Source organism: Sinocyclocheilus rhinocerous, unplaced genomic scaffold (assembly GCF_001515625.1).
Source record: "Sinocyclocheilus rhinocerous isolate Xijiao unplaced genomic scaffold, SAMN03320098_v1.1 scaffold288, whole genome shotgun sequence".
NCBI lineage: Eukaryota > Metazoa > Chordata > Actinopteri > Cypriniformes > Cyprinidae > Sinocyclocheilus > Sinocyclocheilus rhinocerous.
In genome coordinates this window covers 870,398-941,108 of record NW_015635021.1, presented here as the reverse complement: position 1 = coordinate 941,108, position 70,711 = coordinate 870,398, and the positions used below count along the sequence as shown (strand labels likewise).

The 70,711-nt window shown below is 36.2% G+C and overlaps 6 protein-coding genes and 2 pseudogenes across 14 annotated transcripts in view; 2 read left to right on the top strand and 6 right to left on the bottom strand.

Moving 5' to 3' along the window:
- Window positions 1–4,538, bottom strand: part of LOC107746042 (EF-hand calcium-binding domain-containing protein 6-like) — a 31,278-nt gene extending 26,740 nt beyond the window's left edge. The window contains exons 1-5 of the mRNA XM_016560096.1: window positions 4,220–4,538; window positions 2,838–2,932; window positions 687–787; window positions 539–616; window positions 266–409 (exon numbers count right to left, since the gene is read on the bottom strand). Of these exons, the coding sequence (XP_016415582.1) occupies window positions 266–409; window positions 539–616; window positions 687–787; window positions 2,838–2,932; window positions 4,220–4,538 (737 nt within the window). The remainder of the gene's footprint in view (window positions 1–265; window positions 410–538; window positions 617–686; window positions 788–2,837; window positions 2,933–4,219) is intronic.
- A 2,333-nt stretch (window positions 4,539–6,871) lies between these two features.
- LOC107746051 (ADP/ATP translocase 2-like) lies at window positions 6,872–9,182 on the top strand (annotated as a pseudogene).
- Window positions 9,183–10,269: 1,087 nt separating this feature from the next.
- On the bottom strand, window positions 10,270–17,987 carry LOC107746027 (cilia- and flagella-associated protein 97-like). 5 transcript variants are annotated; one of them, XM_016560073.1, is made up of 5 exons: window positions 16,748–16,828; window positions 14,526–15,498; window positions 14,158–14,447; window positions 11,235–11,382; window positions 10,270–10,821 (listed from the first exon to the last, which is right to left on the bottom strand). In XM_016560073.1, the coding sequence occupies exons 1-5, from the start codon at window positions 16,811–16,813 to the stop codon at window positions 10,730–10,732; spliced, it is 1,569 nt and encodes a 522-aa protein (XP_016415559.1). In that variant the 5' UTR covers window positions 16,814–16,828; the 3' UTR covers window positions 10,270–10,729. The 5 variants fall into 5 exon arrangements, with proteins under 5 accessions (XP_016415559.1, XP_016415563.1, XP_016415560.1 ...); XM_016560077.1 differs by lacking the exon at window positions 16,748–16,828 and adding an exon at window positions 17,971–17,987 and having other exon boundaries at window positions 10,271–10,821; XM_016560074.1 differs by lacking the exon at window positions 16,748–16,828 and adding an exon at window positions 16,945–17,250 and having other exon boundaries at window positions 10,271–10,821.
- A 2,263-nt stretch (window positions 17,988–20,250) lies between these two features.
- Window positions 20,251–22,739, top strand: ankrd37 (ankyrin repeat domain 37). The gene is made up of 4 exons (XM_016560072.1): window positions 20,251–20,419; window positions 20,631–20,783; window positions 20,921–21,012; window positions 22,499–22,739. The coding sequence occupies exons 1-4, from the start codon at window positions 20,396–20,398 to the stop codon at window positions 22,716–22,718; spliced, it is 489 nt and encodes a 162-aa protein (XP_016415558.1). The 5' UTR covers window positions 20,251–20,395; the 3' UTR covers window positions 22,719–22,739.
- A 928-nt stretch (window positions 22,740–23,667) lies between these two features.
- On the bottom strand, window positions 23,668–28,691 carry LOC107746025 (ufm1-specific protease 2-like). The gene is made up of 12 exons (XM_016560071.1): window positions 28,586–28,691; window positions 28,321–28,399; window positions 28,027–28,210; window positions 27,854–27,914; window positions 27,612–27,766; window positions 27,209–27,401; window positions 26,373–26,519; window positions 25,726–25,890; window positions 25,493–25,617; window positions 24,812–24,888; window positions 24,182–24,306; window positions 23,668–23,777 (listed from the first exon to the last, which is right to left on the bottom strand). The coding sequence occupies exons 1-12, from the start codon at window positions 28,586–28,588 to the stop codon at window positions 23,691–23,693; spliced, it is 1,401 nt and encodes a 466-aa protein (XP_016415557.1). The 5' UTR covers window positions 28,589–28,691; the 3' UTR covers window positions 23,668–23,690.
- Window positions 28,692–29,330: 639 nt separating this feature from the next.
- Window positions 29,331–30,177, bottom strand: LOC107746041 (trichohyalin-like; annotated as a pseudogene).
- Window positions 30,178–31,533: 1,356 nt separating this feature from the next.
- On the bottom strand, window positions 31,534–38,313 carry LOC107746050 (PDZ and LIM domain protein 3-like). Of its 3 annotated transcripts, XM_016560103.1 has the most exons (7): window positions 38,120–38,313; window positions 34,678–34,829; window positions 34,387–34,471; window positions 34,118–34,305; window positions 33,782–33,915; window positions 32,530–32,641; window positions 31,534–31,942 (listed from the first exon to the last, which is right to left on the bottom strand). In XM_016560103.1, the coding sequence occupies exons 1-7, from the start codon at window positions 38,210–38,212 to the stop codon at window positions 31,774–31,776; spliced, it is 933 nt and encodes a 310-aa protein (XP_016415589.1). In that variant the 5' UTR covers window positions 38,213–38,313; the 3' UTR covers window positions 31,534–31,773. The 3 variants fall into 3 exon arrangements, with proteins under 3 accessions (XP_016415589.1, XP_016415590.1, XP_016415591.1); XM_016560104.1 differs by lacking the exon at window positions 34,678–34,829; XM_016560105.1 differs by lacking the exon at window positions 32,530–32,641 and having other exon boundaries at window positions 31,847–31,942.
- Window positions 38,314–42,062: 3,749 nt separating this feature from the next.
- Window positions 42,063–70,711, bottom strand: part of LOC107746024 (sorbin and SH3 domain-containing protein 2-like) — a 56,631-nt gene continuing 27,982 nt past the window's right edge. Inside the window, exons 7-25 of one of the 3 annotated variants that reach the window (XM_016560069.1) lie at window positions 68,994–69,380; window positions 66,298–66,418; window positions 64,158–64,333; window positions 62,068–62,134; window positions 61,895–61,945; window positions 60,493–60,697; window positions 60,116–60,230; window positions 56,728–56,811; window positions 54,882–54,938; window positions 53,679–53,725; window positions 52,802–52,977; window positions 50,896–50,957; window positions 50,543–50,640; window positions 49,320–49,434; window positions 49,094–49,222; window positions 48,807–48,977; window positions 44,450–44,487; window positions 44,244–44,350; window positions 42,063–43,142 (exon numbers count right to left, since the gene is read on the bottom strand). In XM_016560069.1, coding sequence (XP_016415555.1) covers window positions 43,081–43,142; window positions 44,244–44,350; window positions 44,450–44,487; window positions 48,807–48,977; window positions 49,094–49,222; window positions 49,320–49,434; window positions 50,543–50,640; window positions 50,896–50,957; window positions 52,802–52,977; window positions 53,679–53,725; window positions 54,882–54,938; window positions 56,728–56,811; window positions 60,116–60,230; window positions 60,493–60,697; window positions 61,895–61,945; window positions 62,068–62,134; window positions 64,158–64,333; window positions 66,298–66,418; window positions 68,994–69,380 — 2,268 coding nt within the window. In that variant the 3' untranslated portion in view covers window positions 42,063–43,080. Of the gene's footprint in view, window positions 43,143–44,243; window positions 44,351–44,449; window positions 44,488–44,701; window positions 44,852–45,786; window positions 46,597–47,827; window positions 48,695–48,806; window positions 48,978–49,093; window positions 49,223–49,319; window positions 49,435–50,542; window positions 50,641–50,895; window positions 50,958–52,801; window positions 52,978–53,678; window positions 53,726–54,881; window positions 54,939–56,727; window positions 56,812–60,115; window positions 60,231–60,492; window positions 60,698–61,894; window positions 61,946–62,067; window positions 62,135–64,157; window positions 64,334–66,297; window positions 66,419–68,993; window positions 69,381–70,711 lie in introns of those variants that run through there. The other 2 variants (XM_016560067.1, XM_016560070.1) reach the window with 2 other exon arrangements.

The window sequence follows — 70,711 nt, the reverse complement described above, 5'->3', positions numbered from 1 at the left end:
GTGGGGGTGGGGTGGGGGGGTCTTAAAGGGAATTCAGTTAGAGGGAATTCAAACATTGTCTTGGACAAAGTTCCGCTAATGAAAATAGTTCTTGAATGAATCCGTTTTTGAACAAATCGTTTGAGTCAATGATTCAAAGAGTCACTCACTTGATGCCACTTACGGTAAAATGATGTAATTTACAGAATGACAGCCTTGACAAGAGTGATACCAGCGATTAAATGAAATGGACTGTCAAATTTGAGGACGGGAACAAAGATCTCACCTGCTGCATGCAGGTCCTCTCAGCAGGGCCATTGTCTGAGGAATCGTAAGAAGACCCACGGGGTTACTTTTATTGGAGTCTGGGTCTTTCAGGGCACCATAAAACTCCTCAAAACTGATAAGCACTCGGTCAGAGAGGTGCAGACTGCACAGAAAGAGCAAGACAGGATATTTTTTATAAGGATCTTGAAACACTAATAATTAGACAGTTTTTTTAAATGACAACAACATAATTTTATGTTTTGAGAATTGTTAGAGCATTGTCATTATTTACCGAAATAGAAGTTTTTTCAGCTGTTTAGCTGTGACAGGCCTCCTCAGGAAATTTGTAAGGATCTCAAGTAGCGCAGATCTAGGAAAACAATAAACTTAAGAAAATGGAAGCATTTCCAATATTTACATCTGTGTGTGCCTGTTTTCACCTGTTGACTAGAGGTTTGCCATCAGGGTGGTTGTTCTTGAACAGGATTTTGAGTGCCAGAGCTCCTGTATTTTGAATGCGCTCTTTTAGCTCATCTTCCAGCTTTAAAAGAAAGAGTGAAATCTGTATATTGTTTTAGTGTGGATTCTGTATTTTTTTTAAATAATTAATTTACAAAAACACAAAATTATGAAGTCAAAACTCAATATTCTACATCATTGTTTTTTCCAGAAACACACATTTTCACTTGTAACTCTAACACACTGCTGCACAAACCAAAATAGGCATATTTTTTTGGCTGCAAGACATTATTTCATAAGTAATTGAGTTAAAGCAAAATGCACAAAAATGTGTTTTACTTACTCTGTTCTGATGTAGTTTGATATTTACTTTTCCTTTCTTGAAATTACACACATTACTGCAAATTTAATTATGTGAATGAATAAACTTATTTTAAACGAATGTTTCTTCTTCTTATTTTTTTAAATGGTGAATTTTATTTTATTTTTTTAAGAAATATAAATCATGCTTTAGTTACTTCTTGCTGCTATATGTTGTAGACCAAATTTTACTTTTCCTTTCTGGAGATCATTCACATTTCTGCAAATTTGACGTAAATAAATGAACTGAGCAATCATAAACTGATCACAGAAGATCTCTTCTCAGTGTAAAATCTGAGAGAACATGTCTTCATATAACATTAATGTGAACCTATGGGTAGCATGTAAATTCGTTTGCAGTAACTGAAAGATTTTAAAGTACTGAATGTATTAAATATTATGAGTGACAGCATTTCAAGCTTCTTTTGTGAGCGGGATGGGATGGAGGGGTTGTGTGTTTATCCATACACCCACTCTGACTCTTATGACGGGTGTGTGTGTGTGTGTGTGTGTGTGTGTGTACCCCCACTGTGTGACTAAGGCAGCTCTCGTGACCAGGCGGAGTCGAGGGGGCCTGTCTGCTGGGTTCAGTCGGTCAGACAGACAGGACCCCAGGGATAAGACTGGCAGGGTTAACCACACACAACACCCCCTCTACAAGACAGACACCTGCAGATTTGCAGCACTTTCTCTCTCACACACCCATTTGCACATATACTCCCTCCTTCTCCTTCTCTTTATCTCTCTTTGCTAATATCTCTCCTGGGTAAACTCTGTTACACATTGGTGTTAACCACTGAGCTGCAGCTGAGATTTTATCAGTTCTTGTGTTTTAGTCTTGAGCAGTCGCTCTCATTCTCAATGGGATAATGCCAGGCTTTGATGTCAAAAGGAGGAACACAGGCCAGCAACTCTGTCATTGAGAGGAGAGCACATGGGGATACTTGAAAACATGTCTGTATTAATGCACTGCACTCAGAATTATACTCTGTGGGAATCACATTGTGCACCTATGCAAACACAATGTGTGCACAATAATAAAAAAAGTATTATTTTTATTGCATTAAATAAAATATTAAACCAGGTGGCATCTGGAACAAATTATGCTGGACTTTTTCTCAGCACTAATATCACTTATTATTAATTATTAAGCTCAAATATGAATAATGGTCCTTATTATTATTATCAGTGTTGAAAACAGTTTTTGCTGCTTAATATTTTTGTGGAAACCATGATAAAGAAGAGCATTCAGTCAACCGAAATAACAGCATTTATTTGAAATTATTTTTATAGAATTATTATAGAATTATAATTATTATAAAATTATTTTCTAAAATAACGTTCATTGTTGACTGAAATGATTCTTGAACAGCAAACCAGAATTAGAATGATTTCTGAAGGATCATGTGACAGCATTAATGATGCTGAAAATTCAGCTTTGCATACATTACATTCTAAAATATATTAAAATAGAAAATGGTCATTTTAAATTAATAAACATTTCACAATGTTACTTGTTTTTACAGCATCTTTGATCAAATAAATGCAATCTTAATTATTGTTAATAAGCAGTACATCTATTTTCTATTTTATAACATAAAACCTAACAAATTTTTCTGATATTTTATTATCCAATTTAATGATATTCATCTACTAACTGTTCAAATATTGATTCAGAAATACAATTTTTTTGGGCTACTGTATGTAATAGTAAGCTGCAGTGTGTTTTTAGTGCAGTAATCATATCATTCGTGAGGTAATGTGTGTACTACCTGACCAGTTTGATCCGTCATCCATGGCCCAGTGCTGGAGTATGTTGTATGAGAGACTCTACTTATGGAGCGATTCTCTGATGCTGCCTTGTGACCTATATCAAACACACAACCAGAAAAATTACAGTATTTAATAGGCTACATCCATTAGGTTATTTACTTGAATGAGGGACCAAGGTAAACAGCAAAAAATCCAAACTTGGTGATTTTCATGAAAATATTACAATGCAAAAATTATGTAAATCATAAACCTATACATGTTCCTGCAGTATGCTGCTCCTTTAAATGCATTATAAGTATTTATACAATAAGTATATGAGACTGAGCAAGAAGACAAGCTCTGATCTTACTGACCACTAGACAATTCATTCCCTTGATGAGACAGCGCCCTCGTGTGGACTAACACGTGAAAGACTGAATAATCATAGAACTTACTAATAATGTTGGTTTAAAGGTCATGAAACCCTAAAACACATTTTTTGAGATGTTAACACTAACAGATATGTACAGGTTGCACATCAATGAAAACAACAAATCTAAAAAAAAATACCAAAATCGAATGAATTTCATTACTTTTCGCTCCGTTATAGGCTCATTTGTACCGAGAAAAATAGATGTAGAAGCAATTTTCATCCCAAAAAATGCTAGTAAATTTCACAAATAATGAATAATGACAAAAAACCGGCAAGTAACACATTGAAAAAACGTGAAATATTGAAGTAGAAAGACTGAAATAGTATTTTCTTGTAAAACAGCTAGGCTCCAATAATACTTTTATTTCCGTATACAGTTAACCAATTAACACATTTTTTACAGAAGGTTTTTTATAAATTATTTTTTTTTTTTTTTTTTTTTTTACAGTGAATGTATTTACAAAATGAAGCCTATTTTTTCGTCATGTCTGACTGGAAATAAATAAGGGGCTACTTTTTCCAGTATTTTATTTAATAAATGGGACGATCAAAGAACTGCATTAAAATAATATGGACTGAACGTATTTTTGTAACTGAAATGTTATATGTTATACAATGTTGTTTTGAAATCTGAAATTATCACATAATTTGGCAACAAACTAATGAGGGCTGCAAATGCTTTTACCATTCCATTTCTATATTTTATGATTTCCACATATTTTCCCCTCAAAATTAGTTAAAAGAATCGTTTACCCAACTCACTACTATAGGCTACGTAAAATGTGATCTGCATCAGACACTATAGACGTTTCACAGTCAGCTGTTTATCAGCAGTCCTCTGGCGCTGTTTTAAATGCTGAAATACTGATTTACAGCCAGACCTCCATACATTCACAATGCATTACCATTACACTATCACCAGCTTCATACTGATACGAGCTCCAGAAACGTCAGGCTATAGTGACTCACGGAAGGCAGGTAGTTTGGATTTATCCTGGTCGAGGATGACCTCGTCTCCCTCGGGGATATTCTCTGGAATATCGAATCCTCCTCTTTTTCCTTTCTCCAGCAGAGAACTGATATCACTTCTTCTGCTCTCACTGCGAAAAGCAGAGTCCAGGCTTTCCGTCCCTGGAGACCGAGGTCCGGTTCCTCTCTGAGGAATCCAGCATCTCTGATCTCTGCCGCCGTCTGTGGAATAACCCCGGAGAGAGATGAGCTCTGGATCTCCGAGTCTTGATGAAGGGTGTTGAATGGCCGGGAGCCGTACTGAAGCCACCGTGGACATTCTGACTGAAATGTTTTAAGATTTGAAACTCTCCTGCAAACCCTTTTCCAAAGTGCGTTATGCGCTACGAAGAAACTAATTGTTATAAATTAGCCTACGCATCGAGCTCAGTTGCTTTATAATGGCTCAAAAGTCAAAGTTCCGTATTGTACAACGTTGAAGAACTTTTATTAGAGGAGATACTGGCTGCTGTTTTACAGAAGAGCAGCCAAGTTGCTCTTAGCAACAGCAAGCGCTCGCGCCTAAAGTCGCAGATTGCATGAGCAGATCTTGCGCGTGATGTTAGTACACGAGACCAAGAGTACGCGTTCAAGTTTTTTTCTTTTATCTAAATAAAGACATGCTACGTTTTAATGTAAAGGCTCAGAATCCTAACTCAATCCGTAAAAGAAAACGTTTAGCATTTTTAATTCAAGAACAGGTTTCTTTTATTACATTAATAAAAAATTTTCCAAGTAAGACTCCAAAGTGAGATTTATCTGATTTGTCTCTGACCCACCCTCACACACTCAGTTGCGATTTAACCAAATAAAATGCAAACTTCAGTCCTCAGAATCACAAATAACAGCTCTTGGCTCTCTCTTTTTGACATTTCTCTGCATAATATTCCCGCTTCAAGAAAAAGAGGAAGAGAATTACATAGTTTTGTTCTTGTGATTGAGGAAATTTGAGCTGATGTGTTATTACAGCCTGGCACCCAATCAGACCTTCATTGTGTTTGTAGAACTGTCTCCTGCTTTGTTTTTAGTAACATTCAAAAGACCTCCAGGAGAATACGGCTGTACTGTAGCCAGGCAACGGACCTCTAACAGACTGAGGGGGAGAAAAGATGGGGTGATGGTTTCAAATATCTAAAACTGCAATCAGAATGCGCTGGGGTTTGTGTAGTGAACGCACATTTTAACACTCTACGTTACAATGTCCATGTTACACATAAATATAAGTAATTAAATAAATAGCAGTATTACTCACAAACTATAAAGTTTCCACAAAATCAATCCATATTACTCAGAACGACCGTGTAATTAAACTGTATGTGTGACCAGACATAGAATTTTCATGCAAACTTTGAGGTTATATATTTGTTGGGTACCAGGCAGTAATTTCAACCCGTTAATAAACAAGCATCTAAGCATTATGACTACGTAATAACAAAAAATAAACTAAGCTTCTTTGTCATATGTAATAAATCCATGTATATTTATAAATAGCTGCAAAAAAAAGGTCCTTAGGTCTTAAGGACAGTCTGTCACGTGACACAGGTGGGAGTGGGGCTCGCTTAACCTCAGTGTGAAACTTATGGTCTAATATAAGGTGAGTTCAGATCTTTGTCATATGTAATAAATCCATGTATATTTATAAATAGCTGCAAAAAAAGGTCCTTAGGTCTTAAGGACAGTCTGTCACGTGACACAGGTGGGAGTGGGGTTCGCTTAACCTCAGTGTGAAACTTATGGTCTAATATAAGGTGAGTTCAGAAAAAAAAAGTGGGATATAGTTCTTCAAGTAGTTGTTTTGATCCTGTAAACATCTGGAAGCAATCAAATGCAGCAGTCGCTAATAATTGCCAATAAGTTTGAATGACATATAATGTCTAACAACAGTGTTCAGAACTGTAGAATTATCACACTGAACTTATATTAAATGTTTATTTGATAAATTAGCATTTGGAGGGGTTGTGGCACAAAACAAAAATATTGAGAAGAGTTGGAATCTGACAAGAACTACGTTACTTTTGCACTGAAACATCAGAATGAAAATTAAAATGTAAAAATAGATTCATTTATCATCAAAATTAATCTAAACATTAGCAATTCAAGCCGAATTTAAAATAGACATAAAAAAGTATATATATATATATATAATTATATAATGCCTATAATTAGACATGAATGTTGGTCAGTTTTATCCAGTATGAATGAATTTATAACACATGATTTAGTGAGCAAAATAGTTGTTACTTATTTTTTCATATGCAGTAATATTCCTGTAAAACATTCAATACAATGTTGACATTACGGCTACTTACAACTGCATTATAATTTTTATTATATATAAAACCCTTTCCCAGCGGTTACGAATCGGATAGTTTTATGATAATACATGTGTGGGCTATGTGAGAAAGAAAAGTTGTCATTTAAACGTCCCCAAATCCATGACCCAGGACATTAATGAACTTTATGTAAGACTTATGGCCTATGACCCGGGATATTTTTTCAGCTTTGAGTTTCTGTTCGGTCTCTCGTGGATCCATCTGCTCCTCTCGCGATAATGAGTCCGGATATATTAGGAGCAAAACACGAGCACTCGCCCATTTGAAGGGGCGTCGCTTGGGTTCTTATAGGGTCCTTTGGTGGTGAGACTGTCATTCAGGAGATCGGACATCATGTCTGACGCGGTGATTAGCTTTTTGAAAGATTTCTTGGCCGGTGGTGTGGCCGCTGCCATCTCCAAGACAGCTGTGGCCCCCATTGAAAGAGTCAAACTTTTATTGCAGGTACGTTTAAAATCAGGGAAAAAAAATAATAAAAATAATAATTCACAATTATATCAAATAATCTCGTAAATAGCTCGAAAAAGTTGCATGTAAGTCACAGTTGCATAAATTAAAAAGAGGGTGCCATGATCTTGCATAAGTTAGTTAACATTTTTTAGTAAATTAATCAATTAATTAAACATAATAGAGTAAACAAGAAAAAAGGTTTTACTGATAATGCACAGAAAAATTATGGCGCTGTCCATGGTGCTACTTCATTAAGCGTTACTGAAAAAAAGTGCAATTTCAGCACAGAGTAAGTTTAAGTAATCTTTGATTAATGTTATTTGTCAATTAAGAAGTGCATTTCCTAAACCGTCACTCTTTCCATCAGTGCCAGAGTTCATAAAGGCCAATCATGTTTGTTAAGACCGTGACTGTGAAGAGCAGCGATATTTGGTGTAAGTTTAAAGTTAAAAATAGTCTGGAGGCTGCAACCCAATACTCAAACCCCGCGCGCAAGTGGGGAGTGACGCCAAGTGCAGCGCGCACGTGGTCAGGCTGATTCCTGAGTATAAAGAATTCAACTCTGAATTCTTCCATTTTTACTTAAAATCAAAGACAACTTTTGGGGTTTCCCATACAAGTTGATCATGCAACACTGGCAGTGAGCATGCATGATATTACATCTCGATAATCCATGACATATCCCAAAATTCACATCTGATGTGATCACAATGATATAAAGCATGCCATCTTCCACTTACCAATCCAAACTCTGCTGCCTCGCAGGTCCAGCATGCCAGCAGACAGATCACAGTTGAGACACAGTACAAAGGCATCATGGACTGTGTAGTGAGAATTCCCAAAGGGCAGGGATCCCTGTCTTTCTGGAGAGGCAACCTCGCTAACGTCATCAGATACTTCCCCACACAAGCCCTCAACTTTGCCTTCAAAGACAAGTACAAGAAGATCTTCCTTGGAGGAGTGGACAAGAATACCCAGTTCTGGCGTTACTTTGCCGGTAATCTGGCCTCTGGCGGTGCCGCCGGTGCCACCTCTTTGTGCTTCGTCTACCCTCTCGACTTCGCCAGAACAAGGCTTGCTGCTGATATCGGCAAAGGCGCAACGGAGAGTTCACTGGTCTTGGGAACTGCCTTGCCAAGATCTTCAAGTCTGATGGTATTAAGGGTCTCTACCTTGGCTTCAATGTGTCTGTCCAGGGCATTATTATCTACAGAGCCGCTTACTTTGGTGTCTACGATACAGCTAAAGGTAAGCAACTAATCGGAAACATCTGATGCGGATAAAATAAATAGTTTGTCAAAAACAACTCAATGACATTGCCCGACTCTTATCACTCAGGTATGCTCCCAGACCCCAAGAACACGCACATTGTCATCAGCTGGATGATCGCCCAGACTGTCACAGCTGTTGCCGGTATCACTTCATATCCCTTCGACACCGTCAGACATCGTATGATGATGCAGTCTGGACGCAAAGGAAGTAGGCCAAAGGATTGTGCAATTTTGGCACAAGCTTGTTTTATGGATGATAATAAAAGCTGTTTGATGATGTGTCAAACGCATATTTTTCTTTCCAAAAGCTGACATTATGTACAAGGGCACAGTTGACTGTTGGAGAAAGATCACCAAGGATGAAGGTCCCAAAGCTTTCTTCAAGGGTGCCTGGTCCAATGTGCTCAGAGGCATGGGCGGCGCTTTTGTGCTGGTCCTGTACGACGAGATCAAGAAGTACACATAAACATTCTCCATCCATCGTGTCCATCCCACCAAAGGGAACCCTGAGCGCTGTGTATGTCTTAATTGTGTAGAGTGTTAACAACCAGGGAGAGTAGGGGAAGTGTACTTAGCCAAGCTGACCCAGGGGTGGACTGAGATCATGTGATCATCGGTGGCCACTGCACCCTCCACCCCTACATGTGTAAATATATTTAGGTCTACCTACTGCCCCTCAGTTTTAGCTGACTTTCCGTCTGGTCTGGTTGATTTTTTTTCTAGACTACATGTTCTTCAGTGGCTCCTCTCTTCTGTAGCAAGCTGAACATTTATTTCCGGACTGTAGCAAGTGGCTGTACACTGGAAAGCTGACTGTTCTTGTGGTGTATTCCACCTTATGTGTTCTTTTAATAAGAATAAAGCTGAAAATACAACTTCTGCTTGGTGCTTTCCTGTGTTTCTTTCTGTGACATTATAATACTTCTCACTCCAGATTTGATAACTTTAATGATCAGAATAAAAAAAGTTTTGTGTCAGCTCAGTAATGGTAATGGACTCATATTGGCCTCATAGTTTAAATTAATTCACAAACATTTAAGCACATTTTAATGCATAGAATAAAGAATAATTGTGGGAACTGCATTATTCCTATATTACATAAAACATGCAGTACCATTTAAAATGGTTTCCACAAACATATTATGCAGCACAATAGTTTTCAACACTGATAAGAAGAAATGAGCATCAAATGAGCATATTAGAATGATTTCTGAAGGATCATGTGACACTGAAGACTGGAGTAATGAATGATGCTGAAAATTCAGCTTAGCCATCACAGGAATAAATTATAAATAAATATTAAAATAGAAAAGTTATTTTAAATTGTAATATTTCACAATATTACTGTTTTTACTGTATTTTCCATTCAAAAACATTATTAAATCTTACCAACCCCAAATGGTAGAGTATAAATATCACATTATAATATTATAATACAATAAATTATAAAATATAATTTATTATAGCATTAATATATCATAAATTATAATACCTTAAAAAATAACTAAAACCATTACTTGATGTTGCAAATTTAAAAAATGATCTGTAATTAAATATATAATTAACTGTTTGTTAACTGCCTCAATTAAAGTGTCACAAATCATGCTATTATAATAGTAATTGTCCAGTTAAAGCTAGTAACAGTAGTTACAGTAATGCGAGTCAAACAACATCTTCTGCAAAAATGACTACCGTGTCGGTCTCTGTGCTTGCATAATAACCTTGTTAGCCTTCCATGTGTCAGCAAGTGTCAGTCAGCCTTTTCAAAAGCAGTTCAGGAGTGACAGATGAATGACTAGCATTCATTGTAACAGACGGGACACTGTCTGAGCATGTGTGTCACTTCATACGAGCATGCCAGGTATTCAAGTGTCACAGCTGAGTCAATAAACAAATCACTTTTAATTTCCGAATAATGTAACAACACTGAATACCATAACTAATAATAAAGCATTTATTTCACATTAGATTTACAGACACGTCACGTAATTGATTATTCTGATAACAGCAACAGTGGCTTTAAAATTATACACAGCTTAAATATATATAAAGTATTTTTGTTGTCTGTCACATATAGGCACTAGTTTACATTTGAACGTCTCAGAAAATGGAATGTCACACTTTATGGTCCCCGAACAGTGTTGACTGAATTCATTTAGTCTCCTAGCACATCAAAAAATGTATATAAGCCACACACTGTCAGCAAACGTTTAGCTGTGTAGAATTTCTGACAAATATTTGAATTTATATCACTCCACATCTGGACAAATTACCATGAGCTCAAGCAGTTTGAACTTTTGCAACATTCACTCAGAATGTTTGGTGTTGTGACCTACAGTCAGATTTTCTACTTACAGTCAGAGCAGAACATGTACGTGAAAGTGTCGGGGGTAGAGAGAGAAGGAAATAATTTAGGATCAGGACCATGCAGGCCGTGGTATTGTTCTGCTGAGTTTAGCCGTTTCCGGTCTAGATTTGTGAGGACTACTGCCTGGTCTTGAAATCCTCCCTGTTTTCATGGAAAGACAAGAGTTGTGTTAATTGTACTGTTAATTTGAGATTTAACAATATTAAATATTTTAACAGAATTAAATGCATGTAATGCAGTTAAAGAAGTTATATTATTGAGATTACAAAAGTTGAGTTCAATATACAAAGTTCTTAGAGAAGGAGCTCAATATTTCTTCTCAGAGAAGAAAAATGAATGCAAACAGAATTCTATATTATATATTTTATGCACTACAGAATACACAATATTTATATAACGCATAAGATATATTTTAATCGTCAATAGCGCAAGCAATTAGTTGATTATTCCTGATCTCTGAAACATACAGCTGAATATGGAATAATGCAATAGGATGACATGCAGATAACTGAACATAAAGTGGTTAAATTTGTATGTTGTGTGTAAGCATGCACCAGATGTTTTGCTGGACTTGAGTTTGACTGGTGGAATAGCTGTAACGGGTGTTCCCAGGTATCGGCAATGCCGCTGGTAATCGGTTAGCTGTTCATCTCGGGTCATGCCAGGAGTGGGCTTCACAGATTCTAGACGCTTCAGGAATGCCTGCAAGCATACAACACATATTTACACATACAATGAATTCTCTGCAATGTCCAAAACAATGACCTCTCTGCCATAGTTAATATTTTACAGGCAACAAATCAAATTTGCTTAATTACAACAAGAATTATTAACATGCTTAGCATGCTGACATAGAATTCCTTTCATTATTTAGCTTGGCCAAAAAAAACTTAATATGGATCGAAATAATTGTTGAAAAAATAACTAAAGGCATCAAACAATGATTAACATCATGAATATGTTAATTAGACTGTGTATTATATAAATAATTAAAACTAATTCTGGGACAGAAAAAAAGAAGAAAAAAATAACAATAACAATCAGATAATTTTTACTTATTTGTATTAATTTAAATATTATAAGATTTTTATATCATCACAAATTTAACCGACCAAATCAAATTCATTATTAAGCATTATTAATGAATATTGCTATAATGAATAAAAGATTTAACATTTACTATAATAATATGTTTTTCCATTACAGAACTTGAAAATGTGTCTAATTGTCAAGAAAATGCCACATTGGTCTAAAAAAGACTTTAATGAAACATTTCTTCATCTCTCTTTTCTTTTTAATTAGGGGTGTAATATGACAAGTGAAATTTTCTTGACAGATTTTGTGTGATTCACCCTAGAGCTAAGGTAACATTTACTATAATAATATGTTTTTCCATTACAGAACTTGAAAATGTGTCTAATTGTCAAGAAAATGCCACATTGGTCTAAAAAATACTTTAATGAAACATTTCTTCATCTCTCTTTTCTTTTCTTTTTTTTTTAATTAGGGGTGTAATATGACAAGTGAAATTTTCTTGACAGATTTTGTGTGATTCACCCTAGAGCTAAGAGTGACATCTATAAACTCAAATTAACTTGCTTCAAAAAAGATAACCAAGAGAGTAGTGTGAATAGTACAACTACGTACTCTGAAAAGCCACAGTGAGCCATTGAGAATAAAAATAACCAGTGCATGAGGATCAGAATGTCACAAGGTGTCATGCCTCCGTATGTCGGTACAAACAGCCCTTTGGAAACCTCTCAGTAAGCAAAACCCATGAAAAGAGCTGGGACTGGAAATAGAGTAAAGGTGCTCTTAAAGAAAGACAGTGACTGTCTGGTACTCTTGTTCTTGTGTTACAGCATTAGTTGCTAGGGAGTGAAACGCTAACAAGACCTAGAGGAACATGCATTCTGAGTCACAGCTCACAGTCCTGCTTCTATTGATTAAGGAGTATTTGATTTTCCGTTTTCTTCAATTAAAACTGACAGAGAGGAAGGTCTGACTCGCTAAGGATCTGTAAGGTCTGTAAGGATGAACGAAAGAGAGAGAGCGAGAGAATTTACATGTGTAACAGTGAGCAAGTGAGAGTACAAAAGACAAACAACACACATTATGTTGCTTCCAATGGCCATGGGTTATTGAAAGGTTAGGAGAGATATCCTGACTATTTACTCACCCTGAAAAATATGGCCATATTCAAACTGAACAAATTAGATTTGTGAGCTATAGTGGGTGGCAAGATCAGTGAACAACACAGATACGATAAAACTTCAGAAGAAAATCATGCAGGTTTGGAAGAATGAGTAAATGATGGAAGAAATGTTATATACGTTCTCCGTCACTGAAGCTAGGGGGTGAATAGAGTATAATGTCAAGCCCAGCATGTGTCTCTTCTCGCCTCAGTCAGGTGGTAACTGTCTCTCTGCTTTCACTGGCTGTGGCTGACAGCCCGCCCCCTCCCCCCACCACACACACACACACACACACACACTTTTACAGAATACTAAAATAAACACTCACAGAACACCATTACATCACTGAATAATATCACAAAGAACAAGGGAACAAAAATGATAAATACTGGTGTGTCTGAGAGAACACTGTAAATAACAAAATCCAAACATACACTACCATTAAAAAGATTTTTCATGTTTTTGAAAGTCTCTCATGCTCACCAAGATTGCATTTATTCGATTAAAAAAAATGCAGCAAAATTTTGAAATATTATTACAATTTAAAATTACCTTTCTATTTGAATGTATTTTAAAATGTAATTTACATGTCACATGATCCTTCAGTCTAATTTGCTGATTTTGTGGTCAAGAAACCTTTCTTATTCGTGTCGAAAACAGTTGTCCTGCTTAACATTTTGGTGGAAACGTGATACATTTTTTCAGCATTCTATGATGACTAGAAAATTTAAAAGTAAAATGTTTTTGTAAATGTAAATGTCACTTTTGATCAATTGAGTGCATTCTTGCTGAGCAAAAGTATTAATTTCTTAAAATAAACTCTAAAAAAATCGTTTGAATGGTAGTGTACATGAATATGCTCAGCATGAGCACATTCAAACACACAATCTCTTGCTTGACTGAGGCTGACAAATAATTAAAGTTTCTCTCTTATAATAGGAGTTGCTCTCAGTGTGATTAAAATGAAAATCTAATTGAATGTTAGATAGGACTTCACTGCATAATTGAGGCAAGTTGGAGCTAAACTCTGCAGGACACCGGCCCTCCAGGACCGAGTTTGGGCAGCCCTGACTTAAAAGATAGGCAATAGCTCCCTCTAGTGGAGGGAGAGAGATGAAGGCAGGTGTGTTGAGGCAAGTTGGAGCTAAACTCTGCAGGACACCGGCCCTCCAGGACCGAGTTTGGGCAGTTCTGACTTAAAAGATAGGCAATAGCTCCCTCTAGTGGAGGGAGAGAGATGATTTTTTTTTTTTGTTATATTAAATAAAAGACTGACACTGACCAGGTTTTCCTTCTGAATTCGCTCTTGCTCTCGCTGTCTGTTGAGGGTGCTGTGGTAAAGCCGTACGGGTGGTGCAATACTCCTGCGACTGCTGGTTTTGGAGCGGGCGGAGCTGCCACTTCGCAAATGTGCCGATGAACGGGACAGTTCACATAATAGCCGCTGGTTCTCCCGGTCGATCTCCTGTACCTCTTCATTTGTGAAGGAATAGTTCTTACGTCTGCTGCCAACACTACAAGGGCTGGAGACCACGAGTACTCTGTCTAACTGTTTCTCTACTTTTAAGAACACTGCAAAGGGAGAGAAAGAGATTCAGCTACAAAAGAAACAGCTACAGAGCTATTTATATCTCAATTCATTGCACCAACCTGGTCCATCCTCTCCTTCAGAACTTATACTGCCCTGACCGTCCGAAACATCATTCGCAACCACCTTCTCAGTAACACTGGGCTGTTGTTGAACAGCTGCTGCAGGTTCAGAGGGCAAAACCACATCAAGGGACTGGAAAGGACTAATATTTGGTGTCGAGAGAGGGGTAACATCAGTGACCGTGTCTTCAGATTCTGCCGTTTCTTTTTGTCGCTCTTTCTGGTGAGCTGAACTGACCCGCTGATGTTTTACAGGTGATTTCTGAGATCGAAAAGAGCTTCTCTCTTCACTACTGTGGGAGGACACAGGATCAGATGATGATGAACGGCTACGACTCAGCTTGTGGAGTTTTCCAGCAGATTTTTTAGGTGTTCCATGGGACAATCCCTTATGTTTCGTTGATCGTGTCACTGGAGATCTCGCATCCTCCTCACTTTCATCGTCACTACGATGGTATCCATCATCATCATCATCACTGTTAACATTATCATTGGTTTTCCTGAGTTTAAAATCATCATCAGGCTCTCTTTCCTCATCAGATGAGTATGAATACACACTGGATCCTTCATCTGATTGACTGCTGTTCATAGTCTCTGAGGTTTTGGCACTTGGGAGTGATGAAGAGCCTTTGAAAAAGCCATCAACACTTTGCCGCTCTCTTTCATATTCTGTCTCTTCACTTTGCCTTCTCCTGCCCTGGTTTGAATCATCCTCCAATCTGGCTTTATCTTCACTGTTCCTTTTACTTTGAGCTTCATTTCCTAACTGATCAATTGAAACATGGGTGTCTTTTCCTGTTCTCTCATCTTGTCTTTCTGAGACTTTCTGTTTATTGAGCTGCCCATCTTCAGAACCAAGTCCATTAGCTTCACTGTCACTGTCAAAGAACGAGTGGTCAACTTCTCCCTCTAGCTCTTTGTGGCTGTACATGTCTGTAGTGTGTCTTTCAAATGTGTCCTCATTCAGTGGAATCTGAACGGAAAAAGAAAAAGAAGCTGAAATACAAATACTTTTTTGTAGTGGAAAAAAAAAACAACAACAACGAATTTTCTGAACAATTTCTGTTTTCTAAAGCAGTGGTTCTCAACCAGGGGGCTGAGGCCCACAACGGGCCATCAACAAACTAGCAAGGTAACTTAAGATACCTTAAAATTATTTTTAAAAAGACTATAAAATCACAATATCTCTTATTTTAACTCACCTCAGCAACAACCATTCCTAGTGCCCAGGGAAAAAAATATTTAATATAATTATTTTAGACATTTTTCTAGCTATGCCAAATTCTATTTATTGAAGTTGAGTAAAAGGTATTTAAAAAAAAATCTTATGCTTAATCATTGTCTAGTAAATCACAAACAACAGAAAAAAGTAATGGAGCTTTTGAATATTGCTGTCGACAGTTTGGAGTCAAAAAGGTTGAGAACCACTGTTCTAGAGATTAATAATTTTTTAATGATTGCTAAAATAATAATCAATGCAAAACCAACTGTTTTTACTTTTTTTTCCTGCTTATTGATTTAAGTAAACCATTACACAAGAATTAACACATAAGCGTTAAAATTGTTTATATAATAATTATTATTATTATTACTATTATTAGTGAAATGACTACAAAATGTAATAATTATGGAACAAGATTTTTAGTATTTACCCCAATGTTGTTGTTTTTTTTCTACTTATAAAATTATTGAATATAGAACATAGATTGCAGACCACAAAAATAAATAAATAATAAAAAACATATTTAAATAATTAATTAATTAATTAAATAAATAAAATAAAGGGGTAAAATCCACTATTATTAGTGAAATGACTACAAAATGTAATAATTATGGAACAAGATTTTTAGTATTTACCCCAATGTTGTTGTTTTTTTTCTACTTATAAAATTATTGAATATAGAACATAGATTGCAGACCACAAAAATAAATAAATAATAAAAAACATTTAAATAATTAATTAATTAATTAATTAAATAAATAAAATAAAGGGGTAAAATCCAAGGGTTCACAGTTTTACATATAGCCAAACATAACACAGTAAGTCAGTCTATAAATAAATAAATAAAGTACACCCAACATAACCGACTGAGTATACATAAAATAATAAAACCGATTATCAGTGCTTCTCTGTTGTTTCCTGGCATTAATAAAAACATCAATACAATGGAGATCCTTGCAAAGCTGTTCGGCTGTCAGGAAAACGTTAAATTAACACTTACAAAGCAAAGGTGAGAGCAGTGTAGCTGTACATGCTCATAATACACACAGAGGGGACATGTTTCCATGACAAAGGCTTTAACAAGCTGTTTAGCAAACCTTCTACAGAAATCCACCTTTAAAAGTCTAGCAAGCTCTGCTACATTTAATGTGCATATTTCATTGTATTAGAAATTAGACCATAAACTTGTGTACATACGCAAAAGCACGCCAACGCGAACTCATCCAGCTCATGAAGTTAGCACTAGCTGTGCCTACCTTTTGACATTCACACCGAAAACATGCGGGAGCTCGACACTGTCAGACAAAATCTCCAGCTGACGTACTTCATTTTATTTCGCCGTTTATCTCCAAACGCTGTTCAGAAAGATAAAAGTTAAAGATAAGAGCAAAAAACAGGCTTTTTCAGCTGTCCAGCTTGCTGCACAGAGAAGTGTGTGGGCTCGTTAGCTACTGTAACCAGGTGACGTCATTTCCTCAAATAGTTCGGCGCCGCAACAAAATGAGAAGAGAGCGAGGATAAGCAGTCTGCTGTATTTATTTCTCTTCCGGTCTTTGGGTCCTTCTCTGCCTAATACTGGCCAGATATATTGCAATGTTGCAATAAAGAGGATTTAAATGCTATTAAACGCAAGTCATGTAAATATGTGAGAAGCTTCCAAATTCTGCACTTTCATCAACTGATATTCACTGTCTTAAATATTGTTTTGAGCTAAATTTCATACGTATGCATTCGTTTATTTGTTAATGGCCAGTGTTGGGGGTAACGCATTACAAGTAACGTGAGTTACGTGATTAGATTACTTTTTTCAAGTAACTAGTAAAGTAACACATTACTTTTAAATGTATAAGAAAATATCCGAGTTACTTTTTCAAATAAGTAACGCAAATTCCCATTTATTGACTGGCAGCTCTTCAGTTCCCATGTTGAGAGAAATCAGGAGTAACTTAAGTTTCAGTGGCGTTCTGTGTGCTTTGTAAACAGGATGGTTACTGTACTAGAATAAATGTGAACATGCATTTACTCATCTCACTTGCACAAAAACAGAATCACTATTTCTCAAACTTAATTAAAATAGTGAAATGCTATATAGAATATTATGCAAACCTGCAATAATTAAATGTTAAATAAAGAAATCCACCTTTAAAAGTCTAGCAAGCTCTGCTACATTTAATGTGCATATTTCATTGTATTAGAAATTAGACCATAAACTTGTGTACATACGCAAAAGCACGCCAACGCGAACTCATCCAGCTCATGAAGTTAGCACTAGCTGTGCCTACCTTTTGACATTCACACCGAAAACATGCGGGAGCTCGACACTGTCAGACAAAATCTCCAGCTGACGTACTTCATTTTATTTCGCCGTTTATCTCCAAACGCTGTTCAGAAAGATAAAAGTTAAAGATAAGAGCAAAAAACAGGCTTTTTCAGCTGTCCAGCTTGCTGCACAGAGAAGTGTGTGGGCTCGTTAGCTACTGTAACCAGGTGACGTCATTTCCTCAAATAGTTCGGCGCCGCAACAAAATGAGAAGAGAGCGAGGATAAGCAGTCTGCTGTATTTATTTCTCTTCCGGTCTTTGGGTCCTTCTCTGCCTAATACTGGCCAGATATATTGCAATGTTGCAATAAAGAGGATTTAAATGCTATTAAACGCAAGTCATGTAAATATGTGAGAAGCTTCCAAATTCTGCACTTTCATCAACTGATATTCACTGTCTTAAATATTGTTTTGAGCTAAATTTCATACGTATGCATTCGTTTATTTGTTAATGGCCAGTGTTGGGGGTAACGCATTACAAGTAACGTGAGTTACGTGATTAGATTACTTTTTTCAAGTAACTAGTAAAGTAACACATTACTTTTAAATGTATAAGAAAATATCCGAGTTACTTTTTCAAATAAGTAACGCAAATTCCCATTTATTGACTGGCAGCTCTTCAGTTCCCATGTTGAGAGAAATCAGGAGTAACTTAAGTTTCAGTGGCGTTCTGTGTGCTTTGTAAACAGGATGGTTACTGTACTAGAATAAATGTGAACATGCATTTACTCATCTCACTTGCACAAAAACAGAATCACTATTTCTCAAAACTTAATTAAAATAGTGAAATGCTCAGAATATTATGCAAACCTGCAATAATTAAATGTTAAATAACTCAAGTATGCTAATCTTACTGTATTATCCAATGTCTTTGCTGCTGACCTGCTGCTGATGATCCAATTCAACCATATTAATGTGTACTAGAATAAATGTGAACATGCATTTACTCATCTCACTTGCACAAAAACAGAATCACTATTTCTCAAACTTAATTAAAATAGTGAAATGCTCAGAATATTATGCAAACCTGCAATAATTAAATGTTAAATAACTCAAGTATGCTAATCTTACTGTATTATCCAATGTCTTTGCTGCTGATGATCCAATTCAACCATATTAATAAGCAAAAACGAATTTAGTTAAACATCACATTTGTGTTTCATTGCTGAAGAGTGAACTTTTTTTCTGCATCCTATTCTTTACGCAATCCAGAATGGCAGCACAGCAGAAAGGTTTGTTTGAGCTGCGCCCTCTACTGTACAGACGTGAATTTACATTTCCTTCACTTTTGGTGTGAAAGGGTCTTTAAAAGATTTGGCAAAAATATAACATTTTTGTTATTAAACAAACAAACAAGCTCAACATAGATTCGAAAAAGTAACACAAAACTAATATAAAAAGTAACCGAGTAACGTAGTTACTTTTTTGGCAGAGTAATGCAGTATTGTAACGCATTACTTTTAAAAGTAACTTTCTCCAACACTGTATAATGTCAGTGACAAATCAACCATCTCTAACCATTTGAGCTGCATTGTTACAATCTGTTTCGAAATTATTTCTCAAGCTGATAAACAAGCATCGCTTTTGTCTGTTATATTATATCGCAGTACGTGACCACTGTACATGTTTACTGATGCTGCTGCCAACTCAGTCTTAAAGGCTGGCATTCTGCTGGATTGTGGGCGTGCAGCTCATAACATTCCCTCAAAGCCTCTTTCATGTTTGCTTGGCACATCTGGCATGACAGATCCATCATCCTTACACCCTGCAAGGACAGACTTGCAAGTTCAGCGTCCTCTGCTATTAAAATAAATGCTATTAAAAAAATCATTTCATGCACTCATAAGCATGAAGGAAAAAAAATAAAAATCTGCACAATCCAACAAAATGTTATTTATCTCTGACCAACCCATTTCAACTTCAAATTCGTTTTTTTTTCTCTCAAATATGACAAATACATTTTTCGGAAGACCGTAATGTAAACAATTTCTTTATTAAATGTACTTATTAAAGCAGAGTATCTCAGAGTGATTATGAATTGATGCAAAAGTGCGTACGTGTGGAACTGCACAGCTTGTTTCGCAAGCTGTAGGAGGATTGATGCAGAGTCACGTGACAATGACTGCCCATTCTTGATCCTGATTGGTCTGTATCATAGAACAACGTGGTCTAAATAGCTTTGTACTTCTGCTTTTTCGTTGTACATGGATCTGTGTGCTTGTTTGATTGCAGGACACTTCTGAGCAACAGCGGAGTGACTGTCAAACACGCCCAGTCAAACTTTTATACGGCATTATTCTCTGTGAAATTATCCAGACATCAGCTACTATGTTTTTGCTTGAGACAGAGTCGGTAAGTCAATTTAATTCATTTATACAATTATGGGTATGAAAAGTCAGAATCATGTTTAACCAAGTAACAACAACAACAACAAAAAAAGCGTTTCAAGCATTTAAAAACGAAAGCCATAGGCCTACTATTTGTCAAAACGCGCTTTAAAACTTTTAGAAAACAATGTCTTTAAATTGAAATGTTGTTTGTGTTTCATTGTGTATCCATTCAGCTGGACTGCATGAGTAATCTTTTTGAAAGCGGGTTTGCGGTGAATGGAGGTCTGAATGGTCGCGGACAGTCTCCAGCGCATCTCGCGGCGTGCGGAGGTCAGGCCTTCTGCTTGCTTTGGCTGCTGCAAACCGGTGCTGATGCAAACCAGCAGGTACAAAGTATCCTCCGTTAAGCAATATTACTTGGGTTTCTGTTGTTGATGACTACATTCCTGTCAGTTAATGTGTATTCCCAGCCCTTTTGCATTTTTTTTTTGTTTGTTTCAACCTTTTATGTGATTTTCTTAAGGACGCGAGCGGAGAGACACCCATGCATAAAGCAGCCAGAGCGGGCAGTTTGGAGTGCATCAGTGTGCTGATGGCAAGTGATGCACATTTCGAGTAAGTGGATGGTTTGATAGTTCCTGTTTCAAGCATTTGTTTGATAGAAACTGCCAAATATTTTCAATATGTATTTATTTTTTAGTTTTTTTATTATCTGTGTTTTTTGTTCTGTCACTGTCATTCTGTTGCACTGTGGAAGCTTCTGTCACGAAAACAAATTCCTCGTATGTGTAAACATACCTGGCAATAAAGCTCATTCTGATCCTGATTCTGATTATGCAGTACATTTAATGTCTCTATATCATGTTATAATCATATATTGGTTGGAAATCATATTTTTCATAACTTTTAATAATCATAACATTTTAACTTCACTTTTTCTTGAGAATATTGTTTTCATTGACTACAGTTGAATCGATTTTTCTCATATTCTCAATATTTTCTGGCATTCCAACATTTTTATTATTATTATTTTTGGCGTCACTTAAATAGTCCAAACTTGACCAAATATTAGCAATGGATCTTATGAATTCTGTGACGTTTTATGATGTAAGTTGGTTTGTCTCACTTTACAACATTTAATCTTATTAAATTAAAATAATAATATTAATACAATATAAATATTATGTAATATTTTATTAACATTTTAAAAGATATGAAAATTAGCTAAATCAAAAGACACTGAAATATGTTAATTTTTATATAAAATGTATTTCTATATAACATATTTATTTTATATACACTACCATTCAAGTTTGGGGTCTTTAAGATTTTTAATGCTCACCAAGGCTGCATTTATTTGATCAAAGACAGTAAGAACAGTAATATTGTGAAATATTCTTACAATTTAAATTAACTGCTTCTGTTAATACATTATAAAATGTAATTTATTCAGGTGATGGCAAAGCTGAATTACTCCAGCCTCCAGAAATTATCATCATTATTGTTATTATCATCAGTCTTGAAAACAGCTGTGCTGCTTAATATTTTTGTGGAAACCATGCTATTTTGTCAGATTCTTTGATGAATAGAAAGAACAATTCAAAAACATAATTTAATTGAAATAGTTTTTTTTTGTAATAGTGTAAAAGTCTTTACTGTCACTTTTGATCAATTTAATCTGTCTTTGCTGAATAAAAGCATTCATTTCTTTCCAAAAATTAAATGAAATAAAAATAAAAAATGACTGGCCACAAACTTTTAAATGGTGGTGCATAAAAAAAATAAAAAAAAACTAACTTCCTCACTGAAAATGTCTTAACTTTTGCTATATGTTAATTGTATTACTATTGTTGAAATAATTAAGCAACAAGCACATTTAAAACAGTGCTTGAGATGATCCCACAGAATATAAAAAAGTCCAGTACACTATATTATAGACATAAATGTGCAAATTAATTTTCAAAAGTTCAAAAGAGCTCAAACATAACAGGAATGTCCCATTGTTTACCTGTTAAAGCAAACGTCATCGATTATAGTCAACAACTATAAACATTTTTTGAATATGAACACTTCTCCAATTAACTATTCCTTTTCCATTCAGCATTTGCAACAACGCTGGACAGACTGCTGAAGATATTGCATGGTCTTGCGGGTTTGATGAGTGCGGGAGGTTTCTGAACATGCATCGCAGAACACAGGACTTGAAGAACGCTTCATTATCATCCCTCTCTGAACGGCACACGCTGAGCAGCACTCTCGCAGGACAGAAGAGAGGCGCGGACTCCAGTGCTCAAGATGGGAAGAAAGCACGGGACTGGTGATGAATGTTCTCATAAAGAGAGAGAATTGAAATTTAAAATAGGCTGTTTAACCATTACTGGAGTGAATGGTAAACAGATGTATCAGTATTCAAAGACTGAATTTCCGGTGGACATTTGGTATTGAGCCTATACTGTAGCCTCAACAGTCTAGATAAATTGACACTGTTCTGGGGTCAGTGATTTGGGGTCTTAAGTACGAGAGGAATGACTGACACTGGTACTGTAGAACTGCTCGGAGCTCAATGTGCTCAGCAAATGTTTTACCTGCCAACAAGAGCAGATGGGAATCAAGGAAAAAGCAGATCATTTTCTTAAAAGGGGGAGACTTCTGGGTTTGTCACTGGAAAAAGTGAGAAAAATTGAACTTGGATCACGTGCATTGTATAAAAACCTTGATGTCACTGAAATGCTTTATGACAATGTTTTATGACAGTGTGCAAATGAGCAGAACAGAAGACAGTTGACTTGCCGCCAAGCTTGGCTAATCAAGACATTCTTAATATGGCAAGATTAGCTAAGCCGAGGTTTAAGTCTCCCCATGTGGAAAAGTCAAGAGACTTTGCAATAATCAATGAATAAGGAAACATTTGCTGTTTGAGTTATAGCTGCTGCTTCTTTTTATTGAATTGCAGGAAGCCTTATCTTGCGCCGTAGATGTTCAAAGATATCTTGTGAATATGATGTATGATGACCTTGTAAACTTGGGCAGTCTTGAGGATATGATGTCATTAATATCATCCATTTGCAGCCGGACTGAAAATCATGTGAGATGTTGCTGAAATCAACGTAACTTTTAGCGTGACTCAAAGCGGATGTTAAAATAGGCATGGACGTTTAAAACATTGTAAGGACAATGAGTAATAAATCACTTTTCTGTGACATGTGGGTTTGCACTCATTGAAACAATGAGACTTCCAGTGAATCCATGAATTCAGACGACAAATAAAAGCGAATAAGTGTCATGCACATGACTCAAATGGTCTTGGGTCTCTGGGGAAGGCAGAGGTTGTAATAGGCATTTTGATCCCAGAACTCTGGCCCCTTCCATCCACACCAGCCCTGAAGAAAATACAAACACACACCATTAACAAATGACCGGCTTAAAACACTGAGCTATTGATTCACCAATGAGATACCTCATAATACAGTAATGTGGAGAGCAATATAAATAAGACATTAGAGAAACTTTAGGTGCAGCAAAATCTGTCATTTTATATTTGACCGACATTTTTTGTCGTTCTGACACAATTTAAACAGTTTCTAATGTCTGAACTATTAACTGATGTTTTAAATGATACACTTCAAATCCAATGTGTCTGGGTATAATGGAATAATATCATAAAAGATTATTATTATTGGTGTTATTAAAGTAGCTTGTTATCATTAAGGCAGAATAGAATTTTATATAATTTTTATATTAAAATGAAAAGGTCTGACTAGAGTAGTGACATTGTCAAATGTACCTTATCAGTGATGGTCTGCAGGTCTTCTCCACCAGTATAGTGAGGGTCCAAGATAAGAAAGCGTATTTGTCCAGTGTTCTCACTCCACACTACGCCTAGAATAGTGTGTGCAAGTATTCCCCCACCTGGTGAAAAAATATGGCTTTATTTTTCAATTACCGTTTACATATAAAAATAGCAAAACAAAAAATCTACATTAAAAAACAAGCAATATTATCTATACACTACAAAAGAATGAGGTTGGTAAGATTTTAAATAAAATATTTTTTACAATTAAAATAATTGTTTTCTATTTTAATACATTTTAAAATTGTATTTATTCCTGATGACAAATCAGAAATTTCAGCATCATTACTTCAGTCAAATCATTCTAATCTCCTGAATCTGGTTCTCAATAAACATTGCTTATTACCAATGTTAAAAAAAAAATTTCAGTACTCTTTGAGAAAAAATATAAAAGTTAGAAATCAGTAGAAAAGAACAGCAAAGCCCAAAGTTTTGAATGATAGTGTATACTACAAGTGTGCTGGATCAGATGTTCATTATAATAATATCAGTTTTTGAGGGGGGAAACCTTGCTCCTATCCAATTACAAGTTGAAGGAAGGCGCTGAAGATAATGTTAACGCACCGATCATGACAGGAGTTCCTTCAGTCTGAAAGTGGTTGGCCAGCTCTCTGCCCTTGGTGGCCAGCTCAGATCCCTGACTTTAACAGAAAGACAATCATTTTTAAAATTCAAACTATTCAGAAACTTGTAAACCTATTTCATCATAATCTTGCATCTGCTTTAGTTAAGCTTAAAGCTGGAATACACTACTGGACTTTTGCCCCGATTTTCAGTCTTGAGGAGTTGACACTAGTTGCCGAAAGTCAGAGCCAATGGAGCAGTCAGAGTTGACAGATTTCACAGAAAATTGCACAATATTTCAAACGTTTTAGCTTTTAGACTATGATTCCCATCCAGTCAAGGATATCAAACATGTCTGATATTTTATTTTGAGCTGACTTTATATATTTACATATTGTTGTGGTATTGTGTGATCCTTAGTTGTTTAGTTTATGATGCTCAGTTTTCTTCTGTAATCATTTACAAATTAGGCAAGTGCATGATGCCTAGTTTTTACAATTTGTTCAGATTTTAAAAGTTGTGTAGAGTATTCCAGGCTTTAACCAAAATGCATAGTCACTTGTGTGCGGTGGTATACAGAAGAAAAAACGTGTCCAGTTTTTCAGAACCTACTCCAATATGATCTGTTATGGCCATTACCACCCTAATCAATACACACACACACACACACACTTTGTCTACCTGACAAACATGATCTTTGAGGTGACCCCCAGCAGCTGGTTAAGGACAGCTTGAACTTCGATGGAGCCAATCCACTGACGTGAACTCACAAAACGTGGCTCTTTATCCCCAACATCCACAAGAGCCTGAAAAAGCACCAAATGTTTGGTTGTAACAAGGGTTGCTCCTCTTAAATACATAGAACAAGACAGCATAAATTGAACACCATCCCATAAAGTGACAATTTTGTTTACCTGCTGGATCTGTGTGTGTGTGGGCACAGCCGTCTCCACATATCCTTGCTGCTGAAACCAAGAGAAAATAGTCTGAAGGGAACGATATGCACATCCCCAGCCATTATCATCCACGTGATCCTGCATGTAGTGATGATAACTGTACACACCCTGCACCAGATACAGCTAGAGAGAAACACAAGACAAAGACAAGATTGTTAATGGTTAAAATTGAATTTCGCAATCAAGAGATTTTGCACTTTAAAAAGTGCTCATGACATATTCAGCCAGCTGTAAACGGGGTAGTTTACCGATAAATGAAAATGTTACCATCATTTTACTTACCACCCATGTCATTTTCTTTCATATTTGTCATCAATCATGTCAATCAGATGTGTCTAAAGTCTCCATTTTGAAATTAACAAGCCAAATTTTTAAACAAGTACAAGGGGAGATTTGATCTGCTTCTCACCCTGAATTATCATATGACTTCAGAAGACTTGGAATATAATATTAATAAGACGTATGGAACATTTATGATGCATACTACAAAATTCTCATTTTGTGTTCCACAGATAAAAAGGTAAATAAATAAGCTAACATGTTTAGAAACGACAAAATGAATTTCATTTGTGGGTGAATTATTACTTTATTACATACGGTCTCACCTTAGCATCCTCAATGTTGGGTGGGTTCAGGTGTATGTGGGGATTGCGGAGGTATCCGTCTTTATAAGCTGCATCAGGGAAATGAAAGGCATTGGCACGTCTCAGGTATGGCCTGTCACATGGTAATTTAAACTTCCTGTGCAGATCCTACACACATAGGAAGTTGACATGGTTTAGGGACCACACATGTGGATCAGTAATAATCAGTTCAATAATCATTGAGACATTGTGCTTCCTCTGATGAAAACGTTGTGTGTGTACTGTGTACACTACCGTTCAAAAGTCTGGGGTCGGTATGTTTAACTCATGTTTAATTGTTTGAAAGGACCAGTCCAGGTCTCTTATGCTCACTTAAGGCTGCATTTTTATAATCAAAAATACAGTAAAACAGTAATAATGTGAAATATTATTACAATTTAAAATAACTGTTTCCTATTTTAATATATTTTAAAATGCTATTTATTCCTGTGAGGACAAAGCTGAATCTTCAGCATCATTTCTCCAGTCTTCAGTATCACATGACCCTTCAGAAATCATTCTAATATGTTGCTTTGCTGCTCAAGAAACATTTCTGATTATTATGAATGTTAAAGACAGTTGTGCCGTTTAATATTTTTGTGAAAACTGTGATACATTTTTTTCAGGATTGAAAAAAATTTAACATTTATTTTAACATTTATTTGATTTTTTTTATTGAATTTATTTATTTATTTTAATGTCTCCTTGCTAAATAAAATAATTAATGATTATTAATAATTTATTAATACTTAAAAAAAAAAAAATTATTCTTACTGACCCTAAACCTTTGAACGGTAGTACATTTGTTCATGTCTTGCCTCTCTGACGGCCTGTAGCTGGCTATCTGGCACTCCTGCAGGGTAGATTACAGTAATGAGTCCAGCTGGTTTAGGCAGTTGAAAGTGAAATGGCTGTGGCACCAGGAAAGATGAGCCCTTCCTGTAACGTAGCACCACCTCTTCCATGTCTGCTAACTGCTTATTTAATGCCTCCACCAGCCCTGTACACACACTGAACAATCACACACACACACACACACACGTCTGGTTTGCTATCCTTGTGGGGAGAAAAACAGGTACACACACACACACACACACACAAGATTGTGCTGAACTTCACAACCCTGATCTTAGCATTCAATTCATAGCAATAAGAACACTTCCTTATAAACCTCAAAGATTTTGACAACCTGAGCCAAAAAAAAAAAAAAAAAGCACTCACGTTGCCAGGCTCTCATCAGTGGTCACAGACAGAGTACAGTCTAAAGGCAGTGGCATCTTCACACAATGCTGCTGTGTGCTCACTCGGATGAGACTAGGAGCTTCATCCCCAGCAGGTTCTGTGACCTCAAACAACAGCTTCATATTCACTACAGTCTACATAAAGATGGACAGCAGAGAGTTACTGTCAGAGTGACTGTTAACAGTTACCACCTTTCAAACAATCTAGTCAAAGACTCTCACAGGTCCAGATTTCTTCTTATCTTTCTTTTTTGATGACTTCTTTCTCCCACCATCATCTGACCTGTGGACAGCAACAAGAAAGTATCATACTTTGTTAACATTCTTACGATGCATACTACATAATACTCTACATACACAAACATTAAAGATATGAAAGACCTAACAGTACTTACTCTATACACTGCAAAATGTCTCCACATGCTGATGCTTCGGTCAAGCTTTCCACACTTGACTGGAAACCAGCGTTAGGCCATATTAATACTGGACTGTTACATACAGTGAAAACAATATTTTTTGATGATACTTTGGATCGGAGATCCTGGAAACTTTTTGATATGGTGCTTTGACTTTGTGCGCCTGCCAAAAGGAAAAATAACCAGCGTATATGTAAATGTTTTTTTCATAAAATAAAGTTAAAATTAAAAGTTTTACAAATCAAGCTCATCCTTTTATAATTTAAGCTTTACCATTTGAATTGTCAAGCTGGCAAGCAAACTCCAAGATTCCTTTCAATCGAAATATAAAGTCGCACTCTTCTGAATAAACCTGAGGAAATCGAAACACGCATCATTAACTGCTTAAGACAGAAATAATTGAGTATATGGATCGTGCTGTTCATTAATTCCCTCTGAAGCATATGTTGACAAAAGGCTAGCTCATAAACATGAACATGGTTTCACGAAAGAAAGCGGTTTGTTTTCAACAACAGTTTGTTTCAAAATAGCTTATTACCATTTTAATTCCCTCGACCAATGATCAAATTCAGCTGCGGTCACCAGAAGGCTGACATATTTGATGACGTATCATAACACGTCCGCATCTTCCTCGCGTAGTTGATTTCGTGTCACAGGGAAAATACAGTCTCTTACTGCCCCCTGCTGATCTGACTGTGACGGCGCAAAGTGTAAATGATCCAAATACAAGGCAATGACAAAAATATACTGTACGACTTTTCTGTTTAATAAATTAACTGTAAGTAAAGAATGAATGTTCTTTCAGAACAAGTAATATTGCTTGAGAATGTTTATTTAGTTTTTAGCCTTTAACAGTAAAAAGAAACAATAGTTGTGGGAGAGAGGATGAATGGCAAAAACAATTATGAAATCATGATCATTTAATATTTATTGAAAGAATATTATTAATTAATTTCTAACCAGTAGAGATTCATTTATAGAAGCTATAATAATGGCACAAATTTAAATAACATTTTACTACAATTTAAAATAACAAAAAACTATATATACTGTATATATGTATGTATGTATGTGTGTGTGTGTATATAATATCTGTCTCAGTAACATTCCCTGATATTTTTCCCAGGTCTTTGTATTTTCTCTTTCTCCTTGGTTGTATGTCTTCAAATTGAACCTTTATCTGCTATGTTGTGTCGCCTCCTATCAGTAAGAAAACATTTAAAAATAAAGCCAACTTGTAAATAGTGAACATCATCAACATTTACAGTTTGTTTCAACTAGTCTTACTTATAGGATGCTGAGCTGGTGGACTTTGCTGTGGTGGACTGTAAAGCAAGGCTCTCAGAGGGTTTCCCTGAAAGACCAGCAGCTTTGTTGTTTCCTTTCAGCTGCAGTGAGATGCTGTTAGTAAGGCTGATATATTCCTGATGGAGCCTCTTTACTTCCTGACGCAGTAGATTCCTCTCAGTCTCTACAGTGAGCAGGCAACATGCTAGTTCATCCAGCTGCTCCTGAACTCTCTCTGCTCTACGTTCAGCATCTTTTATGACCTGACTGCTGTGGTGCAGACTCTCTCTTAAGAGTCTGGTTTTCCTGTTGTAGCTGCGTTATCTTCCTCTCTTCGACTATTTCTGAATCCCGTTTCATTCTTTGAGATTTCCTGACTGGTTCCGTTAAGTTCTTTACCTTCTCTTGGAGAACAACGACTGTTTCTCTTAGTTGCTGCTTCTCCTGGTGTTTACAGCATGAGACTGTCTCCAGATCTTCAGTCTGAAGTCTGTTCTGCTTTAAGACCTCTGTAATTCTTTGCCTCATTTGCTGGTTTTTAATGAGAAGTTGTTTGTTCCTTGTGTCCAGGTCTTTGTTGATGTATTTAACCGCTTTAAACCTCTCCACAAATCTCTGCAGCTCTGTTTTGCATTCTCTGGAATATTTCTTTATCTTTTTAAGCTTCTTTTTAACCTCTAGGTTTTCCTTCTCTAATTGTGTGCACTTTACTAAATAGGCCTCAAATGGACACTTACGGGTTTGTTTAGCACAGCCTGCTTCATGTTTCATTGCTTTCTTATTATCCTCCTCAAGACGCACGGTGTCTTTAAGGTTTGTGGTTGCTTGGGACTTGCTGTCCATAACATGGTCTCCTCCTCTTCCTCTTGTTTGCATGGCAGGGGTAGAATTTAACCCACACGGGAAACTATTGTCTGAAAATCTAGACTTCTCCATGATGTCCGTGGCACTGACAGTTCTGCTGTGTGTCGTTTATCAGGTCTATGTAAAGCTATTCGACTTCTCCTTCACCCCGTTGACTGATGCCTGTTATACAACAGCAACTTCTTTCCTTTTGTGTGGGATTCCTGAAAAGGATAACCTTATTTATCTCAACTGTATTTAGAGTAGCAACCCAATGCAATTAATTGCATTTGAACTCATTTTATTTCTTGCGTTTAACCAAAAACAAGAAATACAACTTTATCATTAACTGTGTAACTAAACCAACCAACAAACAACGTGACTAAGTAACGTTAACGTTAAAACTAATTTAAGGTCCGTTCACACCAACAATACAAATAGCCTAAAGAGAACTGTAACCATATCATTATTATAACCAGGATTTAATTCAATATTTAGAATTAGAAAATGAATAGAATATTAACAAAGCATGAGTAAATAAACATTTATTTACAATACTCCCTTGAGGCCTACCGTAACAATGATTGCAAGATCACTTCATTAAGCACCTAATATTTTGTAATTTTCGTCTCATTAGGATATCCAGATATCTATTTTTGGGTGAGAAAGTACATTACCGCGAAGAGGGGGACACTTACTGATCATTTGTTTATGCTTCTTGCTTCGATTCATATTTACTTTAGTTTGATAGGTGTATCTATGGTAACCTCGTGCGGTTCGCGTCAATACTGTACGTCGCCGCGTGAGTAACTTAACGTTTTTTTTTCTTCATTCCCTTGTCTCTGTTCAATAACCGATCGCATGTCTAATTATGTTATCGTAAATAATAAATATAAACCGCGTGTTAGTCCGAATATTGTTTCTGAGGGTAATATTGACAATCGAATATGAAAATTGTAAGGTTAAATGTTTTTTTTTTTTTGTAATAACATTTTTTAAATGCGATCTGTGTATAAAACAGAATAAATAAAATTCATGTAAAAAATATATTATTTATTAGTATTTATGATACATAGCCTATATTTGGCTAGGCCATGGCAGGACACTGCATCACTCAAGGTGGCAGTAATACTCCAAAGCAGACTTTTCTTTACAAGTGATGACAGAAGAAGAACAAAAATGAATTTTGAATTGAAATGAATAAATGCTTGACATATTTTGAATTCATAAATTCTTCTTGTGACATGCATGCACATCAAAAATGATGGCAATGATGTAAGGACACATTATGTTGTCAGGAAAATGCTCCCCTGTCTTGCTCAAACACACCTGACAAGAGATATGATTCTCCAAAAAACAAAACCTTTATTCATACAAACTTATTTCAGTCAACACACCCTATTCCTACAAAGTGCAAAATAGCACACATGACATGACAATGCACTATCCATAAATGTGTCTCTCAGTATTTGGTTGACATGATTGTGCATGAATTGTGGTAAAACTTTTGTGTCTGTGGTTAAAACAAGATGTTCATGCACTGAGTAGTTGAGTTGCAGTTGGTGCCCTCATGCAATCAGAAGAACAACGAGAAGGTCAAAGGTCGGGACTCTCAGGAGGTTTGGCCCGGGCATGAGCGTGGGTTTCACAGTATAGCTCATCATCTATGAAGTAGTACCCTCTCTGCTTTAGATTTTCCTCACATTCGGTGCACACAAAACAGTCCGGATGACGAAACTTATCCTGAACCTTCACAACCGTCCCACTGAGAAAACAGAGACAGAGCCAATCAGAGACAGCCATCGAAAAAGAGACAGGGAGATAGAAATGGTAACCTGGATTCATGAGATCTTACTGATCCCAAACTTTTGAACAGTAATGCACTTTTATATGTTCATTCCTTTAGGTGTGAAAGTGGGAAAAAATATGAATACATAGGTATCATCACGGTTATCAGCCCATATTAGAGGAATGTTGTCCATTATTGGACAATACTAGTGTTTAGAAATGATTAAGCAAATCTCAAAATAAATATCCACTTTTCATTCTGTACATTGTTATGTTGTGATGCCTAAATTCACTTGTAGCCTAATAATACTGAAAATGATTGCTTTTATTTATTTATTTTTTTTAAGCCAAAGTTTGTAGAATTTAAAAAATGTATCACTTATTATCAGCCATAACATGATATATATATATATATATATATATATATATATATGGTTTATCATATTTGACAGAATTTTTCTTTCTTCTGTTGAAGAAATACTTGGTGGCTTCTATGTATAACCAAGAATAAAAATAAAAATAAATGTTTTGACAATGAGCAATGACTCAAGTGGCCTGACTCACACTATGCCGTTACCACACTTATCACACATCGGTAGCTTGTGCAAGTTCCCCGCCGGGGCAGATGGCTTGGTCGTGGGGGCACAGACTTTCCTTGTCACTAATGGACGTGTACCTGTCAATCAAAAAGATCGGAATCCCAGTACCCGTCATGTTTACATTACAGTAAATCCAAATGATTCCAATTCAATTGCAGATTTCAAAAGTACCGATTATTTGTACCCTAAACATTGTTATCTGATTCTAATATTCGGTAACGTGCATTACATCTATTCAGAAACTGTCACTAAACTTATGTGAGCATAATTGGCATTTTTCTCTTCATGACATATCTTAAGGAAATATTCTAAGGTTGGCATGGCTAATATTGTCATATGTAAAGGGGTCCTATTATGCTTTTTCACTTTTTCAACTTTAGTTAGTCTGTAATGTTGCTGTTTGAGCATAAAAAAGATCTGCAAAGTTACAAAGCTCAAAGTCCACTTCAAAAGGAGATATTTTATTTCACAGAAATCACTTTTCAAAACCTACAACGAACGACTCGTTTGGACTACAACGCATATTTTCCGGGATTTGTGATATCACAAATACAGACGAATGGGACGATTACACTGAAGCTCGCAGTGGTAAGGGGCATGTCATTTCCCGACCAGGCGCCGAGTGGTGCCAATCACAACACACACTGGCCTTGCTAACCAATCACAGCACATTTCGTATTTCAGAAGGCGGGCTTTCATTTGATACAGGAACTATTCGAGCCGTTCATGCCAGACTAAAGAGGTGTTGTAATAATATAAAATATGTGAAAAATAATGTGTTTTTCGAACAACCTAGTATGAGAGCCTGTTCTAGTACACCCCCAAAACAAAATCAAGACTTTGTAAAAGAGCATAATAGGACCCCTTTTAATGGATAATAATGGATAATAGTATTATCTTATGTAACTGTAGAACTGTGTACTGTATAATACAATATTGATGCTGTAGATCAGTGTTACATCTAATATTTAGTATAATATCTTGTGTACTGCATAAAAAAATAAATGTTCAAAGTTGTAAATAAAACACAAATTACTGGAGTATATTTTACAAGAAAATACTATTTCAGTTGTTCTACATCAAAATGCCACATTTAATTCAATGTGTTTAATTCAATGTGTTGAACTAGCAATTTCTTTGCAATTAATTAATTATTAAATATTGTGCATTCTCTTTTGTTTTTGTCTTTCTGTTATTGCAGTGTGTGCATGTCATACCCTCACTGTTGATAAAGCTCTGTAGGGCTTTAAAGGATCCCGACTGTCGTGGTTCATGGGGCTCATCTTCATCTTCATTTCTCTGCAGCAGCCGATATACATCTGACTCCTCTATATTGCTAAGCTTCATGGGACTACACACATGTAATTTCAAAGTAGTCTCCTCCATAGAATCAAACTAGATGTTATATTTCAATACATGATGATAACTGAGCAATGTTTCTTGATCAGCTCAGTGCTACTAACAATACAAAAATACCCATGTCCTGATCATTTCCTAGAAGGATTTACTAGACTGAATAGCTCAGGTTCGGGTATGAAGGTTTGAACATTCACCTTTCTGGTTTGTTATGGATGAGGCCCTTGAGCTGTCCTTGTAAGGCATCCTGGATATTGCCTGAAGAGTAAAGGCCAATAGGGGAGTTGTAGGTTGGGCTCACCACCTGACGCGTTTCATCGATGTTGGCTGCGGCCACAAAGGGCGAAGCCCTTCGATTATGGCCTGTTCCTATTGGTGTGTACTCCTGTCAGGCAAAAATATAAGCATTATAGATCAAACCACATGATACAGATAGACATCATACATAAAATATGAAGACACATACTTGTCTCTCTGCCTCTAGGTTCATTTTAAATGGATGGCTTTTGTTGTGTTCAGCGGCATTTGGTGACCACAACTTAGTCTCTGGTCTGCAAAACAATGATATGATCACATTTTCATTATTTATTGTTTTTCCTATTTGGTCTGAATATATTTATTTGAACACATTCAAAAACACAAAAACGCCAAATCTTAAAAAAGCTAATGCACATCAGCTTCCCCTTTATGTGGTGCAGAGTGCAAGCTCATGTGCTGCTGTCCAGCTACTTAGGTGGATCTAAAGGTGACCTCTGACCTCTCAACAGTAAGTGTGAGCTGATGGGTGGCATCCTTGATTAGAGTCTGAGCCTCCGAGTGCATCATGTTTTCTGCAGAAACTCCATCTATTGCCAAGATGATGTCTCCAGGAGAGAGGTTGACTCTGGCAGCTTTACTTCCTGGTGATATCTAAAAACGCAAAATTGTAGACAACATCAGCAGGAGCTAGCTGAAAGTGTTATCAAATGGCAACGCTCCAATCTCTGTTCTTACTGATGTTTAATAAACAAAAAGATGTCTAAAAAGTACATTCTTCCTCCTCTTCTTCTTCTTCTTCTTAATGACCTATTATTGATAGTTCTTACTTTCAATAAAGTTAAAAAGTGAATATCAAATATTCACAAGACTTTTGAGAAACGTTTATGCGTACATTGTTTATTTGTAGATCTTTTGCTCCCCACAATAAAAACTGCAGAGCTTTGATCATAATACTAAGCATTTAAATATCTTCTTACTAAGACATATTATTGTGATTTATTTATTTTATTTTATTTTTTTATTTTATTTTATTTTATTTTATTTTTTATATTATTTTATTTTATTTTAACTTATTTTATTTTATTTTTTTATTTTATTTTATTTTATTTTATTTTGCCATATAAATATCTGCAACTGTACCAAATTGCATTTTTTTTTATTTAGGCCTCTCATACATTTTTATTTAGTCCTCTGAATAAAACTGAGGTGTTTTTATTCTCCTTTAGTTTTTTTTTAAACCATGACTATATTTATAATATTTATAATTTATAGTTTCAAATGCTATAAAATGTTTTTTTGACAATGATATAAAACACATGAATACAAAGAGTTCATTTATAACAACTTGTTACATGTCTTGAATTACGTTCTTCCTTTTCTTTATTGTGGAAACTCTTTTTCATTGACCCACATACACGGCTGGAACAACATGAAGGTGAGTAAATGATGACAACATTTTTGGGTGAACTATCCCTTTAATGTGTGTGAGTGAGGACACAAATGTGTATAATGACATGGGTACTACAAGTAAACATGGTTTATGAGGACACTTAAACCCAATGGCTTAAAAACATACTAAATGGCATTTTTTAAAAGTCAAAAAAATGGCAGTAGTTTTGTGTGAGTGGTAGGTTTAGGGGTATGTTTAGGGTAAGGGGATAGAAAATACAGTTTATACAGCACAAAAACCACTACGTCTATGGAGAATCCCCGTAAACCACATTTACAAGTATATGTGTGTGTAAGTGTGTCTGAATGTCTATGTGTACGTGTAAGTCCTTGTCATCATTGGTATGTGCACCCATGTAAACTACTCTCCACAGTAAACATGCTGGGGAAATAACAGTCTCCAGAGAAGTTCTGCAGTCCTGCTGTTATCAGTTCTCAGAATGAAGCGCTACAGATGAATTATAGGAAACTGCACATGCACTGCATTATTTGACTTGCATTACATGAGCAGAATGGCATGTATAACCGCATAAGAACCAAATGTAAAGGTGCATCCATCATATTAGTCATATATCAAAAGGCATTCTGGGTGCAGTGGGGTTTGTCTGTGGAACTGCACTGGTTTGGCATTGAATCAGGCCCTGACTCCTAAATGAGCTCTTTATCAGCAAGCAGAAAGACGGATCAAGAACTCAATATGTTTCTTATAGTCTCTTATCCATTCATCCCAGATGTAGCAGCTTTATCTTTTTAATTTAAAATACAAATGCACCAGTACTTTTATACCTCATATGCTCAGAACCCAAATTTAGTCCACTAGAAGGCATTTGCTCTACTAACAGAGCAGAACAGACCAAATCAAGATGACTTTCACAATACAAAGGTCTGTTTTCTAGTTAAATATCTCAGCATCCTTAAAACAAGATCAGTTTACTTGAAAAGTGCAACTGCATAATATACCGAGCCTGCTTTCATAATAAATTAGCGAGTGGTTTCTAGAAACGACTCCCAGTTTCTAGAATCCAGCTTAACAGATACATAAAAAAAGTGACCTCAAGTTTTATCCCAACCAATTTTCTCTCTCCTGAGAGACAGCTCCACAGTCTATTGTCATTTGTGAGGCCAACAGATCCCACTCTTACATTTTGAGTACAGTTCAACAACCTGCTGTGGGTAAAACAGGCCTGGTTTCCAAACATACTTTGATTAATAAAGTCCAGGTTACAGTCCTAGCTGCAAGTAAAAACAACTCCCAAGGCCTAGAGACAGAGGACAGGAGGGTGTTTGACCAAAAATGGCTGCGCAATGTTGAGATTAAGTAACAGTGTCATGTTGAACCGCAGAGTGAGCAGAGAATGTTCCAAGTGTGAAATCTCATTAAAGCAAAGTAGAAATCCAAAACTAGAGCTGCACAGAGAACAAAAGCATAAAACCTCTGCGCAAACAGATCAGCACAATAACTTCATTGTGTATTTCAACACTGGAGTTTTGATCATGTAATAGGTTGTAACCTTGTGAAGTTATTTAAACAATCAATTTTTTTTAAACAGTATTATTGTCTGAAGATTCAGTTTCCATGTGAATTTAAAGAAGCTTTTTTGAAAGATATTATATGACTGTATGACTTTCTTCCACGGAACACAAAAGCCTCAGACTCAGTTTGGATAAGAGCAGCCAGGATGTTCCTCAAAAATTCACCTTTTGAGTTTCATGGAAGACAGAAATCATGGTTTGGGATGACATGATGACTGAATTTAAATTTTTGGGTGAACTATTTCTTTAAGGGTCAAAAAACAAACAAATCCAAAGCTGTTTGAATCAGTCAGTGCTTCTATCTATCTATCTATCTTTCTTTCTTTCTTTCTTTCTCTTTTGGACTCTCTGACATTTGTTTAGACGTAGAATACACAAATCCACTGCCGCAGCAGGTGTGAGGATCCACATGTTAGTTCCAGTGAATGATTCATCAACAATTTTAGCTACACACATAAATAGAGCACGAGGATAGCCATTGTTCTCCTCCATAAAACATTCTCTTTATAAGGGATGACATGCTGCAATCCTCAATTCATGCCAGATTTCGTTGTATACAATTTCATTATCAAACTGATTTATTCTCTTTTACTCACTATGTTTGTGTTTTATGTATTGTATGAATCCTTTATCAATATTGTCATGCACTATGAAGTGTCCTTTTCTAATTGAGCTTAAAAATATTTAGTTTTGATTTAATGTTTTTTTTCATTTTTATGTTAATGTAGATATGTCTCTCTCTCTCTCTCTCTCTCTCTATATGTATGTTTTATGTATGTACACACACACACACACATTATTATTATTATAGAAGAGATGAGCATTCTTAATCACTGAGAATTAGAATTCAAACAAGGCATATGAACAAACACTTCCTAAAACAGGTCAGTGAAACAAGTCATTGCACTTTTTGTTTTTCACTGAATTACAACTGAATTGTAAAATCTACACACACTCACTTTGGCGATGGTAAGGGGTTGGCTGAAGTCTTGTCCTCCAATAAGTCGAAAGCCCCACGGCGCAGGTCCATCCAGCACAACAGTGAACGGCATATCCACAGCAGGTGTGTGTGTGTGTGTGTTTCGAGTGTGATGGTGAATTCAACTCTAAATCCTTTAGAGGAGATTGAAGACCACTCCTCCAGAGTGCTGGCTTTATCTCTTGCTTTATACTGTAGCTTTCTCTCTCACTTTTTTTTCTATTTCATAATGCTCTTCCCTCTCTATCTGTCTGTTCATCATGGTTTCCATCTCAACTCCCTCTCCTCCGCTCCACTAAGATCTCATTTTACTTCATTTCTGTGCCAGTTTCTCTCCATTTACATCTTAATCTGTCTTATCACATAACTAATCTTATCCACCTCAATCAGATATCAGAACAATACATTATACTGTTACTATGCCCAACCTTGTTTACACATTCATTTTTAGAACCAAGAGACTTTTTTCCAGTTTAAAGGAAGAGCTTGCACAAACAATGAAAATGTCCAGAATGTTCAAGCTGCTCTTTTCCATCTCAAAAAAACTTAAAAATAAATATTAATAATAATAATAATTGTCATTCCACCTTTTAAAACCTAATAATCTTCTTTCAGTAATGTATTTTTTTTAAAAATTATTTTGTCTGTAATGTCTAAAAATAACAATTTATTTTCTTTTTTTCTTTTTTTGTAAAGAATATGGGTTACACTTTATTTCGATAGTCCACTTTAGACATTCTACTAACTATAAGTAACTTTGTAACTACATGTCAACTACATGTCAACTAATTCTCATTCATTTGCAACTACATGTCTACTAACTCTCAGAGTAGACTGTTAGGGTAGGTTTAGGGTTAGTAGAATAAGTTGACAAAGAAAGTGTTAGAAGATATTAAGCAGACAGTCTACTAATACTCTACTAACTGCTAGTTGACATGTAGTTGCAAAGTTACTTGCTGTTAATAGAATGTCTAAAGTGGACTATCGAAATAAAGTGTTACCAGAATATGCATATACACAAGTGCAAAAATTAAAGACTTAAAAGAGAAAATTATTTTTCTTTTTTTTTTTTTTTAGGAAATTGTTATCTTGATCATGTATACAAGGCTTGCATAGAAAAGCTTCCATATAGCTTGCATGCTTGCTATATAATTTGTTTAGAATGTGAAAAAGAAAATTTTACAGATTTTGAACAACAGAAGGCTGGTGCACTATTGGACCAGTCACATATTTCCTCAAACTAAGTGGTTCACTTGGTGACTTTTTAAGATATGCAATCTGAACAACAACAACACACACAAATGTGACTTTATCAAAAGAATCTAAGTGGTCATAAAAAAGCTGTTTTAGATGCAAAAATGATGAACAGCAAATGTGTGGCCATTTTTGTCCAGCCTCGGAAGGTTGAACATTACTTCAAGGTTCCCTGTATTGCTAATATAAGAATGACTGATCTTTGATCAGAACGACAAAGAAACATACAGCCACCAGAGATGGAGGCAGGACTCTGCCTGCTCTGGTCCTCGTGGCTGCTTGTATGGGCCTGGAGAGAGGATTCACTGCTTCTGCCCTTATTTGGTGAGTGAACGAAGTGGAGGCTTGTGAAGTCTCACAGGCACATTCTTCTATTACCAATCTGGATCTCGCTGTATTACACATTTAGTTAAGAAGAACCCTGTACAGTTCTTCTAATTTTTACATATTCTCCTCTTGTGTGGCCTATTTTTACTCTTCCATTCTGCTGATATAGTCATTATAAACTCACGGCAGCAGACATGGATCCAAATGCAAACTCTTCTCTGTTTTCTTCCATTGCTTTTTCTGACACAAACTGTTGGGCTTCCTTCCTTTCTCATCTTATGCGGTCCATTCCTACATCTTATGGTTCAGTCCACTTTGAATATATGAAAATAAATGACTGAACTCTAATATAATACATGTGTATTTTTCTTTAACAGCAATGTAACCCCAAAGTCATTGCCAGAAACAGATTTCAACAGGCCTGAATGATTTATTCCATAAAAGGTTTTGGGGGATATGGCCAAACACAATAAAAGTCACTGACAGATCTTTTTTTTTTTTGGCTACAGCTACTGAACTAAAAGCTTGACCAGTGTGTTCACAGTTTACACAAAATTAATACTCAGCATTAAATTGACCAAAAGTGACGGTAAAGACATTCTATTTCAAATAAACACTGTTCATTTGAACTTTCTATTCATCAAAGAATCCTGAAAAAAAAAACATATCACTGTTTCCACAAAAATATTAAGCAGCAAAAAAATATTAAGAAGAACATATTGATAATAATAAGAAATGTTTCATTATATTGTACCAGTGTAAGATTTCTGAAGGATCATGTGACACTGAAGACTGGAGTAATGTTGCTGAAAATTCAGCTTTGCCATCTTAAGAAGAAATTACATTTTAAAAAAAGTTGTGTAATAGTATTTCACAATAATACTGTATTTGCTGCATTTTTGACCAAATAAACACAGCCTTGATGAGCATAAGTAGCTTCAAAAACATTTTTAAATATTCATACCTACAGCAAACTACCAACAAAAACATTAACAACATTAATACTAATATTAATGCATATTGTTGTGGTTTTATCATTTAACTTCTATCAGTGAAATGCTTTTAAGTTTGCCTGTGTTGACTTTACACTAAACAACAACTGCTTTGACGTTTCTTTCTTTCTCTCTCTTCTTTAGGAGCAAAGAAAAAATAAAAGGGTAGCAAAATACTTGAAATGAATATAAAAATTACAACACCAGTATTCAAATATCAGAACCGGAGGCAACAGATAAACAGAGAGGCTCAAATAACTGAGCAGAAATTTATTGGGTATAACAAAACAAAAGAGCAGAGACAGAGGGAGAGAGAGAGAGAGACAGAAAAAGAGAGGGGGGAAGCTTTATTTGAAAATGAGCAGGTTAAACTAGATTCTCTCAAGCTCACCAGCTCATCAAGCACACACATCAAATAACACTTTATGTTAATCAGTCAAAAGGCTATAAGGAAAAAGGCAAAAATATCCTCCAATCCACTTTAGTAGAGCAGAGTAGTTTGCAAACAGTGACAACATATCTCCTGACTCCAGTGTGCATCAGTCTCCATTCTGTGCTGAAAGAAGTCCTTTATTAGTCCCCAAAATGTTTTTTTTTTTGCATACATTTTCTTTCTTTTTTGCACCAAAGTTGTTAAATAAATTTGGCACATGGGATGAAATACAAAGGACTAAAAAACAGATTATATGAAACCAAAAGTGAGAAAGGAAGGACTTTATAATATAAGTGAAACTCATGTACAGTACAATACAAAAGCACATATAAAGTATCAGCAAACACAGCCGTGAAGCTGGAAAATGCAAACAGTGTGATTAGAATATTTAAAGCTGAAGTGTGTCATTTCTGCATATTAAACATAATTGCAATTGTTTTCAAACAGGTTTCCTTCCCATCTGCCATTGGTCAGCCAAACAGAAAGCCCCGCCCACTGATTGTGCTCAAGTCAACAAAAAGGTTTCCTCATAGCTCTCTGCATATTAAGCAACGAAATGCAACAATATTTCATTACTGACATTCTTACACACTTCAACCTTAAAGAAAACAAAAAATAATAGAACTAATAAATGTTTAAGGTGCTTTAAGATTGCTCTGCTGTCTGTGAAATTCATAGACACCCTTTTCTATATACTGAATATACGTACTTGTAAAAGCTGATGCAACACAATCTATATGCTTTCAGATGAGAACACAACAAGTGATACAGAAAATACTGATATACAGATCCTTCAAAAACTAAAACAGTTTGAACGTCAGCCAAGCATACAAACATTCATCAAAGACCAACAGCTCTCTCTATTGCATTTTATGATGCAATTTTAAAAGAGTGAAACTCATGAGAAATGTGGCAGATAAATTTAAAAAAAAGGAGAAAATAATGCTTTAGATAAATTAATTTAGGTTAACAAATTAAACAATTAAACATCATAGCAGGCTCACCTTTTAACATTGTTGCCATTCATTACTAAAACAAGCAATGATTGAATATTAATTCACATGTTTTTATACTGTATTAAAGTCAGGTGATTCACTCACAATTCAAAACTCAGTCCGTTCATAAAATTCTCAAGTAAACATTAGAAAAAAGTTCCAAAGTACCAAATTCAATAAAAGCATCTTTCCTTTCCAGAATGTCAATGCACTTTCTTTTTAAAGACAACTTGTACAAACACCCACAATGCACTGATAATTATACTGATATAGTATCCTATACGAACGATTGCTACTTAGACAATAACAAAATTGCTCCATGACAGTTATTTTGTAATTCTGTATGGCAAAAGTATTGTTATCAATTAATGGTTAAAACACATCTGTTCCTATCACTTGTTCATTTTGGCCACACACAAGGGGAATGAGCAATTTCATAATTGTCCATGATATTGCCTTTAGCTCATTTTAATGAAACTATCAATCCTCATCTATAACCAATGGTCTCTATTGCTATTAACCTTGCACTGTTTATTAACACTGATGCCTGAGGTTTCTTCTCAGTATCATTCATACTGATCTACTGACCTCACTCAATACTGAGGCTGCCTGAATCCTCACCGTACTAACTCTGAACTACCGCATCCCGGAAATGAACAATATGTCAAAATAACAGGAAAAAAACATTGATGAATGTGCTGTTCTCAGAATAGCAGATGAAGGAACAGCAAGGAGACTGTGTGATGGCACAGAAACAAAGTGCTCAAAGTGAAATAAACTTCAGTGGTTTGTCTGTGCGGACATGGCAGAGATACAACTGTTGTGTTTGTGAACACACTCACATATATTGACACACACACGTTCTCAAAGGTGAGGTGCCTCATTGGCCCTACACAGTAGGCACTGGAGTGGCCGTATTTGTGCCATTGTTTCCTCTTTGTTAAAGTGGTTTAACATAGTTTCCTGGGAACGTTCCAAATAAGCTGGTTCTCCGAGAGGTACCTGAAAACAAAGACGTGGTATAATGCATAAAAGATGAAAACATAATGTGCAATGTACATTATTATAATTACATGACACTTTGGGATACTTGATTCTGATTGGTCAATTACATAAAGTGATCAAATATTTTTGTATCATGATGGCTGTATAATTGCCTACTGGTCTGATTTCCCACATTCCCCACATACCAAGCGGTGCAGTTAAAATAAAATAACTTCAACTCTAATCATGCATGCATTTGGAAATGGGAAAGAACAGTATTATTCACTATAATTCATTCTAAGTAATACATACACTAACATTCAAAAGTCTGGGTTCAGCAAGATTTTATTTTTTTTTTAAAATAAAAAATAACTCTTATATGCTCACTAAAGCTGCATTTATTTAATCAAAAATACAGTAAAATTTGTAATACTGTAATTATTACTAAATATAAATAAATATATTTTAAAATATAATTTATTCCTGTGATCATTCTAATATGCTGATTTGGTGCTCAAGTGATCCTTCTTTTTATTATCAATGTTAAAAACATTTGCTGCAGATCTTTTTTATGCTCAAACAGCAACATTACAGACTAACTAAAGTTGAAAAAGTGAAAAAGCATAATAGGACCCCTTTAATACTCTTGTGGAAAATTATACATTTTCTCAAGATTCTATAATGAACAGAAAGTTCAAAAGAACAGTATTTATTTGAAATAGACCTGCAATTTTTTTTTTAATACATCTTTGCTGAATAACAGCATTAATTTCAATAAATAAATAAATAAAAATAATAAAAAATAAATTATTCTTACTGACCCCAAACTTTTTAACAGTAATGTATATATATTTAATTTATTAAGTCATACTGAGTACTCTATAAGTAAATCTCGTAAAAGAAAAAAAAAAACATTTGCAGAGGTGCTGTAGTAGCTTCATAAAAGACTTATTATTCCCTATTTACTTGTTCTATTTTTTTATTTGTATTTTTATCTATGTTTTTGTCCTGTCTCTGTCATTCTGTTACACTGTGGAAGCTTCTGTCACAAAAACAAATTACTCGTATGTGTAAACATACCTGGCAATAAAGCTTATTCTGATTCTGATTCTGACTTACCCACAAACCAGCCATCATCACATTTCTCAATGACATCAATAACGTCCCCCTCCTTCAGCTCCAGCTCATCCTCATTACGAGGCACATAGTTATACACAGCTTGGAAGCTAACGTAAAATTAAAATAGTGTTTTTAAAATGTGCTCTTTGTGGTCGGACAGTGAAAAAACGAAATAACAGTGTCTAAAAATTGAAAAGTGTACTTACGGCTCACCACCTGAATGCTGACAATCCTGCATCATTTTCTGAAAGAAAGAGAGAGGAAAGTGTCAGTATAATGTACAGGTAACACTTTAAGGTGTCAGAATATCATGCCAAATCCAGACACAGGATGTCAATCTGTGAGTCTTCATCGTCATCGCAGAGCTTAGAGAAGATTTGTTGTGTTACAACACACACAGACAGGAAACCAGAAACGACCAGAGAATTAAAAAAGGGATTAGAAAGGACTTCATTTCCCAGTCTGCACTGCTGCTAGTGTCACAGCACACTCCATCCTACCCTTCTTGCTCTACTGGGTGATAAACAGGGAGATAAACAGCGCCTTCTGGTGGAAATGGGGCTACGTGGTGGCTTACCCTCAACCACCACTTCCTGCCTATAAACTGTCTGCAAGAATCAAATGCAATCAGAGATCAGCATTCTCTTACAAACTCCATCTTACAACCCCCATTATTGGTCTTAATCGCACAATTAATTGTTAATTATCATTTCAGTTTAGTCATTCCAGAGTCTTGAATTATTAGGGATATAAGTACAGTCCAACAAGAGATATAATTATACATAAAAAAACACCCTTCTCACTCACACTATTGATACATGCCATATTTAAAATGATGGAATGAGGAATCTAAAAACTCATATATCTTGCAATAATTTTTTTTTTTACAGTAACCACAAGCTGTTAAGATATAATAAGGACAGAAAAAGCAGGGATGAACAGATATTAAAATTCTGTCTGATACCAATAAATCAGTAATTATGTTTACTGTATGTTATGACTGATTACTGCCAAATTGCTAATCATTGCTCATTTTAAATGCCGCAAGTGAAATTAGCTATTAAAATTATTTGTTTAATTTGTAATCTAAATATAAAATTAGAGGAAATGAGCATGCACAATTAAATAACCAATTTCAGTCAATACAGATAAATGAGTACATTTATTTAAAAAAAAATCTAAAATCAATTGATAACTGATATTGTAGTGATATATTTTGCATGGCAACAGAAAACACCATAAAGGGACCATAAAAGTGGTGCATATGTTCAGGTCAGCATGAACTGTGTGGCAAGAACAGCTTGATATTTCTACTGTGGGTTTGGAACAATATGAGGGTGTATAAATAATAAAAAAATTCATTTTGGGGTGAACTAGCCCTTTGAGACATTACTTCTAACTCTTGTGATTTGTGTCAAATTTATTTCATCTCAAGCCTTTGTCCCCCCCCCCCATGTTTGTTTAATGTCGAAAACATTACGGATGCACATGTACATGCGCCACACAGCAACCCTTAAACCAATGTTTTGTTCATTCTTTTTACCTTGATCTTAGGAGATCGAGGCTGTGAACGTGGGGAGAGAGGAGAAACAGAGGGAGAGGATGGAGGGATGGATGGAGAGGGCTGAGTGGAGACTACGGTTACAGAGGAGGGAGGAGGAGGAGGAGGAGAGGTGAGGAGTGGAGGAGATCTGGGAGGAGATGGGATGTGCTCTGAGGAAGATGGAGGAGGAGAGGGAGAGGAGGACGGGGAGGCTGGAATAGTTGGTAAAAGAGGCTGAAAGGAGGAATAAAGAGGAGGATGCAAAGAAGGAATAGGAGATGAAGGAGGGATTGGTGAGATACGAGGAGAAGGAGACTGGGAGGAGGGATTTGAAAGAATAGGAGCGGAAGTAGGAGAGGAAAGCTGAGGAAGGACAGAAGAAAGAAGGGGTTGTGGAAATGAGGAGGGAGGAGAAGGAGATGATTGATAATTAGAAGGGAAAGAAGGCAAAGAAGTAAGAATATTGAGAGTCGATGAAGAAGGAGGAGGAGGAGGAAGAGGGATTGGGGAGTCTGGAGGAGACAAAGGAGGTGAAGGAGGAGGAGTGCGGAGAGGAGAGTCTGAAGGGGAAGAAACAACTGAGGTTTGGAGGACAGAAGAGGAATAGGATACCAAAGGAAGAGATGAAGCAAGAGGAATAGGAGGAGGACTTGGAGAAGGTCTGGAAGCAGACGCTGGAGAAGAGTGAACAGCAGAGGCAGATGATTCAACATGTGGAGGAGAGAAACTAGTGGAAGATAGAGTTAGGGAGGAATCAGTCATGGGGGAGGTGGAGAAAGGGAGAGATGGCGTGATGGAGGAGGAGTCAGCCTGGCAAAGAGAAAGACAGAGCTGAAACTTTCACAACTTTGAGCCTGATTGTCAAAATAACACACACAACTAGTGTGACAGATACTATTTAAAGGGGCCATATCATAGTAAATAGGATTTGTCTTGACCTTTTGAAATCGGATTGAGGTAGACTATATATATTTCTGCTCAGAAATCTTGCCACATAACTATCAATGTTTACATATCAACGCCCATTTAATATTCAGAAGCGTGCCACATCCTGTTACAGCAAAATAACAAGGATAATGCAGGAAGGATGACATTCCTTAAGAAATGTCCAGATCACATTCACCCCAAAACCATCAGAAACACAACAAGGGATCATATTTTGCATTAGTAAAATGGTATTGTCAACACACAGTCAATCTCATTATTTTTTAATCTGATGATTCTCATTATGACTTTAATACTTCTTATAATACGGTATTGTAATACAGCAAAAACTGTTTTTTACAGAAATTATTTAAACATTTTTTATTTGCACTGCAGCAAATAATGTCATGATTATTATAAAATGTATTTATTCACTTCTTTTTACAGTAATGAGAATGAGGCTCTATTAAACACAGTGGCAAAGAGAAATTGAGGGGTAAAATAAGCTTAATTGCCCTGAAAACAAATGTAAAAGATCTTGTGTTTCCTAATAGCAGACCTTTTCCCACTTTTCCTTTTTGAGGTATAATGTGATCTGGACACCTCTTCGTAAATCTTTCCAAGTTATACTTGATCCTGCAGAAAACCGGCAACCCACAAGTAACCACTGTTATTATTTCACATGCAAATGAGTTCGCTAATCATAACAGAGTACATTTACATGAGCAAGTCTTAAGGCCTGTTCACACCAAGGATGATAACTATAACAGTAATTATAAACTTTTAATTATTATTCTAATTCTATGAGGATAGGGAAGTCCAGGTATAACATTTTTTTTTGTCCAGCTGATAAACGATAAAAACATTGCATTTAAAGCAGCCAGGAAAACTGAATAACATTATACAGTACATATCTGGACTTCAAAGAAAAAAAAAATTACAAACATGTTTGATATGGCCCCTTTGATTTAGTCATTGAACATGCAAATAATGTTTTGTATATAAAAAATAAACCTTTTCAGAATAATAAAAAAAAGTGTTAAACTTAAAGTTCTACGAGTTTTTATTCACTGCACACAACCAGACTATCATGCTTCTTTCACATTGCATGTTCTACCTCTTTTTTTGAAACAGTCTCCAAGCCTGATCTGTTGTTTGTTTCATCATCCTCTTCCTTTATGTACAACTCAGGAAGTTCCTCCCACTTTATAGCAGCTACTGGACCGTCAAACTCTGTTTTCTTATTCAAAATGACTGACAGCAGCTCCTCAGCCTTTTTCTTATGGATATCATGATGTTTATCCAGTATATATTCTGATTTGTGGCTTGGACTGATGGACAGTGGCTTATCAGGTAATGCTTCTTGATTAGCCATGCTTTCTGATCGATTGCCCAATCTGAATTCAAGTTCATTATAGAGTTGATTTTTCAGAAACATCGACATAAGCTCGCCATATGGATCAGGTTTATTTATTAGCCTGGATGGGTCATACTTTTGTATCAAGCTTTGGTCCTTTAAATACATATCTTTTAAGAGCTTTATACCATCATGACTCTTTTTTTCCATTCTTAACAGCTCTTGAGTATGGTCTGTGATCTGTTTCACTGGAATTAATGTATCTGGTACATCTATTGCTGTCAGTTTATCTCTGTAGAGACGTTCATGGGAATAAAGGGAAATATTTGAGGACTCTGAAGTGATTGGTCCTTGGCTAGGAAAAGGGGAGCATTCTTTTGCATCCACAAAAGGGGAAAGGTTTTGTGGCGGGGTGAACCTTTGCACAAGTGAAGCAGGGGATTGGGGGCCTGTGTAGTGTAGATTGCTGGGTAATGGAGGAGGGGTGGGTGGGACTGGACTGCCATAGGAAGATGGGTAAGTGGTGGAAACTCCCAACATGAGGGACAGCCATTCACTAGTGACTGTTTGAAAGTGTGTCCCAGTGGCAGAATCAAGACATTGCAAATGGGAGGGCTCTGTATTGTACTTAAGCAAGGGAAAAAGAAAGCAGGAAGGTTTATAAACTTACTGGATTAAATAAGGTCTGTAGAACAGACTTTGTTGGTGTGATGGTCTAAAACTGGCGCTAAAGACTTACCTTATGTGCCTTATATGTGTGCGTGTCTCCTTGGTGACTGGGGCTCTTGGAAGGAGAGCCCTTGATCACATCGATATAGGACACAGGGAAAATGCCCTGCTTGTTTGAGCCAGGAACCTTTCCTTCATACCAATTCTGATCCACCTTCCTTAGAAGGATCACTCGCTCCCCCTACAGCAGCAAAAACATGCATGCTTTAAATACATGATTCAGGGTGGGGTGAGTTAACAAGTGTATATCATAGAGCTCGAGAGATGGCAGGGTGTGATATAGGGCTTTACACTTGCCTTTCTAAGAGAAAGCTCCACGTTAGTGTCAGCATTGAAATTGTATCGTGCTATGGCCTCTCCAATCTCTCGAACCTGAGCTGGAGGAGGAGGCCTGACAGGCTGAATCCGCTCTGGAGATGCGACCTTCTGAAGGAGAGAATGAGAGAGAAAGCCAGAGGGAATGTGATTAAGTGTGTGTCAGAGTTTGGTTTAACTACTGTAAATAGGTTATTTTAACACTGACCTCGACATAAGAGATGGGGAAAATCCCAATCCGTCCTCTGTGTTCCCCCTCATACCAGTTACTGTCAATTTGTCTGATGATGTTGACAGCATCACCTTTCTTAAAAGAGAGTTCCCTGCAATGTGCAGTAAACATGCATATGTGACCATAAACATGCATTACATACACAGTAAAAAGAACATTCAAACCAGTGACGCACCTGAATCTACCTTCTGTAGCGGTCACATTTCTACTTTTTCTACTGATGCAACCAGAGATGAAAATATTCACCAATAGTCCTGTACACTGTTGTAGCTTTTAAATCTTTATTAAATGTGACCCTGGACCATAAAACCAGTCATAAGGGTCAATTTTTTGAAATTGAGATTTATACACCATCTCAAAGCTGAATAAATAAGCTTTCCATTGATGTATGGTTCGTTATGATAGGATAATGTTTGGCCAAGATACAACTATTTGAAAATCTGGAATCGGAGGGTGCAAAAAAATCTAAATATTGAGAAAATCGCCTTTAAAGTTGTCCAAATAAAGTTCTTAGCAATGCATATTACTAATCAAAAATTAAGTTTTGATATATTTACAGTAGGGAATTTACTAAATATCTTTATGGAACATGATCTTTACTTAATATCCTAATGATTTTTGTCATAAAAGAAAAATTTATAATTTTGACACATTCAGTGTATTTTTGGCTATTGCTACAAATATACCCAAGCGACTTAAGACTGGTTTTGTGGTCCAGGGTCACAAATAAGAGCATTTTGGTCTAAGACCTTCTTCAGGCATTGCAAACACTTATTTATTAAATATTTGCTAATTACAACAATGCATTTTTCTAATGTATTACCCAATGAATTTGGTGATATGCAAATTTCAGGCTGAAATTCAAGGGCCTTGAAATTCTTTAATGGTTTTATTAGCATGGCTTTTCATGCAAGCTGACACTTTCATGCACCGACAGCTCACAGCTCAATTGCGATGCAGAGGCCAATTTGACTTAAAGCAAGTTCATACACAGATGCGCAAGAGCAAAAACTGCAACATAAGAAAATGCAAAACAATGAAAGAAAAAAAAAAGCTTTGAATGGCTAGACAAGAGTAAAATTAAACACTTTCACAAACAAAAAGCTGACACGGCACCTTGCAGATTCAAATTCAGTGAGATGCCGTGATGTTATTAGCATGCGCCAGACAGAGTCTCTCAGAGTTTTATATATACTCACTTGGCAGACTGAGCTTTAAAATCATAAATAGCCCTTGCAGACTGTTTCTGATGGAGGAGAGAAGACAATATAAGATAGGTCATCTGCTTAGAAGAGACCTACAAAGCAAGCAAAAACACCATCAGCTATCCAACATAAGCACAGCTGAGCCAAATATTCTGAGACCTTAACCAAAATGAAGGTTACAGGGTCATGGGTCATTTATGGCAGAGCGGAATAAGGATTCAGGATTTAAGATTGCTTTACACTTATTCACTACTCAATGATGTTTTCCCTGAGTGTTTCAAAACATTGTTCTAATTAAATCAAAACTAGTTCATGAAAAATAAATATGAGCAAAGCAGCATTTCTACCTCTCTCTCTGGCGTGGGTCTTCTGCTTTGTGGTGTGAGACGTCCTGTATCAGAGCCCTGATCTGTGGAAACAAATATGTCAAAGATGTCAACAGAAAGAAAACAATTGTGTTCATGGTGGCACCACATGCATTCCGCTGGTGTCAAAAGGAAAATGAGACAATTAAAAAATTTACAAATATTTATTTCAAATTTCAGGTCAAACACAAAATAAGGGATGATCCGGATATACACAGTATGACATAAAAATGGCATGCAATTGACATAAAAAGGACCCATATATATATCACAAAACACTGTATTTAATAAAAAATAACATCTAAAATACATAAAAAGAAAGCAAATGAGTGGCTTTATAACAGTATTTCATACATCAGCAAGTGAAAAAAAACAAAACAATGGCAAGGGCAAGGGCACAAAATCAAAAGGGAAAATTCAGCTCAGTAAAACACATCATGCATAAATACCAGACGGACACTAATTGCAACATGGACTGCTAATACTTCTTTTCCACACTTGTATCATTGCACATAAACAGCATGGAATGCAGTGATGAAACTGGCATAAAGAAAAACATCTCCCATGTACTCATAATTGGAGTTTTTGTGTTAGCATTAAAGTTAACTCTAAGCTCTATTAAATAAAAAAAAAACAAAAATCTGTTTTGAATATATATATATATATATATATATATTGAAAACAGATTTTTTTCCAATCAAATACTTTCCTGAATGAGAATATCCCAAACAAACTGTGTTGATTCCATCTTTATGTCTGGTTCAAACTTTCTGTTTCAATATATGAATATAGGACTCTAAATAGTAAGATCTCCCAAAGATCTAATACATTCAAGTAGGACACTAGGTGCCATGCTAATAAAGCATGCTGATTAGGTGGAAAAGAAGTGAAAGCGCTTGTATGTTTTCGCTAGGGAACGTTTGAGGTAATGACGTGAGGATTTTGCAATAACGATACAAAACAAAACAAAAACTCTAGAGAACTAATGTAGCTGCACCTGAATAGCAGTGCACATTAGCATTAGCATTATGCTGGTTGTTGTTGGAGGCGTCTGCATGGTGGTGTTGCTGCTGGTAGGAGGCACATTGGTGGGCTCCATGATAAGGCTGGTGGACGTGGGGCGAGGAGGGTGAGCCGGACCCTCTCTGAGCTCGCAAGGAGGAGCTACGCTTGGGCACGTCTGGTATCAACTCCTCCAATAACCGCTGCAATATGCTATCATCTGGCATCCTTGCTGGTCCCTGCCCCCTTTCTGCCCTTATGTGGTCATAAATGTCCTGCAAAGCGGCATCTAAAGCTTCATAAATTGCAGTTTTGGATTTCGGCCGACCGCTTCTGCAATGTCGTCGTTGGGTCTCCATACCTGGAGAGCTCATACAGGAGGAGAGTGACTCACTAGCGTCTCCAGCTGTGAATTAAAATAACATCCAACGCAGCATGGCAAAGAGGAGACAGGAAAGCTGGTTAGTGAGCTCAGCTGACAGAAAATGACAATGCGAGAGAAAACAGGTATCAGTAAAAGCGACAGAAAGTCAGAATGTGTCAGTAAATTTATAACAGAAAGGGGACAACATGCAGACTCACATAATTATGATCTTATATAAAAATGTTAACATTTTGCTAGGAGTAAGTCTAACCACAAATGTGACCATCTAATGAAGGAACAAGAGAAGTGAGTTGTTTCGGTTTCTGGCACAAATCAAACAATATATACAGATAGAATGGTGACAGAACAAATCCATCAAACAGTTCCTCTGCACAGAATAATGCAGCACTAATGTAATATGCCATTAGGCATTGATGCATAATCAAAACGTCTTCAGCAACATTTGACCAGTCTAACACCTTCTGTTAGCATTTGTAGTTGTGTGACTGTGTCTGAAATTACCTTTGGGTCTGGATGGTGAGGAGGGGGAGGAACGTATGGTGGGCTTCTTCAGTGTCTGTGCTTTATTGGAGTCCAGTGGGTGGGAAAATACTTGACTGGCATTCTGCTCACTTCCTGTTTTGGCTTGAGTGACAGATGGTTCCGACTTTCGCCTTTTCTTGTAGTCACTTGCAGTACTAAGAATCCCCAAAAAATAATAAAATAACCAAAGCAAAACATTATTGACTTTGAAGTTCTATAAAATTACTGAATAAATTGATAGAACATTAACTTTAACCTTAATTAATGATAGAACATTAATTAACTATTAACTTTATATTTGCAAACAAGATTACAACAAAATAATTTCTTTAACAACATTTTATGCCTAAAAATACACAATTAAGGGAATAGCTATGCAATTGTAATGCTTTTGTAAAAAACAGTGTACAATACAAATAACTAAGCCGTTTATGCCATTTTGGAAAATGGAAACAGCACCCAGGATGGCTTAGCTAGTGGACAATATACTCTGGTACATATACTGACCATGACACTCTGATTGCAGGGTCTTCTACACATTAAACAGTCCTAAATAAGGTTTGTCATATCCTTTACTCTATAGATTCCATATGAATAGCAAGTGGCATTAAGCTAAAGATGATCTGAGAGGAGTAGGAGGTACATACAACGCTTAATACTCAAGTATGGGATGTCAAATTCATATACACACAGTGACAAAAATAAACGCTGGCAGAGCTTTTAAAACATGAGTAAATTACAATTAGACTGAGGATGCTCAGGTTCTATCCTCCAATGGATATCCAATAGGCATCTCTCTGGGAAATTAAAGAGCCTGAGTGAGAAAAGCTGGTATAAGAATGAAAGGGAAGCTTACCTTGAAGGCCCGTCAGGTCGTTCCGAAGGCGAGAGATAGAGGGATGACTGAAAGAAAGCAGACAACAAAAGAGAAGAGTGAGAACCATGGGAACAAAGAAGTGTAACACTCCCGTGCTGCGCCACAATCAAAACCTTCCCCCCCCCTGCATGCACAGCCGTGTCCGACGAGGGTTCCACATCTCTCAATCCCACCTTGAAGGATTATGTAAATGAACTTTGACCTCCTGCGAGAATAAAAAAAGGGCCGGGGTCCCACATTAAGCAGACCCCAACAAAAGCCAGTGAACAAAACAGTACAGATCCAGAAAAGCTGCATGTGGCACCAGGTCACAAGAAGCCCCGTCTATTATGTTGTCCAAGATCTCCACGCCTCCTTTCCTTTCCTTTGACACAGCCTGGGGTGAATTACAACAAATCTGAGCACAATACAGCAGTCTCTGGTGTTCATTCTGGCTTATTCATGCGACTTGGATCAGGGACAAGAAAGAAAAACAATTACTGACAACACAGCATTTTTAACACACCAAAGCTGAACCTAGGTCAGATAGGAAGACAAATAAAAAGCCAATCCACAGACACAGGAAAAGTGCAGAAAACTCACAACACAAACATGCACATGAACACATTCATTCAAAAACATAAACAGCAGAGGAAGAAAACCTGACAGTAAAATGAAATATACAAAAGAACATTCAAAAAAGCAGTTACAAAAAGCCCAAAATGCATATGTGGGTGTTCAATATTTTGTTATATTTTTCAGTAATATATTCATCTGACACTCCAGGAAAGCCTCAAATAAAGTGACTTTTCTCATGTGAACTAATTGTTTCACATTTAGTTTTGTATTTGTTTTATTGAAAAGGCTGTTTGTATAGTTTACATAGCTCATAAATTACTAGTAAATCTGACAACTAATTACAAAGAAGGCAAGTAACACATTAAATTAAACATGACATTTTGAATTACAAACACCGAAGTAGTATTTACTTGTAAAACATTCTCAAATCATTTTTAACAGTGTGTGGGTCAAAATGTTTTCCATTCGCCATCTGGAAAATAAATGATGGGAGAGGAGAAAAAATGAAAGGAAAAGAGAAAGACGGAGATAGTAGATGATAAGTGAAAAGCAGAACAGCAAATTGCAGGATGAGCAAACACCAGCAAAGGAAGCATGGATTGATGGACAGGAAGGTAGATTTACCTGTGCCACAGCATGTGTGGAGTAGTCAGGATTATAATCCAACCTCTTTTTAGGAGGCTGGATGCCCCGCCACCCGAACAAACAAACGAACAGCATAGAGGTGAAGATGAGGTGGAGAAGCAGGTGCATCATGGGGAAAAAGACACATGTGGAGAAAGTGACAACGTTAGGGCATGGAGAAACAGAGATCACACAAAACACACACAGTGTACACACAAACAAAGGGTGAATACTAGTGAATCTTAGTGTGTTGAGAGTAATCGTCTACACAAGTGCCCACACATGCTTCACCTACCTTACACACACTGCCACTTGTGTGTACATACTGTACAATACACACAACGGTGAAATTACATAGGGTTTCACACATATTTTGCTTGTTTACACATGGTGGCAGCAAACTCAACCAGTAAACAAGCAAGGAAGAGTGTGTTCTATAGGAGCTGGAGGACTTGTGCATAAATATCTTATTTATGAACATACAGTGGCCTCCAGAACATATGGACATGTTTATGAATTTTAATGCATTAGATAAAATAAAATAATAAAAAATTCAAACTTTGGAACAAGTTACACTCCTATTTACGCAATCATTTTTGCAATTACATTTGCAACTGGTCCCAATGTCATTTTAGTTCATGTACAACATTGAGAAGTCTGGGGTTATTAAGATATTAACACAATGCTAAATGCTAAAGGAAGCAGGAACGGGATGAGAATCTGGTGGCAAGTTATCAGCATTGATCTTTCTTCTATATATATTAACAATTTTTGTACTTTTTCATTTTACTGCCTCCCTATGAATCACTTACACTACTATTCAAGTTTGGGGTCAGTAAGATTTTTTTTTTCTTCATAATGTTACAAAATAATATTGCTGCTTTTATTGTATTTTTGATCAAATAAATGCAGCCTTGGTGAGTTTAAGAGACTTTGAAAGGTAGTGTATGATGAGTATTCACAACATAAATCACCACAGATATTGACGATGATGCACCTCCATCAAAATTAAGATTAGTTCTCATAAATCTTTGTGAATTTTTCAATTAACTATTCTTTTACCTTTGGTCACACAATCATGAATATCTGGTTACATCCTAGTAGTAGAATACATGCTCAACTAAGTTTGACAACCAGAAAGTTCTACATGCTTTTTATAATTTTGTGCAGTTTATCTATTGTTTCAGCATTTAGAACTTCTTAAAGTGAAATTATTCAGCTTGAAAAGTGCAAAGTTTATATGTTGGTGTATAGATTAAATATCAAAACAGGACCACTGTATTATCCAACATCTGTTCATTTTTAATAAAAAGAGTTAAACTTGACTTAATAGTGTTTTCTGCACAGGTTCTGCAGCTATAAGAGCTGTAAGCTGTAAGAGCAGGTGTGTGATACTGCAAACAGAGCCAAAGCAAAAACACAGTGTTACACACTAAAAGTTAAAACTTATTAAAAACCACTGCTATTCTTCTAAAGACAACATTGTACCCCATAATACTTGCTCTTTCGGTGAGTATCTTGAAAACAGAGCATGATTGTTTACTTGAAATATTAGCCTTGGGATTTAACATCAGACATATCATATGTGTCTGATGTCTTACACACTGCCTCTAACATTATTATTGTGCAGACTGTTATTGTGGTGATGTTAAATGTCATATTTCTGTTTTCAGTGTGCAAATTACACCAAGTTCTGAACAAGTCAGAACTTGAATTCAAAAACCACACACACACACACACACACACACACGAACAGATGCTTGTCATTACACAACAGCATGTGTTTACCGGACAAGGAGATTACAGCCTACAGCATGCCAACCTGCCGCACTCTCACTCAACTTACCGGCCGTCCAAACTCCAACTCGGAAAAGAATTTAAACCAAGGCTCATTCTCTAAATCTATGTCATCTGGGTTTAAATCAAATGTCTGGGGCAAGAAGCAACATAGAAAAAGAGAGGTAAGAAGAAGAGGAAAAACAATGAGAGGAAAACAGAGATGAAAATCAGGGTTAGGAGGACCAAAATATGCTGTAAGGACTGGTGAGCAAAGAACAGAGGAGGATAAAATTTGGGTCATCAACACATTCTCACTCACACACATATTACACATATCACACACATACATATTTGACAATATGTAATGTCAAATTAATAAAACTAAAGACATAATCCACCCAAAAATTAAAATTCTGTCATAATTTGCTCAACCTCATATTATTCAAAGCCTGTATGACTTTCTGTCTTCTGCTGAACACAAAAGAAGATATTTTGAAAAACATATTTGTTCCCATTGACTTGCATTGTATGGGGAAAAAAAGAAAGAAGATATATTGAAGAATGTTGGAAACCAAACAGTTTCGGGTCCAATTTTGTTTTGCGTTCAGCAGAAGAAAGAAATTCATACAGGTTTGAAATGACATGAGGGTGATTCTCACCCTGCATCCCAATGTTCATACTATCCATCCTAAATAGCATGTGAGATTAAATTAGTGTGTCCCAAAGCATAGTATGTTGAAAAGAGTATGCCAAAAGTCCCCGGATAGTCTACTATTTCAGGTCGATTTTTGAAGTGTGGATCCGTGCACACTCTAATGGCTAATAATACCCACAATCCAATGCGCTTTGACGAATGATTCGGTTGAGAACTACAAAAACTACAAAAAGCGTTTAAAAAACTACAGACATGGCGGATGCGCCCGACCAACGGTTAAGTAGAGAGGTTGTTATAAAGGGGTTTGAGTTACTAATAATCAACATTTAACCTGGTAAAATAATGTTTATTTAATCTTATCTATATTATATTTCATCTGCAACAGCAGTGTAAACTTTTATAAACATCCGTTTGGTCGTTAACTTTTAAATACATCATTATGCAGAAAACATGAGCAGAGTTCTCTGCATAAAGACCCGCGGCTGGCAGATCAACGTGCTACTTCTTTTCTCTCCGATATGGTAGGAAGTTAAATGAAATGAAATGTGGATGTTAACTGTGACAAGATGATTGACAGGCCAGTTTACAGTGACAGGATGCGTGTAATTATGCGACAGAGCGGACAGTTAAAGATGCAATTGTATGACGTGATAGTATGTCGCAAAGCTTGCATACTCTTCTACTGCACACTCAAAAGTGTATACTTTTTCTTCACCAAAAAAGTACATACTTTAAGGGCGTAGTATAAGTAGGCACATTGGGACGCAGCATCAGTTTCATTTTTGGGTGGACTGTCCCTTTAATATGTGTTGTGCCTCTCAGTACTGTCCAAAAGGGGGAGACATCATGCTTCTTCCTCTCTGCTCTCTCTCTAAAATCTCTTTTTTTCTCTTCCTTAAGCTATGACTATACATGCTGAGAAAGCTGCCCACTCATTTTGCCACCTGGGACATCTCCCACTGCCACATCCACTGTGTTTGTGCTGAGGGCAGTGCTGTGATTCAGCCTCCTGACATTTCTATCTCATTGTTCTGTGAACCGAGCCGCTGGCTACGACTGCGCCGCTTTGTCTGACACCCTTCCAGCTTTCTACATCTACATTGCAAAACAAAAGTTCAATTGCTGTCAAAGGAGACATAAAACACTGAGGTAATTCCTCTCTTGAGCCATTTTATTTGTCTCGCCTTAGACAAATACAGTAGAATGTGACATTATTAAGGGGAGAATGGGACATACTGTATTGCAAAATTTAAATCTGCATTGTCCCCTTCATGAATAACACAGCTTAATGTTTCAGGCGAACCTAATAATTGATTGCTTTTAGTACAAAGATTTGACCTACTACATGAACAGATACACAAAGGAAAAGAAAGCTTGCTGAAGCACCACATTGCTTACAATAAGCAAACTCATGGCTGATGGTCCATTATTTGGTCAAACGATCCATGAAACAGAGGGAAAACACAGCCTTAACACATGTCCAATCAGCAGGCTGGAAAACTGCAGTTTGACACTGTAGTAAACAGTAAGTTGGGAATGCGACACCTTCATAAAGTAGAACTCAAATGGTTGTAGGCTACAATGAAATAGAGAGTTTTCATAAGACAGGATTGCCGTTCAAAAAGATTTTTTTAAAGACAGTTAAAACAATAATATTGTAAAATAGTATTAAAATATAAAGTAACTGTTTTCTATTGTAAAATATTTGAAAATGTAATTTATTCCTTTGATGGCAAAGCTGAATTCTCAGTCTTTAGTGTCACATGATCTTCAGAAATTATTCTAATATGCTGATTTGGTGCTCAAGAAACATTTATTCGTATTATTAATGTTTAACAGTTGCTGCTTCATATTTTTGGGAAAACCATGATTCATTTTTTTCAGGATTTTTTGATGAATAGAAAGTTCAAAAGAACAGCATGTATTTGAACAGAAACCTTTGTAACATTTTAAATTGCTTTACTGTCATTTTTTATCAATTTAATGCATCCTTGCTGAATAAAAGTACTACTTTGTTTTTAAAAAATCTGACAGACACAGACTTTTGAATGGACATACATATGAGAGAAACCTTTTTTTTCATGGATGAAACATAAAACATGTTTAGAAGAACATTTAGGTTGTTCTTTTCAATACAATGAAATAAATGGATTCTGTATAGCTTCAAAAAACGAAATTGTCACCATAAAAGTATTATAAAAGTGGTGCATATGATGTGTGCACTATTCCATTCAATTGTTTTGAGGCCAAATGATAGCTTTGTCGGAGGAATAAACCCAACTTTGTCATTATTTGCTGAAAATATGGTCAGAAATGAATGACATCAGTGACTAACATATGTGAACCAGAAACATCGTCATAAAAACCTGGTGTGACACGTGATAGTTGAAGGTACATGTTTGTGTTCCACAGAAAAAAAAAGAAAATCATACAGGCTTGGTAGGTGAGTAAGTAGTGACAGAATGTTTGGGGACTTCTTTAAAACTTTTTACGTTTTCTGGGACACAAATGTGGATTTACATAGAGCTAAAAAAGATTTTCAAAAATCAAGTCTCTGCTAACAGAGCCATTTAATGGGTCTAATCTGCGTGGGGGACGTACCATGTACTGTATGTTTGATTTTGTGATTAAAGAGACTGTAACAGCACTGAATTACTTGTGGAGAACACAAGAACAGGATTGCCTTCAGACCTTAGCAACCTTGAGTCCATGTTATGTGAGGATTTTTACAACAGTTTAAATGAAACTGATGAAAAACAATCACTTATGTATAATGATTTAACTAAATAAGATCACTCACCGGCCTTTCTTGCTCAAGGATGGAGGATTTGCCAGGCTCATACTCAAAGATGCTCCGTGGTTCTGCCCGGTATTTACGCGTATCCACTTTTCGATCTGGAGGACCCCACTCATTTCTGCAGATGAGAATAAGAACCAATCAGAGCGGTCGACACCTTTGGAGACTGTACACTGACAAAAATCTGGTGTAGGATTTACTTTGAAACAATTTTCACTCAGAAATTGCTAGTCAATTTCTAGCAATTGATTACAAAGAAACGGCAAGTGACACATTGAATTAAACTAAGAGTATTTTCTTGTAATTGCACTCCAATAATCTTTGTTTTATTCACAATTTTGTTTTATTTACAGTGTAGCACATGAGGTCAGGTGTCTTACGGGTTGTGTGAGAACTCTTTCTCTCTGTCCATGTCTCTTGAGCGGAGCTGGAGGAGAGAGGGCATGGGAGGGGGCGGAGGGGGCACGGGGGATGGTGAGAGCTCCCGGTGGGCGGCACTGTCTGGCGTGTCTGAGGTATTTCTAGAGAGAGGCCGGTAGGTGTGCGTTCGAGGGGGCGGGTGGGCATGGACAGGAGGGTGATTATCTAAGAAAGAAGCACACATATCATAGTAATAAATTACTTAAAAAAAATAATAACTGTCTTTCTCTTTATTTATTTCTTCCCTTTCTAGCTTGTACTTATTTGAACAATGCCTAAAACTTGGTATTACAAGCACTTCCTGTGTCTGTTTGCCTCTTTAAGAAGAATCACTTTATGTATTCCCCAATTGTAAGTCGCTTTGGATAAAAGCGTCTGCAAAATGACTAAATGTAAATGTAATATAACAGATAAATTAAACAAATGTACGGTGGCTATACATATTTGGACATTACAGCAAAACATAAAACATTTGAATGTACACTACCTTTTATAAGATTTTTTAAACTGTCTTTTTACAAAGTTTTTGAATCGTCTTTTATGCTCACCAAGGCTGCATTTATTTAATCAAAAGTACAGTAAAAACAGTAATATTGTGAAATAGTATTATCATTTTAAAGAACTGGTTAGTATTTGAATATATTTTGAAATGTAGTTTATTCCTGTGATGGTAAAGCTGAATTTTCAGCATGATAACTCCAGTCTTCAGTGTCACATGATCCTTCAGGAATAATTCTAATATGCTGAATTGTGCTCAAGCAACATTTCTTCTTATTATCAATGTTGTGCTATAACAGTTCAGGATTCTTTGATGAATAGAAAGTTCAATAGAAGAGCAATTATTTGAAATAACACTAAAAGCAATCTTTTGTAACATTATAAATGTCTTTACTGACTATTTATGCTATATAAATGAATTCAATTATATCAAAAGAAAAATCTTATTGACCTCACAATTTTAAATGGTAGTTTATATGACAAATTCTTAAAATTTTTTTTAAAATTATTTTAAAGAAACATCACTTCTCCCTTAAAGTAAATATCATAGTCAAATATCATAATAAAACCATTGTTTAAAATCAAGACAAACAATATTTGGACATTTTCAAGATGTCAGCTCTTTAGTTTATTTTTTTAAAACATGATTTTTAACTCAAATCAATGTTTCATGCATATTATTTGTTTATTTGCTATAGAATATAACCATTTTTATTGTACATTTTATTACAGTTACTATATGCTAAAAACACTTCTTACAACGCAAAAACACAGAATTCAGACTTTCACTACACACATAGTGTTAGATTTTAAGTAAGCAGAAATGTAAGTTAATATCAGATCTTTAGATTTCACAGAACTTACCGTTGTTTATGACAGCGTATGTTGCATTATATGTGTCTGCATAGTCATCATCTGGTGAAAACAGCATTTAAAAAAAATAAAAATGGAAAACTCTGTGTGAGATTAAAACACACACGAAATGAACACTACAGGATATGTTCTGTGTATCCTCCTACTCACTCCATAATACACACCTGCTTTATGAACCATGTGGATCTGTTTGAACATGGTCTTGTACCAGTCCTTGGGTCTGTCCACGGTCTAAATAGAAGCACAAACACACACACAGAAGTGGTTGCCTTGTCAGTTTGCTGGTTAAGCGCACAAACAGCTAACAGCATATGTCATTTCTGACAACCAACACAATCACTACAGAGCACAGAGAGAAAAACAGACAGGGAGTACCATAGTAACCTGCCAGGTATGTTCTCTTCTGCTCACAAACACACACATTCACAGATCGTCTGAAGCGCTGAGAGCTCAAAAGCATTCCTCTAACCACAATAAGAGGATCAAATGTCAGAACAACTCAAACACAGACCAAGAAAAAAATGCCCTCAAAAGAGATTAACAGCTGATCTGCTGTTTTAAAACTGACCAGTGACAGTCAGACAGCTAGATGTCATACTGTTTAAAAAGAATGAGTGATGGGTTTTGTTCTGTTACGCTGATGCACCGTGATAGGTAATACAATATCACGTAAATCTCAGGTTTTGTACTAACCATTCGCAACCACAAAAAGTGGCAGAACATTCTGTCAGTCCTTTTTGGTTTCTATTTCTGTGCCATTGTGGTGTATCGCGTCATCAACTCAAAATCTCATTGGATTAAAACACTGCTTCATAAAAGTAACTTTATATAAACAGTAAGTTACAATAAACAGGAGTTAATACTAAGTAACTTTTAGACACAATAATGGCAATTACTTTGTGTATTTTGCCAACAAAAATAGCTCCAAATGAAATCAAAACCACTCGCGTTGCTTTCATGATTCAATAATGAGTACGTTTACATGGACAACAATAATCCGATAATAACATGATTAAGACAATACTCTGATTAAGAATCTACCATGTAAACAGAGATTTTTGATTAACGTTACCTTAATCCGGCTAAAGTCATACTCGAAGTGAACACAAATCGAATTAAGACATGTGGAGTATTCCTATTTTAGCTGCATTATTGAAGTGCAGTCTAGACATGTACACACCTTAATCACACTATTACCGTCCTGTAGGACTTTTTGCCGCATTTTGCGACAGGATACACACACGACAGTGGTCAACCGTTTGACGGCAAACAAAAGAGCATGGCTTCAAGCAAGGCGGCACTTTTTATCCGTCGTCGTCTGTTTGCATGTATAGCATGACATATAATTAACTGCACTTGAAGCTATCGTAAAATTAAAAATGAAACACCCAAAACTGTTTAGTAATGAAGACGAACTATGTGTTGACACGTGAAATTCTGGAGGGAACGTCGGATGGCGTCACGTGGAAACGTAATGACGTGTACCATAAATCGATCTATGTACTATAACATGTAAAACGGGAACTTGAAAGGAATATTCTAAAAGGAACTCATGTAAACACCTTAATCCTAATATTGTTTTATTCCGAATAAGGTAAATAATCAGATTACTGATGTCCATGTAAACGTACTCACTGACTCACTCCTAAAGACAACATACTGGCTTAAGGATGTAACTCGCAGACTGTCAGTTTGTCTGAACATGAAACAAGTGCTGTTGGACTAAAATAATACAATTCGAAATCCAGATCAAACAGTAAACTTAGCTGATTATTAGTTATGATTAATTATTCATATTTCCCCATGAATGAGCTGATTCGCTACAAATATAACAGTCATAACCTAAGACAAAAAAAAATCACTATATGCTTTGTAAAGTCATAGAGACACCAGTAATGACAACTGTGTCTAAATTGTGGTATATATAATCAACTCTCAAGTTTGCTACAATGAAACATAGCTAGCATATAACAAATCAGAAGCAAAATACACAGAAAAAAGGCACATGATTTTCTTTTAAACAATTTTCACTCTGAAATTGCTAGTAAATGTCACATATAATTACAAAAAACAGCAAGTAACATTGAATCAAGCATGCAATTTGTAAATAGAAAGACTAAAAATAGCATTTTCTTGTAAAACATACTTAAGTCATTTTTTATTTTATTTAAAACTAAGAAAAATCATTTTTATAGTTGTTTTTAATTTCTGTCATTTTTGTCAGTTCCCTTAAAAATGCCTGGATATCACTCACCGTTCGGATGGCGATGGGAATGCCTGACTCATCCACTGGTCCAATGCCTTCGTAATGGGGCGCTTTTATGACGGACACCTTCTTCTCTTCCTCTGAGAAACGAGCGATGGGCACAGAGCTACTGACCACTGTCTCACCAGAGACAACAGTCTCTTTCTTCACCGTCTCTGAACCCTCTAAGTGAGAGAGTGAGAGAAAGGTTGGCGACGATTAAAAAAAAAGACTAAAACAATGGCTGTGTAATTTTTTCTGTCCTTTACAATTGATTCTTGTCAAATTGTGACCCCAGTAACAGTCTCTCTCTCTGTCACTCTCCCTCACACACGTCATTGATTACTGTGCCGCCCTTGGCTCTTCATTAGACTGCTGCCATAGATATGGTCACACTGCAGGACTTAAATGTTGTTACTGTTAGGACTTCATCGGACGCTAAGATTCATCATAAAGGCAATTAATTGGCCGTCCATGAGCACTGACATGGCACAAGCTCTCACCCTGACTAAGCATCCTGAATATGAAATTTGTGTGACACAGCATAAATGAGACAGCTACATTTATTCCTTCACATCTATGCAGGTTTGCAGTAGCAAAAAGGCAATGACATGAGGAAACACTACAGCAAATTATTTGTCAGCAACTTTCTTTAAACTACTACAAAAATGAAATGAATTTGCCTTCCTAAGCAAATCCCTACCAAAGGGTCAGATCTTTGCCTCTCCTCAGTTTCCCTCTGTTCAGGTATTGATTGCTCTGGTCTGGCCTAATGGATGCAAATGCATCATATCCTGAGGACCGGACTGCACCGTTAACTGCCAATACAGGCATCCACTAACAAGAATTGTGCATTACAAATCCATTATTTCAGAGCACCAAAACTAGGACTCAATCAATAGAAGGACAAAAAAAAAACATTATTATAACAAAAATGAAGGAAAGTCTACATTTGCTGCATCTCAATATGCCTACTTCCATACTACGTAGTATGTGAAAAACAGTATGCTAAGAGAGTAGAATGTCAGAATTCACAGCATTCTAAAAATAGCAGACAAAAACTACCCAGATGACCGACTGCTTCCGGTGAGACTTTGGAGTGCACATTTGATGGACACTTTACTATCTCATAAAGCTACACGAGAGGAGTTGTGAATGGAAGTTAAGCATCATAAATGACACTCGAAGGTCATGTGACAATGACAACATGGCAGACGTAGTACATCCGAATTTCATTTATACTACCCATTTTCATTCTATATAGAACATGCTTTTTTAACTGCCGTGAAGTAAGTTTCAAACAAAAGGTAGTACAGTACTTGTCAAAAAATTGGAAACATTATGATTTTCAATTGTTTTAATGAGTTCAAATTATGCAGAAACCACAATATACTGACATTCAAATGTTTGGGATGTGTGTGTGTGTGTTTTGTAATAGAAATTAATGCTTTTATTCAGCAAATATGCATTAAATTGATCAAAAGTGACAGTAAAAACATTTATAATGTTACAAAAGATTATATTTCAAATAAATACTGTTCTTTTTCGATTCCTCAAAAAAAAAAAAAAAAAAACTAGAATATTTTTTTTCCCACAAAACATTAAGCAATCGAGCAGTTAATCAGCAAATTTAATGGATTTCTGAAGACTGGAGTAATGATGTTGAAAATTCAGCTTTGCATCACAGGAATAAATTATATTTTAAAAAACATTCAACTACAAAATAGTTATTTCAAATTGTAATATTTCACAATATTACAGTTTTTACTGCATTTTTGATTAAATAAATGCAGCCTTGATGAGCATAAGAGAGTTCATTAAAACATTTTAAAATCATAATATTTCCATTCCAAACTTTTGACAAGTACTGTATCTACTAGACTATGTGTAATATGTACTGCTATTTAAAGTGCACGACGAAGGAGTATAATCCAAAAAAAGAATCTTTTAATTATAAATCTACAAGGAATACACACAGGAGAATCGCAGGAGCAAACGTAGCACACACAATGGAAAAGAAAAAATAACCCGCAACAACTGAATAGAACAGGGAGTATAAATAAGGAGACTGAATAAGCAACATTTTGCCGATAGTAAAAACTCTGCTTTGTAATACTAGCCATGGGTGTGTGTGGGACTCTCCACTCACCCGAACTACGATCCTGCAGGATCTTTACCAGTCCTGGGCTGAGGGTTGGGGGTGGAGGTGGGTAAACAGGTGGAGAAAAGGGCCTCTGAGATTGAGAGCTTCCATTCATTGCCATCTGACCCTGGGCAACAAACAAAACAGTTTATAAGTGATGGAAATATGGGCAATGTAATTTGTAGAGTCACTTTAGGTCAAACAAGTATCAGTGGGTGACAGCTATGGGACAATAAGAAGTTAGAAGAATGAGAAATGTAAGACATGAGAGTACACATCAAAAGACAAATTTGAAAATATCACAGATACTGTACAACAAATGCATCTGAGTAATGTCATTACTGAGGAAAATGCTGTTACAAAAAAAGACAAAGGTTGTGATCAGACGTTGGTGCTTCTGTAGTAAAATGAGAGGAATGATGGACGACAAATGGAAAACTGAAAAACTGTTAGACCACATGACAACAAACACTTTAAAAGAACCTTTAGTAGATAATGAGTGCAGGACAATCTATGTAAGAAAGAGTGTTAACACTGGAATATGGTTCCATTATACATTCATATTCCAAAGAAGTTCAAGTCTTCAGTCCCCAGAGGCAATATAAAGATGCACATGTTAATCTCAAACACACAACATAATAGGTCACAAGGAAAATCCTAGATCATCATAGAAACCTTAAAGCCCACATGAAATTAAAATGAACCCTATTTCGATTCCAAGTGAACATGAAATTAAAATGGCCTTTTTTCAAACACATTCCTGGACATTACTCCAAAGAAATGTGTATAATCTTATATATATATATACAGGGACGGATTAACGCACGGGCCTACCGGGCACATGCCCAGGGCACTAGACCAGAGGGGGGCCCAGTCGAAATACTGCTCCTTCAGGAATGCGATTTCAACCGTGCCCCCTCAGGATTTTAAGCAAAGTGGATTTTGAATGCAGCTTCCAAAAGACCAAAAATGGCTGAATAATATATATTTTTATATTTGATACGATTAGAACGTTCAGTGCGGCAAAGCATCAGCTGCCAAATTCAAATCTGCGTTCGTGCTTTGGCTGGCGCTGAGCCAGACGCGTTTTTACAGTGCTGCGCATTATAACCAATCACACAGGATTCTGTTGAGCTTATGAATGCAATGGCCAATCAGAGGCATTCAGATGAGTCATCGCTGAAAAGCCCGTGTTTTGTTCAGTGCACGCACTCGCTGACTGAATGCAGCTCTCTGGCGAATTCGCTCATCATAAACAAAGCGCAGATGTGTGTACGATGTCAGATATTCATTTCACAGTATAAACAGCTTCAGTGATTATATTAAATACAAAGTCAGTCGTATTAAAAATATTCTATGACATGACACCCATATCTAGTACAAGTTAAAAGACGGGTTTTATGCATAGGCTAGTTAATAGATTACACTAATATTAGGCTACTTTTCCCATAGCCCATTATAAATGTATTTACTTATATTTGAGAATCGTGATATTTTATGATATAGTTAACAAGTTTGGGAAAGTTTCGAATAAAAAAGGAACGAAATTTCAACCGAGGGGGGTCTTTAATCGGTCCATGCCCAGGGCACCGTTGAGTCATAATCCGTCCCTATATATATATTTAGAGTTCATTTGTGAACTAGCACAAAAATACACATATATACAGTACATATTTATACACACATATATATATATATATATACACATATATACACATACACAAATGTGTTTTTAGAAAAAAATAAATTAATACTTTTATTTAGCAAGGATGCATAATTTGATCAAAAAGTTACAGTAGAGATATTTATATTGCTAAAAATATTTATATTAATTTCAAATAGAAATCTTTTTTAAAATCTCTGTTATTTGAACTTTCTATTGATCAAAACAAAATAATATTAAGCAGCATAACTGTTTTCAACATTGATATTTATAAGAAACAAATCAGCATATTAGAATGATTTCTGAAGGATCATGTGACACTGAAGACTTGTAATCACAGGAATAAATTACATTATTAAAATGTATTAAAATAGAAAACAATAACTGTAATAGTTATTGTTACAATAACATTAGTTACAATAACATTCACAATATTACTTATTGTTGTTGACTATTTTTGATCTAATAAATGCAGCCTTGCTTGTAAGGATCTTATTTTTAAAACACCAAAGATCTTACTGACTCATAACTTTAGAACAGTAGTGAACATTTATATATTAATAAACATTACTGCAGTAATAGCAAATTACAATAGATTTTTACCATTGTATGCCATTTGTATATAGTAGTTTGAGATATCTACTTTATATAATATTTTTCATCTTCTTCCCCAACTTGCATTTAGGTCTGGCTCCATTATGGCATGGACTCTGACCCTTTTAATTCCAGATGGATAAAATCAGGTCACGTTCTACAGTTCTACATTATTTAACTTCACATTATGTGTGCATGTTGACTTTAAACGGGAAACAACATACATAGCACACAATGGAAAGCTGCATAGAACAGAGTGAAAATCAAGCATAAAACACAAAAGACAAAGCAGCCACCTGCTGTAAGCTGACGCATTAAAGCATGTGACTCAAAGTTAGACATTCAACAGCGCTGAAAAACTAGTGAGGACATACAAACAAGAGTAGAGTCAAACAAACGTGACACCAGACTGAGGTGAGGTGCGCCAGTCGAGCGTGATAGTTACGTTAGTGCCCGTGGCAGCTGACGGGGCAGTAGGAAGCTCGTCAGGGGTATTGGAGGCGTGGCTGAGTGTGGGGGATGGGGTGGGCGTGGCCGCAGGGGAGGAGTCCATGCCACAGATCTGCAGCTCCTCCAGCCCAGCCGTGGATGATGAATAATGACTCAGCGCCGACACAGTTACTGGTGACAGAGCAGGTGAGGCCGACATTAGCCCGGAACGTTCCAGAGGGGCATAGGGTGTCGGTGAGAGGGCTCTGGGCAATAGGCCTGAAAGGAAGTCAGGGGAATCCTGACTGGCCCGGCTATACGGTGACCGGTGAGCTGATGGGTCTGGGGAAGGCGGTCCAGAAGAGAGCGGCCCGATGCTCCCTCTTACAGGGGAAAACTCACGCTGATGGAGGCAGGTGGGAGGGAATAAAAGGGAAGGAAGACTAGATATTAAAGTGAACACAAAACAAAGCAGGTGAGCACAGGCAGATTGAACCATGTTGAGTGAAGAAGAACAGGTGAATCTGTGGGAAGGAATAAAAGGTACTTGGCTGGAAAAATGAAAGAAAATAGTAATTAGCAGTAAACACACACGCTCTTTCATCAAGACATCTGTGTACATTCACTCTATTCCATCAGATGAGGGTGAATGAGTGCTAAATGGGTTACACTCAGTTTAAGAAAGAGAGATACAAAAATTTCCAAAAGTTCACCAAGGCTGCATTTATTTGATGAGAAAAACAGTTTAAAAAATTGAATTAAATTGAAAAGAACTGTTTTATATTTTAATTTTCAGAAGCCATTAACATAATATAATATGCTGATTTGGTGCTCAAGAAACAATTCTTATTATTATCTAGCACACCTTCCTAAGGAAAGGATATGGACCAGAAGACATTGCAATTACTAAATGATATTTAGACAGACTTAAAGAAGTTCCAGATCTATACTTGTGCTCTTATTATTTCAGTTATTTTGCCTTTAATGTAAATAAACATGTGCAAACAATGCACTTGCTCTTGTGAATTTATTTTGGTGTTAATTACATTGTGCCAGCTGTCTCTTTAATACCGCGTGGTTTATATACATGTTGCTGCTGATTGGGCTGACATTTTTGACACATCCACCAAACAAGAGAAAACGTATCTCAAACCCCCGTTGCACATCGTTGCACATCGTTGCACACCGTTTCCAGGAAACATGTCATTGAAAACGGAAACCATAGCAAAACGTTGCGCACCGGTTTGAGCTTGAACTTGCCCCAGGGTTCTCCAACCCTGCTTCAACACACCTATCTGTAATTAAGTAGCCCTGAACACCTTGATTAGCTGGTTCAGGTGTGTTTGATTAGGGTTGAAGCTGAACTCTGCAGTATTTTAGCTCTCCAGGAGCAGGGATAGAGACCCCTGTTAAAGGGTGTTTCTCAAACAGAAAGCTGCATCACTCTATTCCATCAGATGAGGGTGAATGAGTGCTAAATGGGTTACACTCAGTTTAAGAAAGAGAGATACAAAAATTTCCAAAAGTTCACCAAGGCTGCATTTATTTGATGAGAAAAACAGTTTAAAAAATTGAATTAAATTGAAAAGAACTGTTTTATATTTTAATTTTCAGAAGCCATTAACATAATATAATATGCTGATTTGGTGCTCAAGAAACAATTCTTATTATTATCAGTGTTGATAACAGTGAGTGCTGCTTAATATTTTTTGTGTAAACCATGATATATATTAT

What these genes read in the sequence shown, in the direction of transcription:
- LOC107746027 (XM_016560073.1), bottom strand. Translation starts at nt 16,813, where the DNA reads ATGGAAACATGTCCCCTCTGTGTGTATTATGAGCATGTACAGCTACAC. An exon ending in ACTGCTCTCACCTTTGCTTT is followed by an intron (nt 15,499 to 16,747) that starts GTAAGTGTTAAT and finishes TTTTCCGTTCAG; the next exon opens with ATTCCACTGAATGAGGACAC. An exon ending in CAAGTCCAGCAAAACATCTG is followed by an intron (nt 10,822 to 11,234) that starts GTGCATGCTTAC and finishes CCATGAAAACAG; the next exon opens with GGAGGATTTCAAGACCAGGC.
- ankrd37 (XM_016560072.1), top strand. Translation starts at nt 20,396, where the DNA reads ATGTTTTTGCTTGAGACAGAGTCG. An exon ending in TTTTGCTTGAGACAGAGTCG is followed by an intron (nt 20,420 to 20,630) that starts GTAAGTCAATTT and finishes GTATCCATTCAG; the next exon opens with CTGGACTGCATGAGTAATCT. An exon ending in GCAAGTGATGCACATTTCGA is followed by an intron (nt 21,013 to 22,498) that starts GTAAGTGGATGG and finishes TTTTCCATTCAG; the next exon opens with CATTTGCAACAACGCTGGAC.
- LOC107746025 (XM_016560071.1), bottom strand. An exon ending in CACACACACAGATCCAGCAG is followed by an intron (nt 25,618 to 25,725) that starts GTAAACAAAATT and finishes GTGCTTTTTCAG; the next exon opens with GCTCTTGTGGATGTTGGGGA. An exon ending in TGCAGACCATCACTGATAAG is followed by an intron (nt 23,778 to 24,181) that starts GTACATTTGACA and finishes TATTTTCTTCAG; the next exon opens with GGCTGGTGTGGATGGAAGGG.
- LOC107746050 (XM_016560103.1), bottom strand. Translation starts at nt 38,212, where the DNA reads ATGCCGTTCACTGTTGTGCTGGATGGACCTGCGCCGTGGGGCTTTCGA. An exon ending in AACCCCTTACCATCGCCAAA is followed by an intron (nt 34,830 to 38,119) that starts GTGAGTGTGTGT and finishes TTGCGTTTTTAG; the next exon opens with ATATCACCAGGAAGTAAAGC. An exon ending in CTCACACTTACTGTTGAGAG is followed by an intron (nt 34,472 to 34,677) that starts GTCAGAGGTCAC and finishes ATTGTTTTGCAG; the next exon opens with ACCAGAGACTAAGTTGTGGT.